At 51.0% G+C, this 60,626-nt stretch overlaps 2 protein-coding genes across 2 annotated transcripts; one reads left to right on the forward strand and one right to left on the reverse strand.

Annotated features, from left to right (window-relative positions):
* Positions 1-14,501: 14,501 nt before the first annotated feature.
* On the reverse strand, positions 14,502-18,011 carry MMGT1 (membrane magnesium transporter 1). The gene is made up of 4 exons (XM_054388408.1): positions 17,930-18,011; positions 17,079-17,131; positions 15,633-15,736; positions 14,502-14,720 (listed from the first exon to the last, which is right to left on the reverse strand). The coding sequence occupies exons 1-4, from the start codon at positions 18,009-18,011 to the stop codon at positions 14,558-14,560; spliced, it is 402 nt and encodes a 133-aa protein (XP_054244383.1). The 3' UTR covers positions 14,502-14,557.
* Positions 18,012-19,979: 1,968 nt separating this feature from the next.
* Positions 19,980-52,813, forward strand: SLC9A6 (solute carrier family 9 member A6). Its single transcript, XM_054388407.1, has 16 exons — positions 19,980-20,253; positions 28,048-28,247; positions 29,439-29,516; positions 30,179-30,255; positions 32,390-32,502; positions 34,961-35,066; positions 39,041-39,182; positions 40,034-40,139; positions 40,369-40,457; positions 40,677-40,790; positions 44,053-44,164; positions 45,362-45,515; positions 46,938-46,968; positions 48,411-48,490; positions 49,513-49,618; positions 52,535-52,813. The coding sequence occupies exons 1-16, from the start codon at positions 19,995-19,997 to the stop codon at positions 52,811-52,813; spliced, it is 2,046 nt and encodes a 681-aa protein (XP_054244382.1). The 5' UTR covers positions 19,980-19,994.
* Positions 52,814-60,626: the final 7,813 nt, after the last annotated feature.

A 60,626-nucleotide genomic window follows, 5' to 3' on the forward strand; every position in this document is an offset into this window, starting at 1 on the left:
CTCTGTGTATCCTGTGCAGGCTGTTTTACTGCCTATGAAAGCTACTAAGTTCCAGCTTACTAGACCTTACCCGAGCCTGGTATCCTGCCCTCTTGTTCCTCTTCCTGTGTTGTCCAAAAGTGATATTCTAGATCACAAAACATACAAAGAAGACTGAAGCACCTGCATGTAATATTTTGTTGGGTTAAAGCAGTACCAATAACGTGCCAGGAGTGAGCAGCTCTTGGGATAATTGTGCATTCTCAGTTGTTCACTCATATCATCCTCTGATCCTTTCACAGCTTGCTTTTAAAGACAGCTTGAAGTTGTGCTCATGGCAACTAGCTCTTCACCCCTGATGTCCTAGGGGTTTTGGTCGACTAGTCAGCACAAGACAGGCAGGGAAACAGAGTTTAGCTGGCAAGCCTGTGCTTCTGGTTTTGCTGGGACTTTTACTAGTAGCCAGCTTATGAGGCTTTTTTCCATCCAGTCTGAAGCAGTGGCCCTGTCTCTGTGGAAAATGTGGTTTGACCACTGGAATTATACCAGTGAAATTCCAGAAGGAAGTGAAATCCATCAACAGCAAACCTCTGTGACAGCATGACATGGGCAAGATGTTACTATAAATGTGTCCCAGTTCTTCCCACAGAGGTAACTTCTTCACACCTCTCTACAGTGGAACATCTTTTAAAAACCCCCAGAAACACTTTGGAATGATACAAAGAGGAGCATCAAATCACTCCTTCCAAATCATCGTATGGAAGCTGTGTCACCACACCAGCCCTGCCATGTTGGACTCCTAAAAGGGAATTTCTTGGCAGGAGGTCAGATCTGCTGTACATAACCTTGATTTTAAAGGGCCTGGTTGCATGCATTGAGTTGCATATAATATATTGTTTCTGAAACAGTAGGTGGTTAAGAGGAGTCAGCTCTTTTCTGTCTAGTTAATGGCGGTTTACTTTTCTTGCTTGGCTCCAGAGACACTGACTTGTGTGTCTTGTGTCTGAGTTCTTAATTAGTGACCTTGTCAGGATGCAAACCTGCTCTTGTGATGTGAAGCAGCTGGCTGCCAAATGAGCTACAGGAAGCTGGTGACTTTCATTCACTTTTTTTGGAATCTTGTCCCTTAGAAATGACAAACTAGTCCATTCAAGTTCAAGCAGTGAGAGTTTTCCCTTACCTCACCATTCTATTATCTGAATAAGTTGAATTTGGATTAGAATATTGGAGGGGAAGAAGCCTTATACTGGACTAGAAAGAAATCTAAGAAGAAATGAAGATGTACCATCCTTCCAGGCTGTGTCAGTGAAGAGATGAAGAAAAGGGAGCAACACTCATCCATCCAAGTGTGTGCACAGTCCCTGTGTTCTAGGTGGAGCACAAAATGGATATTGCTTGCTTTTAGGAAACAGTAGATCACAGAATCAGAGAGTCACTTCAGTTGGAAAAGACCTCCAAGGTCAGCAAGTCCAGCCATCAACATGACGCCACCATGTCCTCATGTTTCATGAATGGCTCCAAGAATGCTCCTTGACTGTGGAGAACCTTAACAGAGATAGCTCATTGCAAGACAAACAGCCATGCAGGGTGTAGGTGGAACATGCATGGAACAAGTCCAGCCACAGGCACTGAATGGCTCAAGTCACTTGGTCTGTAGCTGGGACAGTCAGGAGTGGTTCTGTAGGGTCTTTTCTAGGTAGAGACCACAATCCCAGGAGTAACAGCTGTGTAACTGAGAGCATGTCAGAGTGTGTGTGTGACAGGTGAGCCTCTGGATCCAGTCTTCCTCAGCAAGGGCTCAGGAGACATTGTGGCTCCACGCATACATGTGGCTGTGTAGATGGACTCTGGAAAGCTGTATGTGCTTTGCTCAGACTTTTGAGCCCTTGTTGAAACAGTGCAGCACAGCTCAAGTTGGAATGTTAGAAAGTGGAGAAGAAAGTGCAGCTTGCTGTGTTTCCTGTAGGAACATTGCTTCATCTAAATCTAGAAACAGTGTCTTGAATTGGAAAGGGACCTTAAAGACCATCCACTTCCAACCCCCCTGCCAGGGACAGGGACACCTTCCACTGGAGTAGGTTGCTCATCCATTGAGTGCTGATCTTCTGCCAGGGATATAAGGGTTGGATACCTGTGTGTATTCTGCTTCCATTTCCTGATCTTCTTTTAATTGGCCATCTTTGTTGCTCATTACATTACTTTTATTTTGCCTTGTAAACACCAGGGACCTGTCTTCTGTCCTAAAGTGAGCTCCCAGCCAGGTGGCTGCTGGGTGCTGCTGTTCCCAATCTGCGTGTGCACTGCATTTGTGGGTAGGCCAGTGTATTCTTACTGAGGTGTAGCCAGCATCAGAAAGCAGTGGTCTGGTCATCTTCCAAAGCAAAACCCCCCAGGGGCTGCTGCTGTTAGCACAGTGACTGCTTGACTTTGCAGTGGTCAAGCAATTTTATGTCTCCCTTCACAGGAAAGTTAAAAAAAAAACAAACCAAAACCTCCCAAAATCAACAACCAAACTTTTTCTGCTTTTCTTCTGGTTATTTTATCCAGGTTCTGCCTCTAAACTGCCTAGGGTGTTGAGTTTGTTTCCTTTTGTTCTGTTCTTGAATATCTACTAAGAAACTTCTGATGGAAAAAGAGGAATGGAAACGAGGTGGTTAACAAACAAATTATTAAAAAAAAACCCTGTAACATGGCAACATCACACCTTGAGCAAATGGACTCTAGAGCACTTGTCTTGAGGAGTATGCAACCTAGTTAAGTTGAAAACAAGGCCAAAAACACTTCAAATCTGGCAGAAAGGAGTTTTGGCAGAGACCTGAAGGAAGGATATTAGTCACTGGATTTCAAAGGAGCTGCTGCTTTCAGGTCTGCAAAACCAAGCTGAAATCTGTCTTCAGTGGAAAAGGAAGAAACTGGAGAAGAATAATGCCTTGGAATTTAGCAGAAAGCTTGTGGCCTGCAGGAATAGTTAAGCTGTGCTTCTAAATCTGAGTCTTGTGATTATTTCAGGGAGGGAAGCCTAAACCAAACAGACTGGACTTTGCCTGATGCTCTCCATTCCAGTTCAGCTGCAACCTGGTATCTCGTTTCATCTTTGCAAGTGGACTGTTGGCTTGGCTTTAGCATTGCTTTTTGTTCCCTTGTTCTGCACTGTCAGTGTTTGTGGCTAGAGCAGCCTGGCAGTTCAGTGGGAGCCCTGTTGTCCATGGAGCAGGGAGCATAGCTAGGGGCCCTGGGTAGGAAAAGCAGTCCATGTTTACCTGCTGTGAGAGCTGGTTCAGCTTTGTCTGTTGTGCTGCAGAGCCTTCATTTTGGAAGTCCGTGAGGTGCTTGTCAGGGCTGCTAGTGTCAGTCTGGTAACTTCAGCAGCTGATTACTCAGAGCTGTTCTGAAGAATGTGCCAAGGAAGGAGCTGAGCTACTTGTATAGCCTTGTGCTAAACTCACCAGAAGGTATTTTCACACACAGTGAAAGAACATAGCTGCATCTGCCTTCTCTGAGCTGGCAGCCAGGAGTGATGACTTGGTGGTACCATGTTAAAAAAAATACAAACCAGGATGACCCTTTAACCAAGAGTTGGGAAGCTATCAAAGAACCTGCCTGTCTCTTAAGAATCTGAGCTTGGGCTGAAGCTCTTAAGCAATTTATGGTGAAGTCCAAAAGAATAGTTTGGCCTGTGAAAGGCAGTGGAATGGAAACCCTCCTGTCAGGCTACTTGCTGGAGATTTATTTGGGCCTTTCTTGAGAGCTCGAGAAGTTTCATCTTCACATCTGCAATGGGAATTTCACAGCTATTTTCCAGTCTTGGATCAGGTCCAACAGCAGTGGAAGGAGCCAGATCCTTGGCTTTTCTATATGCTTGCTGTCATCTCAATCACTGTCACTGCTCTAATGCAAGCAGTCTTGCATAATGCCCCTTAAACTATTGGGTACCTCTGGCAGTTTGCTGTGTCCCAGTGTTCCTCTCACTTCTGCTGAACAGCTGGTAAGGACAGAGGGCTGTCTGGGAAGCATCCTCACCTCACAAGGTGGTGAAAAAGGAGGAGAGGTTTATAAAGCACGTTGGTAGTTAGCAGGGTAAAGCTCTGCTTGCATGGTCAGGCTGCTGCTTGTCCTTTTAGAATCACAGAACTGTTTGCATTGGAAAAGACTTCTAAGGTCATTGAGTCCCACCTCCCAAGTAGGAGAATGTTTTAATGGTACCTTTCATTTGTAAATATTTTGTATGTAGAATAGATCAAAGAAGGGTATGGAGCTGAAAGACTTCAGGCTGCCCAGGGAGGTCTCTGTCCCTGGAGGTGTGTGGCCATGGCACTTTGAGACATGGTTTAGTGGCCATGGTGGTGTTGGGCTGACAGTTTGGCCTGATGATCTTAGAGGCCTTTTCCAACCAAAACAATTCCATGATCCTGTGATTTATCTTGCAGCTATGACCCAGCTGCTTGTGCAGAGGTGGCCTTTGCAGAGAAGGATGCTGGGCTGTGCCCAGGTTTTCTGCTCTGGAGCTATCCTAGGTCTTGGTGGTGGGATGATAGGCAGCTGGAGCTGGGTTTTTGCTGGATTTGTGGCTTTATTGTTTCTTATGGTGGTAGTAGTCATAGATTGATAGAATGGTTTGTAAGAGACCTTAAAGATCATTCAGTTCCAACCCTTTTACCATGGGCAGGGACACCTTCCACCAGCCCATGCTGCTCAAGGCCTCATCCAACCTGGCCTGGAACGTCTCCAGGGAGGAGGCATCCACAGCCTTTTCCAGTCTCTTATCCCTCTCACTGTGAAGAATTTCTTCCTCATCTCCAGTCTCAGTCTCACCTCTTCCAGCTCAAAGCCATTGTCCCTCATCCTGTCACTCCCAGGCCCTGTCAAAAGTCCCTCCCTTGCTCTCCTGTAGCCCCCTTCAGGTTCTGGAAGGCTGCTCTAAAGTCTCTCCAGAGCCTCTTCTCCCAGCCCCAATTCCTTCAGCCTGTCCCTATAGGGAAGATACTTCAGCCTTCTGCTCATCTTTGTGGCCTCCTCTGGACCCTCTCTAGCAGTATTATGACCAGTGCCTGCCTGGGCACAACATTTAAAGCCTGAAAAGCTGGCAGTCTGGTTGGCATTTCATCACAGTTAAAGGTGGTTTGATGGTCTCTACTGCTGTAGTAGCTGCCTGCACTCTTGGTAGCAGGTTCCTCAGGCTTCCAGGGTGCTTTCATAAGCAGGACATAAATAAAAATGAGCCCACTCCCCCAAGACTGATCAGTGGTAAAAAAAAAAAAAAAAGGGTGTGTGTGTGTGTGTGTGTGCATTTTGTTGGCTCTTCCAGCCATGGAAAACTACGACTGGCTCTTTGAGCTGTTTTCCAGTCCATGCAGCATATGAAAGCCCTTGATGCACAGCTGACACATGGAATTTTGGTTGTGTGGCTGAAGTGACTGATGGGGGGAGCAGCCTGGATCCCACTGGCTCTCAGACCTCACAAATCAGGTTGTTCCACTTCATCTGCACTTGGTTTGTCTCTCTTCCAAAATAACCATCTCCAGTACTTTCTAGGGATGCTAATTAAAGTCTTGTGGTGCTCCTCGGAGGGAGTCTTTAAAGATGGCTGGAAGGACTTACCCAAGGGGTGGATAGTGTGGCACTAGCGGAGTTGATTATAAAATCCATGCCCTCATTTGGCCTTGTACATGGAATTGTTCTCCTGCTGTTGAAAATCCTACTACACCACAACACACTGGCTGCTGAGCTCTTGTGTCTCTTAGTGTGCTGCTCCCTATGCTCTCCAGCTTGCCTGCCTGGGTCTGGGGTGGGGGGGGACAGAATCACCTAGAGGTGGCTGAAGTGGGGCTCCTTTTCCTGGAATTGTGCTTCTGGGGCTGGGAGAAGGCAGGAGCTTGGAAAGAGGAAGGAGGGAAGGCTCCGGGGAAGTTGCCAAATCCCATGGGTGCTTGTGGTGTGGCTGCCTCTTCTTTCAATTACCGACTCACAGATTGGAAGGGACCCTCAGAGGTCGTCTTGTCCACGCCCCCTGCAGTCAGCAGGGATACCCAAAGCTAAATCAGGTGGCTCAGGGCTCCATCAAGTTTGACCTTGAATGCCTTCAGCGATGGGGCCTCAACCACATCTCTGGGCAGCCTGTAAAAAGCCCAAGTCCTGGCTTCTGAGCCGAGGTGCTCCAGCTTTCTGCCTTTCCCAGCCCCTTGGGGGAGTACTTCAGCTTCCACTGGCACCCCCTGCCTCCAGAGCTCCTCCCTCTGTGCTCCCGAAGCAGGCAGAGGATGGAAGCCGCTCTCCAAACCGCTCCTTGGTGGGAGAGGAGGCGGGGAGGGAGCGATGATCTCTGGAGGGGGCCGGTGTAAGTGCGAGGTGCTCAGCAGATTCCCCCGGCAGGAACGCAGCTGCGTGGCCCCGGCTGGGCTGGCCGGCGGCTGGCTGCGGGCAGGGCAGGCCGGGGCTGGCTGCGCCGCCTGGGAGGTGCCGGTGAGGCTGCTCACAGCTGCCGCTACGGCCAGCCCCGCGGCTTCGGCGGGTGAAACGGGGTGAGATGGGCTCCTGGGAACCGGCAGAGAATTCCCCAAGGAAAGGCAGTGGCTGCTGAGTCACGGCCCAAGCTGCGGTGGGAAACTGGTGCTGGGTCATAGGATGAGCGTTGGCGCTTTCCAGAAGCGCACACGGCAGGGCCCCCAGGAGGCTCTGACCTCCCGGGGCAGCTGAAAGCCCTTTTTTTGTCTGCATTCCAGGTGGCCAACTCCTGCCTTCCTGCGGATGCCAGCAGAGCAGGCTGTAAGGGCAGGGTCTGCCTTGCAGCCTGCGCTCGGTGCTGCTGAGCCAAGGAGGGGCAGTGAGAGCAAGGAAAGGAACGGGACTGCTCTGCTCACAACAGGAAACCAGCAAGAGCTTAAAAATGTCATAGAATCATGAAGTGACCTGAGACGTCATCTAGTTGCAACCCCCCTGCCATGGCAGGGACACCTCCCCCCAGCCCAGGTTGCTCAAGGTCTCACCCACCCTGGCCTTGAACACCTCCAGGGAGGGAACATCACAACATCTCTGGGCAACCTGTTCCAGTGTCTCACCACCCTCACTCTAAAGAATTTCTTCCTAATCTCCAGTCTCAGTCTCCCCTTTCCCAGCTCAAAGCCATTGCCCCTCATCCTGTCACTACAAGCCCTTGTCAAAAGTCTCTCCTGAAAGCATCAATTGAAAGCCTTGCCCTGGTCACCCTCTGGCAGATGTGTAGATAAGGAGCTTCTTGGAAAGGTGGAAACCTGCACCAAGATGGTGTCCTGGGGGCTGCCCTTGGGAGGACCTGTCGAACTGGCTCCTCTGAGACTGTTTTAGATGCCAGTGTCTTGTTTTGTGCACCTATGTGTCTGAGACAAGGAAGGAAATCGTTGCTTCAGCATCTGCTGCAGGCACCAGGAGCTCCTCCTGCCTAGGGTCTGCAGCAGAGACCTCCTGGGGACAGGGGATGGATGCTGGAGCAGCCTGGGCCTTGGAGGACATCAGCACTGGCCCTGCACAGCTGGCCTTGAACTGCTCAAAAATATACCTTGGGGAGGAGGGGGAAGGGTTCTTTTTCCTTTTTTCTCCTTTTCTTTTTTCCTCTTTTCTTTTCTTTGCTTTGCTTTGCTTTTCCCTTCTCCCTCTCTTCCCTTCTCCTTCTCTTCCCTCTTCTTCTCTCTCTTCTTCCCTTCATTTTTTTTTTCATTTTCTTTTTTCCTTTTTCTCTTTTACCTCAACTCCAGAGTGAATTTCTCCTGCAGGACAGCATGCCTCAAGCTGGTTCAGCCAGCACCAGTCTAGGCATGGAGGGCACTGCCAGCCTTGGGTGCTCAGCCTGGCAGCCAGAGATATGAACTGGGAGTAATCAGCTGTGTCTATCTGCATGGGGGTTGGTGGGTTCCCCAGGACCACCAGCAGGGGATGAGCCCAGTGGTTTGAGAATCCAAATGTCACCTTTTCATTGTTTTTTCTTTCTTTTTCTTTTTTTTTTTTTTCTCCTCTTCTTTCCATTTAAAATGTCCTGGTGAGCCCTGACACTGCACAGCCTGGGCCCCTGCCAGAGATCCCTGGGGCTTCTGTTCCTGCTCACACTGCCAGGCTCCTGCCTGCCTCGCTGCTCCATGAACTCCCATTTGCCTTTTTTGGCTGGAAAAAGGATTAAGTTAGCAGGACGGGAAAATTAATTAGCTGCCGTTTTAAGGATGTAGCTTTCGTTGCAGTCCAAAGTGTTTTGAAATGCCATTGGAGCACTGAGACCAACCTGGGGCTGATTAAAAAGCCTTTTACCTGCTGGAATACCAGATTTATTTCCACTCTGCTTCTCCCCCAGGTGATTACTGCTCAAGGTGAACCTCAAGGCCAAATCAGAGGAGTCACTGCTGGTGCTGGCCATGGAGAGCTGGTACCAAAGGTTTGGGTTTTTTCCCTGCTTGCTTAATATTCAAAATAACCTTTCTTTGCCCTTCCCCTCTGCATGGGCAGCCTGCCAGCTCAGCACAAGGCACTGGCTGGGACAGAAGGGAGCTGCAAAGCCAGCTGCAGCTTCCCTGCCCTGCTGAACCTGGGGGCCACAGGACTAGATGGGGGTGTGGGGGCTCCCCATAGGGAGCTCAGCAACAGTGCTGTGGCCCCTGGTGCTGTAGGGTAAGCCTCAGCCTTTCCAAATTGTCTCGTGGAAAATTGCTGCCTTTTGGTGCAGGTGACTCCCAAAAAGGAGCAGAAATGATGCCACTCCCAGGGAACTGCAGGGGCTGTGTCCAGCTGGAGGATGTCCCCGTAGCTAATGAGCTGGCTGAAGGTGTTGGAGACAGAGAAGGGCAGTTCTGGTGCAGCGTGGTGAAGGGCAAGGGAACTCACAGCGTGGGGAGCGACAAGGAAGCCAAAAATAATTTTTGAGTTAGAAGGTAATGGCAATCCTCTCCTTTCTCCAGGCAAGGGGCTGCCTTAGTGCTCCAGAGCACTGGAAAGGGGTCATGAGCCACCAGCTTTCCCAGCAAAGCAATCTGGTTCAGCACTGGGGAGAGGACACAGTGGCCTCACCCTTCACGTTTCTGGGTTTTACAACAGCACTTTGCTGTCCTGCACTGCAGTGATGGCTCCAGCGTGCTCTGTCTGCTGACAGAGGAGAATCTCTGGATTTTGGGATCTCTGGATTCTGGGATCTCTGGAGGGGAAGCACAGAATCATAGAACTGCTGAGGTTGGAAGAGACCTTTGAGGTTGTGAAGTCCAACCACTCACCTAGAGCTCACAATGCCACTACTGCTGCCAAGCCACTGCCACTAACCCACATCCTTCAGCACCACATCCATCAGTCTTTTAAATCCCTCCAGGGATGTTGACTCTACCACCCAAAGACTCAGAGCTCCTCTGCAGCTGTTAGATATGTGTACTCAGAAGTTATTTTCACAAGCAGGGCTATGGTTCAGCCCTCACTGAGCTCTCTAGGAAGGGATTTCTGCCAGCTGCATTTCCACCCCAGCCCCTGGTGCGGAGAGGGCAGCGATGCTGAACCACCTGACCCAACTGTGGTCCTCATCTCCTCAGCAGGTGAGGGTCTAAATGATTCCTGCCCTTCTCAGCTTTAAACAAACAAAAATTCAGTCACAGAATGATGGGGGTTAGAAGGGACCTTTGAAGATTGAGCCCAACCGCACTGCCAGAGCAGGATCACCTAAAGGCTGGAGAGCAGCCAGGCAGAAAGAGCCCTGGGGGTGCTGGTTGATAGTAGGCTGAACATGAGCCAGCAGGGTGGCCAGGAGAGCCAATAGCATCCTGGCCTGGATCAGCAATAGTGTAGCCAGCAGATCAAGGGAGGTTATTCTTCCCCTGTGCTCAGCACTGGTCAGGCCACACCTTGAGTACTGTGTGCAGTTCTGGGCTCCTCAGTTCAAGAGAGATGTTGAGGTACTGGAAGGTGTCCAGAGAAGGGCAACAAAACTGGTGAGCGGTCTGGAACACAGCCCTGTGAGGAGAGGCTGAGGGAGCTGGGGGTGTTTAGCCTGGAGAAGAGGAGGCTCAGGGGTGACCTCATTGCTCTCTACAGCTACCTGAGGGGAGGTTGTAGCCAGGTGGGGGTTGGTCTCTTCTCCCAGGCAACCAGCAGCAGAACAAGAGGACACAGTCTCAAGTTGTGCCGGGGAGGTCTAGGCTGGATGTTAGGAGGAAGTTCTTCACAGAGAGAGAGATTGCCCATTGGGATGTGCTGCCCAGGGAGGTGGTGGAGTCACCATCGCTGGAGACGTTCAAGAGGAGACTGGATGAGGCACTTGGTGCCATGGTCTGGTTGATTGCTTAGGCCTGGGTGCTAGGTTGGACTGGATGATCCTGGAGGTCTCTTCCAACCTGGTTGATTCTATGATTCTATGAAAGTCGGTCACACGGGGACATGGCCAGGCAGGCCATGGAAGTCTCCAGAGATGGAGAGTCCACCACCTCTCTGGGCAGCCTGCTCCTGTGCTATGCCACCCTCAATCTAGAGAAGTTCCTTCTCGTGTTTAGATGGAACTTCCCATGTTCCAGTTTATGCCATTGCCTCTTGTCCTGTCACTGGGAACCACTGAGAAGAGTCTGTCCCCATCCTCCTGACACCCACGTCTTAGATATTTGTAAGCATTGGTCAGATCCCCCTCAGCCTCCTCTTCTCCAGGCTAATGAGCCCCAGCTCTCAGCCCTTTCTTCAGATGAGAGTTGTTCCAGTCTCCTCAGCACCTCAATGGCCATGCAGTGGACTCTCTCCAGTAGTTCTTTGTCCTTCTTGAGCTGGGGTGCCCAGAATTGGACACAGAACTCCAAGTGAGCTCCCCCTGAACAGCTGAGGAAGGAAACCCCACAAAATCACCACAGATGAAACCTGGTACTCCAGCAACAACTGCAAATTGTTTGGGCTTTTATCCCCTGCAGTATTTCATGTAGCAGAAACATCACATCCTGTAGCCAAAGCTATTCAAGGTGTGATGACAACAAACTGGAAACTTCCTCTTTGGTCTAATCCAAGAAGCTCTTGGCACAGCTTTTGTTTTGCTTTTGAAGAAGGGAAGCTCATCTGCACAGCACTGCACCTGGCAAGGTGAGCACCAGGAGCTGGTGAAGGTGCCCTTTCCCTAACACCCTGGTTCCTGGGCTTCCCCATGCTCCTGTTGAGTGCAGACCACAGCAGCAGAGCAGCAAGGAGGCAAAGGGTGAGTCTGCTCTGGTGCAATCATGATGGATGCTGTGGTTAAGCAAACTCCTTTAGTTCTTTGCTAACTCTTCCACCTCCCCCAGTGGAAAAGCAGTGAAAAGTGATCTTGCTGAAGTCCAAGATTTTAACTATTTCCAGCCCCAGCAGAAAGCTGCTTCCCCCAGCAACCACTGCAATACCAGACCTGGCAGGAGCCTGTCCTGTGGGTTGGCAGGGGATCAGCATGTGGTGGAAAAGCCTTTGCCATGGTTAAACAGAGGGCTGAAGATCTGTCAGTTCTGCCAGACACAGCTGGCTCCCAATCTCAAAGGCTCATCCTCAGCCTGGGAAGGTATCCCCCCATAGATGTTTTGTTTATAGTACTCATGATGTGTTATTTTAATTCTGCACAAGCTGCAGAGCTGGGCAGAGGGAACCTCATCAAGTCCAACAAGGGCAAGTGTAGGGTCCTGCACCTAGGGAGGAACACCCTCCTGCAGCAGCACAGGTGAGGGGTGACCTCCTGGGAAGCAGATCCCTGGAGAAGAACCTGGGAGTGCTGGTGAACAGTAATTTATCCATGGGATGGCAAAGTGCCCTTGTGGCCAAGGGTATTCTGTGGTGCATTAAGAAAGGTGTGGCCAGCAGGTCAAGGGAGGTTCTCCTCCCCTCTACTCTGCCCTGCTGAGGTCACACCTTGAGCATTGTGTCCAGTTCTGGGCTCCCCAGTTCAAGAGGGACAGGGATCTACTGGAGAGAGAATAATGAAGGGATTGCAACATTTGCCTTATGAGGAGAGGCTGAGAGACCTGGGGCTCTTTGGCCTGGAGAAGAGCAGCCTGAGAGGGGTGCTGATCAGCGTTTACAAAGATCTGAAGGGTGGGTGTCAAAAAGAAGGGGCCAGGCTCTTTCCAGTGCTGTCCTGTGATAGGACTTGAACACAGAAGATTTCACCTCAACATGAGGAGAAACTTCTTTATAGTGAGGGTGACAGAGCACTGTGACAGGCTGCCCAGAGAGGTTGTGGAGAATCCTTCTCTGAAAAGATTCCAAACCCACCTGGACATTGTGATCCTATGGGTGACCCTGTTCTAGCAGGGGAGGTTGGAGTGGGTGATCTCCAGAGGTCCTTTCCAACCCCCATCAAGCTGGGATTCTGTGATTCTCCTACTGCTCTTACCTCATAGCAATGAGCACCAGGCCCAGGCTTTTACAGAGCTGCTGCAATCAAGGCAGTCACTTTGAAATACTCAGCCATGGGAATTCAGTGCAGCAGGCCCCAGGATGGTCAGAAATAACCAAACCAACTCCCAAACACTTTCAAGGATATCAGGGTTTTTTATTGGACATTGAGAGATCAATAGGAAAAAATAATTTGTACAGCTTTGTGATATAACCATTGATGCTGAAGAGTAAGGCTACTTGTCACCAGAGGACCCCTGATGCAGCCAAGAGGGTGTTCCTAGCAGGACCCATGGGAGAAGCAGAGGATGCTCTCCCCTTGCCCCACAGCAGCACCTTCCACCTCAGGCAGGTCCACGTAGCCTTACAGTAGCACAAATGGGGCTCCTTAGACATGAAGGGTGAGCAGCCCTGCTCTAAGAGATCCTCTGCAAATGGCTTACTGCCAACCACAGCTGCAGTCTCAGTCTGGGGCAGTGCTTCCTGACCTTCTGCCTTGCTTCTGCCTCCCTCCGCAAACTCTTTCCTCTGTGCCTCACAAGGTCACCTGGCCAACGCTCAGCCCTTTCCTCCACGTGCAGCAGCCTTGTTCCCCCAGGAAAAAGCTCTGCTGCAAGAGAGAGCTGACCTGATACTTGCTAGTTTTGAGGCCTTTGGTGACAGCAGCTGGCAGGAGCTGGTTTGTGACACCAGCTAGTGGGGGAAGCAGGCCACTTTAGGAAGCAATCTGGCAGCTCCAACGTTTGCAGCTGGCAGAGCGACCCTTTCGAACCAAACCCAGATGCTTAAGGGTGATTGTAGAGCAGCAGCTACAGATATTGCTCTGGCACTGGGGCACCCACTCCATAGGACGGGCAGAGCTATCAAAAAGAGGCTTCAGTTTACACAGTATTTTGCTAAGCTTTTTGCTTTTGACAGTTTTTTAACAGTTTAAAAAAGAACGGATGCTAGGACAAAAGGCTGAGTTTCCACCACGGCAGTGAGACATCCTCAGGCTAGGCAAATCTCTAGTTGGCCCCTTTGCTGTGTCAGGGAGGTGAAATGCCAGGCCAAGAGAAATTTGAGCATTGATTCAGGCCCTAAAGGGAGATGAGAGTTTAGACATCAGTAAGAGTGAAGGACTGCATCACCTGTCCTAATACAGGAAATCAAGACAGTAATCTTAAATCAACAAAGGGTTCAGCTGAAAAAGAAAGAAACCAAGCTGAAAGGCTCTGTTGGCAGAAAAGGGGGGCACTTGTACCATCACCAGTTGATCACCAGTACTGTACCAGTGCCAGCAAGCAGACCTAGCTGCTGGACCCCTGCCAGAAGAGATATTTCTTATGGATACTTATGCAGGAGATGACTTGGGACCGGGGCTCTGGTGCCAACACAGCATTCCCCTGCGCTCAACCAAAGAGAACATCGATTCAGTGGGCAAACAAGCTGAGCAAGGTGGATGAGCTACATGATCAGAGGTGAGCTGCCTCCCTCACACAGGCACCACATGGACAGCCACATCCCAGGCAACTTGGGGCAACACAGGGCAGCCTACACAGAAATGAAGGAGGGCAACAAGGAAATGATGTGAGAATGAAAGACTAGGGGGAAAAAAAAAAAAAAAATCAACCAAACCCCAAACCTTCACACAACTATTAAAAAAAAGTAGGAAAGAAAGCAACCTTTTGGCCTTGCTGTGCCTACACCCTGCAGGTCTCCTGGGCATTCTAGGAAGAGGAGACACTGCCCCTTCTTGCGCTGTTAAGTGCACACAGTATCTCTGAAGAAGTTCCACGAACTGTAGTGCAAGCAGACTGAGCGAATAAATAGCACTCACAAACATTCCATTTTGTCAAGGAACATTAATTGCAGTTAAAAAATTAGCTTTTTTTGTTTTCTTCTTTTCCCTTTTTCTTTTTTCTTTTTTTTTGGAACTGAAGTTAAGCCAGGTGTTCTAACAAATGAAAACTTTGCCAAGATGTGTTTCACAGCCCTAACTGCAGGATAATTTTACACCGCGTTTGCCAATTCACAACCGGGGCCTTTTTTTTTTTTTTTCCCCATGAGCAGCGTGTTACAAAGAAGGTCCTTCTTAGTTAAGATATATATATATATATATAACTTTATAAAGTCTGGAAGATCAATATAAATACTGCTCCAGAAAATAAAAACCAAAACCAAAGAAACCAAACCAAAGTGTTTACATCCCCGACTTGAATATTACATCTCAGCGTCCTCTGTGGATGATTTCTGCTCAGCTGTAAAAGTCTTAGCGGCGCAGAGGTTCAAGTTTTCGGAATTTCAGTGATGAGCTGGATGACAAAGCATCTTGGCTTGAAGAAGAATTCACTGTGTCTGGGGACTGGAACAATACTCTGCCACGGTGGTTGAATACATAAAAAGATGGATGGTTCCTTAATGTGTCAAACGTCCTTCAAAGGAAAGGTGAAAAAAAAAAAATAAAAAGGGCGACGTTAATACTCTCTGGGGATGAGAAGAGTCAAGGCTAGGGTTTGGACATGGAAATATAAGTTTGGAATCCCAAACTTGCTCACTTAGGAGGTTTCCTAAGCCAAAACCACAGAGTAAATACAAAGCCAAGCGTGGAAAATACCAGCTGCTCAATAAGCAGAGATTGTGCACCCTGCAAACCTTCACCTTCCTTCCCTGAGCTCTGGGGCATGCACAGGTACCAGCCTTACTCCAGCTTTCTCCTGTCTTAACACCTTGACAAGCTCTCCTTCAGCTTTCCATCCCTTTCTGTGTCTGAAGTCAAGGGCTTTAGGTAAATACCATGAAATACAATGATGTCAAGTGTTTCCATATTCCCCTGTGGTTTTGGAAATGGCCAGGGAGGCTGCATCTACCCCTCCAATTTCATATCCTTTTAAGAATCTCAGTTCAGAAGCCCTGATTTTCTTGAAGTCTTTCAGATTTTTCTGCCTTGAATAGGTCAGTGTGAGATTCAAATGTGGTTCAGTGTGAGATTCAAGTAACTCAGACCCTTGTAAAGAAGCAAAGACGAACAGAGGGGGAGCCAAGCCCTCCCCCATAGTCTATAAGACCATCTCATGACAGCAGTTAGTAACTGCTGAACTCTTACTTCCCAGCTAGGTATTTCATTCCTCTACCAACACTGCAGAGCAGGATTTTGCAGGAGGAGAAGCAAGAATTTAATTTAATCTGCTGTCCAGCTCTCTCTGAAATTCAGGACACTGTTGGCTTTCCCAGGTGTGACACTCTCAGGGTCGCTGCCTACAACATGCATTTAAGAGCTGAGCTGAAGAGTGAGCTACAGAGGGGAGCAGCCACAGGTGTTTAGGACAAGAAGATATAAAACGTACTTATTTTTTAGTTCTGAAGTGGCATCCATGTCTTTAAATTCTCCTGCAATATGTACTATCCCATAGCAGGTAGCTGCAAAGGCTAACAGAGTCTGAAGAACTATCTGTAAGAGAGGGAAGCACAACACAACAGACACATTACTACAGAGTTACTACAGGAGCTCATCTTCCAAGCAGTGTCCAGTGTTTACAGAGGGGGGCAGCTCAGCACCAGGGAAACTGAGGCATGAGAAGGTTGGAAGAGACCTCAAAGATCATCTGCTCCAGCCTTTACAGTAGAGGTGAAATGAGCTGGCCCAGCACCCTGCCAAGCTGAGTCTCCAAACTGCCCAGTGCAGGAGACTTCCCTGCTTCCCTTGGGAGATGATTCCAGTGTCTGATTGTGTTCATGGACAACATTTTCTTCTGGAGCCCAATGGGAATCTCGCCAACAGCAACTTGTCCCCACCACCCCTTGTCTGTTCCATGGCACTCCTTGTAGAAAGGGAATCTCCATCCTCCTGGTAGCCATCCTTTATGTCCTGGTCCATGGTAATAAGGTCTCTTCTAGCCTTCTCTTCTCAGGGCTGAACCAACCCAGTGAATCTCAGCCTTTTCCCACATGGCAGGGCTGTCAGCCCTTTGATCACTCTCTGGCTCTTGTCTGGGCCACAAGATTAAACACTCTGCCTATTTAGCATGGCCAAATGATGGCTGAGCTGAGAAGAGCTTCAGCTGCCTGACAACCTGGTCTGTCCTAGATGAATTCAAGTGATTCACACAGCTCCTCAGCAAGATCCTCAGCACAAAACACCCTGTTCTGCTCCTCAGGATCTAATGCTCTCCCCAGAGAATGAGCTGGCTGCCAACACATGCTGTGCAGCAGTGGCCCTGCTTGTTGTGGGTATTTGATCTCCTCACCTTTCTGATTAAGCAAAAAGGAAAAAACCCCAAAGGAACGGAAAATAATTGGAAGTGGAATTTTACCACCCAAAATATAAAGAAATGTCCCAAGTAAATAATGCAAATTGGAAAAAAAACCCCAAACCCTCCACCGACTCCTGAAGCACGTTGTGCTGGCATCAAAGGGGCAAGCAGCTACACTGGATAAACAAATGTCAGCCCACAAAAGCCAGAGGGAGGAGGATGTTTATGCTGCAAAGAAGGAGATGAATGCAAAAATTCTCTGTGCTATGCTCAGGGAATTCCTGGCCAAGATGCTTCAGGGTAGTTCTAAAGAAAGAGAAGGAGGTCTGGAGCTGGGGCTTGTGTTCTCTCTGACAGATCTAACACAGTGCAGGAAGCTGGGAGAGCAAATGAAGTTATTTTTGACAGAGGGAGCTCAAATTAAATTCCAATTAAAAAAACAATTCACCCTTTGTTCTTGCCTATCACATAAAAAATGAGAAAGACCAAACCATGCAGACAGCATTACACCTTTCAAAGGATGTAAAAACTTGAACTTACATCTATGGGCAAGGTTTCATCTTCCTTTTCTGTTAATCTCATGTAAGAACGATCTACAAAACAGAAAGACACACAGGCATCAAACACTGGTACCAGCTAACAAACAGAACAGCAGGACAGAAACCCCACAAGAGCTGCTGTAGGTCTCTGACATGCACCAGTCCCAACCATACCCAGGCAGCTGGTCGTGCTTTGAGACTCTGCTCCCCCTGAGCACGGCTGATCCCAAACCCCAAGCAAGTCCCCAACACCTCACTGAATCGAAATGGGACTTCCCTCTGACACTTCCTTACATTGCAAAACTCTGGCACCACTATTTCTTATAGAATCATAGACTGATTTTGGTTGGGAAAAACCTTTAAGATCCAACCATTCTCTAACTGTGCCAGGTCTGGTGCTAAACCATGTCCCTCAGCACCACATCTCTGCTTCTCTGAAACACTCTCAGGGATGGGATCCAACCATCTCCCCGGGGAGCCTGTTCCAGTGTTCGAGAATCCTTTCAGGAAAGAAGTTTCTTTTCACACCCAACCTAAACCTCCTCTGGTGCAACTCGAGGACATTTCTTCTCGTCCTGTCACTTGTTACTAGGGAGAATCGTCCCTAGCGCCAGGACGATGGTTGCGAGGACGGCAGATGCAAGAAATGAAACCGCGATCCAGCGACGGGCACCCTCCCGCTCTCTCTCCCCTCCCTGATGATGCCGCCGCGGCCCGGTCCGCTCCCCGCCCCGGAGCTCCTCCGGCGGCCGGGCGAGGGTGACGGGGCCCAGCAGACCTCCCCGCGCCGCAGCCCCCCCCCCTCAAACGGTGCCGCCGGTGCAAGCCAGCCCCTGCCGCCCGCTCACTCACGCTGCGCTGCCGAGAAGGCCGCGTGGGCCAGGGCGAAGAGGCCGAGCCCCACCAGCCCCTTCCACACCGAGGCGGCCGCCATCGTCGCCGTCGCCGCCACCGCCACCGCCAGGGGCGCCCGCAGCCCCCGGCGCATGCTGACGGCGTCACACGGGGGCGGAGCTTCCGGGGCGGGGCCGCGCCGCCGCTTTCCCGCGCTGGGCCGGGGCTGTTAAAGGTGTCCGCGGGTAGGAGGGCGACCGGTGGCAGGGATGCGCCCGTGGGGCGGCTGAGAGGCAAGCGAGCCACAGGACCGGGCCCTCATGGGTGAACGCAGAGTGCGGGGCCATGAGGACCCTGGGGCAGTTCCCACTTCCCATGTGGAGAACCTCAAAGCGTAAAGCACCCATGCAAGAAAAGTGGTGTCAAGGCGTGCACGCCCCGACTCCCGACTGGGCAAAGACCTGGGGCAAAGCCAGGAAACCCGACCGTGCTGCAGGGCCAAGCATCCTGGGTCTTCCATGCCACTGAAGGCACAAAGATCAAAAACATCACAGAATCTTCGTGGTTGGGAAAGACCTTTAAGATCATCGAGTCCAACCATTCTCTAACTCTGTCAAGGCTGGTGCTAAACTATGTCCATCAGCACCACAGCTCTGCCTCTGTGAAACACCTCCAGGGATGGGAATCCAACCACCTTTGGGAATATTGTCAAAATGTTTCAGAAACCTTTACAGGGCAGAAGTTTCTTTCAGTACCAAACTGCACAAAAGCAATTCTTTGAGGGTGTTTTCTGCAAATCACCTTTAAGATGATCACTGTGGTATTTACTGCAGTCCTTGCCCCATCACCTGCACAAATGCTCTCTTTATTTCTTGGGAAAGTGCGTGAGAAGTTTAGACTTGATCCCACCTCAGGGCTGACTGCAGTTCCTGGCACTATCCACGCCTTGGCACAGTGTGAATGCACCGTTGTCCTCCAGATTTTCCTCCAGCTCCACCTCTGGGGAGCAGCGTGGGCTGCTGCTGTCCCCCAGGAGCAACACACCCCTCTACAGCTCCCAACCCTCATCAGCACCAACTACTCCTCTGCATGTGGCTGTGCAAAACGTTTTCCTTCCAGTAACTCTGGGGTTTGTTTTTTGTCTTTTTTCCTCTTGACAGCCTCCTTAGACCCATGCCAGCTTCCCTCATTAAGAACCCTTTTTTTGCACCCTTGCAAGCTGCTTTCCACCCTTCAACCCAGGTCTGACCCTGCCCCTGCCATGCAATCCTGCAGCTGTCCTCTTGCAAACCTTCTTTGTGTCCACTTCTGGGCTCCCCAGTTCAAGAGAGAGAGAGAGAGAGAGAACTACTGAAGGGAGTCCAACGGAGGCTACAAAGGTGCTGAGGGGACTGGAGCATCTCCGTGAAGAGGAAAGCCTGAGACGTGGGGCTGTTTAGCCTGGAGCAAAGCAGCCTGAGAGGGGCTCTTCCCAGTGCTGATCGATAGCTGAAGAGCGGCGGGCAAGAGGGTATGGCTGGACTCTTCTCTGGCACCCAGTAATAGAACAAGGGGCAACGGACGCAAACTGGAACTCGGGTTTCACTTAAGGAGAAACTTCTCTGCTCTGAGGGTGCCGGAGCCCTGGAGCAGGTTGCCCAGAGAGGCTCTGGAGTCTCCCTCTCTGGAGACTTTCCAAACCTACCTAGACACGATCCTGTGCAACCTGCTGTGGGTGACCCTGCTCTAGCAGAGGGGCTGGACTAGAGGACCCTTCCAAGCCCAACCATGCTGGGATCCTGTAACCTCTGCTTGAATTCATTTTCCCTTTTCCCAGCTTCCAGACACCGCCTTCGCACCCCGCATCGTCCCCCCTGGCTGAAACCAAACCCCCAGCCCCTCTCCCCGCTGCACTCTCTCCCCCAGACCCTTTTTTTCCTGTCGCACCGTCTCCTTAAGCCCCTGCCCCCGGGCCCGGCGGCTCCCACCCCCGCCCCAGCCCGTTCCTATCCGGGCTCCCGGCAGCTCCTGGCTCCGCCCCGCGGCGCCTGCGCCCAGCGCCGCTTCCTGGTGGTGGCGGCGGGGCCGGGCCGGTGCCGGAGCGATGGCGGGGCCGGTGCTGGCGGTGCTGGCGGGGCTGTGGGCACCGGGGGCGGCGGCGGGCGGGGAGGTGGTGGCGGCGCGTCCCGGGGCGCTGGAGGAGGAGATCGTGTCGGAGAAGGCGGCGGAGGAGAGTCACCGGCAGGACAGCGCCAACCTGCTCGTCTTCATCCTGCTGCTCACCCTCACCATCCTCACCATCTGGCTCTTCAAGCACCGCCGTGCCCGCTTCCTCCATGAGACCGGCCTGGCCATGATCTACGGTGAGGGGCACCCCCACGCACCGCACCTCCCACCCCGGCACCCTCGCCGTGGGTAGTGCCGCCCTTGTCCTGCCCTGGCCGCTGGCACCCCCATCCAAACCCGTCCCGACCCTGCACTGGGCCCACTGGTACGCCCGGGTTGGTGCCTGACCTCCTGCTTTGGTGGCATCACCAGCCAGGACCAGCAGCCCTCCCACTGCCTGGTGACCCCTTGCCCAGGGGCTGTGACAGGGCAGGGTGGGTGTCAGTGTGTGCCAAGGGGTGCCATGGGGACATGCTGCATCCCCTCCCAGTCCCACTGCGCCACCCAGGCTGCGTGCCCCGTACCAGCTCGCCCCATCACCCATGCCTGGGTGTTGCTGGGAGGAGGGTTCGTTGGTTTCCAAACCCAAGATAAGGAGGGCTCTTGAGGGTGGTGTTACTCCCAAATCTCTGGCACTGGGGATCTAGTTGGCTTTTGTCAGGTGGCCTTGTGGGGCAGCTGCAGCACAGGTAAAGCTGGTGGGGTTCGGGGCTACCACATGCCAAGGGGCATTCAAACTGTGTCACCAAGCACCAGCAAGTCCCAGTTCCCTGCTCTGACGCTGAGAGTGGGCACTTGCACTGGTCAGAAGCCTCACATCCTGCAGGCTGGGGTCAGAGGTTGTGTTACCACCCTGTGTTTAGAGCTCCTGAATGTCCAGAAGCTGTCCATGAAGAATGGAGAGGCATCCTAGGGAGATACTTGCACCTTTTGCCATGCTTAGGGACCCACAGGGCCAGCAACCTATGTCCTACTGCTCAGGAACCTGTGCACACAAGCTCCTACTTTTGGGTTTCCTCCTCCCACTGCGACAGGACCTCTTGATGAGATGCCCTACTTGAGTTTGCACAAGAAGTAGGGCAAGGCTATGGATCAAGGGCGTGGGTTTGTAGCTGGTGGCCTGTGATTTCCTGAGGTGATGTGGCCTCTGAAGTGGCCTGAACTGTTGCATGCAGATGCCATGTGTGGCTCTGCCTGGGATGTCTAGTGTGGCTTGGAGTTCAACCGAAGTAGGACTGGGAGTTGTGGTGGGGGGAGTGATTAACACAACCATGGATCCTTATCTAGACAAGATGTGTTGAGTTTAGCTTGGAAAAGGTGTCTTCTGCTGAGTGCTGTGGCCTCCTCCCTGTGATGTCTTTGCCCTTGCTAGTTTTGGGTGATGTGTGACCAAGCTTGGCTGGAGCAGGACCACGGCCGAGTCCTCTGCCCAGCAGAAAGCTTTGCTCTGATGGCTGTGGCTGGACCCATTTGTGCTGTTGACTTTTGAGATCTTAAGATCCTAAGTTTCAGTTCATGGGAGGCATGCTTCAAAAAAAAAAAAAAAAAGAAAGGAGGAGTGGAGAGGTTTGTGTCAGCCTAGAGGCACAAAATACTGGTCTGTCATTTCTGATTCCTGCAAGCCACCACTGAGGCAAGGTGCAGGCACTGCTGGCCTCCTGCCCAGGGCAGGGGTGGTCACCTCCCTGGGATGGGAGCTGTGCTGTGAGGAGCACATACTTCCAGCACAGAAGCTTTTCCTTCTCCTGCTGCCCTGGTGCTCACCGACACGTGGCTTTTCTGTTCCTTTCATGCTTTTCAACTTGCCCATAACCTGTTCTTCTAATCCTGCAGTTTTCTTTCTCTTGGCCCTCTCTTCTCTCTGACCCACCTGAGTGCTCCCCTTGTACTCAGAGGACAACCTCAGGTGATTTCAGTCTCCTGCCCATCTGTAAGAGGCATCTTTTCCGTCTGCTCTTTGGCAGACTCTGCTTAGAGAACTGCTGGCGAAATCGGTCACGTCACCTGCCTGCTCATGCAGAAAATCCCCAGGTTTTCCCAGCTTCTCAGCCTGTGACAGCTGCCACAGGGAAAGGGATGGTTAATTTCCCAAGGAGTGGAGAGATGCTGTTGGTTTAGAGCAGCCACTTCAAAGCTGCAGGGAGCAGAGCAGGTGCCACTTCTGCTTCACTGTCCTTGCCCCGCTGCAATGCTTTGCTTTCAGCCCTGGGGAAAGTCCACTGAAAATGTGGAAGTGCTGCAGTGGGCAGGCTGCCAAACAGACCCTGAAATCTGGGCAAGAAAAGTTATTTTTCTGATTAAAAAAAAACCAAACAAACAAAGTCAAATCAAACTTTTGCCTACATCTTTTCTAGCTGAAATACATCAGAGTTCCTTGGTGTCTATTTTGTTCTTCCTATTCCTCTAAATTTTGTAAGCTCTTGCTCCAGGTGGATTTGTACCTTACAAATCCCCCTGTCAGCTCAGAGCTGATGTTCAAGAGCTGGACATGAGGCTGGAGTCATTTCACAGTGATGAAGAACAGGTGGTTAGTAGCCCTTGAGCTTCATTTCAGTGTTCAGAATGAGGTCCCCACATCTGAGGTACTCAATGTTCAGAATGATTAATTGAACAATTTTGTTTCAGTTCTTCTTGGGTCTGATGGTGCTTGTAACAGGAACTTCTCTAGAAGTTTAGTTTCCTTCTGCATGTTCCCACTTGGCCCCTGGGTTGCCTGTGTCTAAATTGCTTGGGTTTGGGATGTCTTCAGTTGCTGTCTACCTTTTTCTTTCCTTTTGGGGTCCAGATTAATGCTTGCCTGGGGATCCTGTGTGCTTCCACTGTTGCAAAGTGCCTGGCTGGTAACATATTAGTCTGCATTTAAAATCTTAACCTCAGAAATGTTCAACAGCACCTAAAAAAAGAAAAAAAGAAAGGGGAAAAAAAAAAAGCCCACGGGCTTTGGATCTTTTTAATGAAGTTGGGGCAAATGCAATGAAAATACCTCCTGCACTTTGCATAAAAGAACTCAATTAACTTCCCAGCTTTGCCTTTAGCTTCTCCACTCATTGCAGCTTTTGGCTGGCAGCTTCCTCGGTGTCAGGTTCCCTCTGCTCTGCTCCCTCCCAGGGCTCTGTTTTGTCAGACTTCTGGCTGCAAAAGCATGTCAATACTGGCAGAGCAGCTCAAGCTCACCACTTGCAGCTACAACAACCCTTCCAGCAGCAGGAGAGTTTGAACCATGAGAACTCTGGAGTTGGTTAGTCTGGGGAAGAGCAGACTGAAAGGAGATCTTCTTTATAAATACCTGGAGGGTGGGTGTCAAAAAGAAGAGGCCAGGCTCTTCCAGTGCTGTCCTGTGGTAGGATGAAGGGCAATGGATACAAACTTGGAACCCAGGAAGTTCTCCTTCAACATGAGGAAGAACTTTGCTGTGAGGGTGCTGGAGCCCTGGAGCAGGCTGCCCAGGGAACTTGTGGAGTGTCTTTCTCAGGAGGCTTTCATGACCCACCTGGATGTGTTCCTGTGTGACCTGCCCTAGGTGATCCTGCTTTGGGAAGGAGGTTGGACTCAAGGATCTCTGAAGCTCCCTTCCAGCCCCTAACATTCTTTGATTCTATGAGACCATCAGAAACAGAAGGACCTACATGGTCCCTGGGCTTGGTTGAAGTAGCCTGAGCTCAGGGCTGGTTTTGGTGTCTGAAAATCCCTGGCATCTGAGTTGGGTTTGTCCCAAGTGCCTCCAACGAGCATCATTCTCCCTAGTGTCAGGAGAGGAAATGGCCTGAAGCTGTGCTAGGGATGGTTCAGGTTGGAGATTAGGAAAAATGTCTTTGCTGCAAGAGTGGTCAGGAATTGGAAGAGGCTGCCCAGGGAGGTGGTGGAGTCAACATCCCTGGAGGTGTTCAAGACATAGCACTTCAGGATGTGGTTAAATGGTCATGGTGGTGTTGGGTTAAGGGTTTGACTTGATGATCTTAGAGGACTTTTCCAACCTTAATGATTCTCTGATTGGGTGGGAAGGACTGATTAGAGGTCCACTGTTGGGCAGGAGGGGCTGATGGTGGGGGGGGTCATCTTAATGTTGGCAGAGTAATTGGCAGAACAATTGGCTTTAAGCAGAGCAGCACCATGTGTTCCCTGGAGGTAACTCTGATGGGGTCTGTGTGTTGGGAGCCACTGGTGCCATGCTGGCTGCTTCTCATTCACTGCCCAGGAGGGGCATGTGTGGATGTGTAGTTGCATATGGGTGTCTTTTCCTATGTGGATTTGGAGAGTGTGTTACAGGGCAAGATGAAATGCTTGGGTTTTGGATCCACAAGCCAGTGGTCTTGGCAGGTATTGTAGGTTAACCTCCTTTTTCCCTTATCCCATTCCTGACCAGAGTGGGAATTTGGCTGCGTGGGGCTGGGAACAGCTGCCTGGGTAAGTGAGACAGCGAAGACAAGCAGGGCTGCTATCAGCTGTAGTGCTGCTTTGGGACAGGGATTAACAGTGGAGAAGTGAGTCAGGATCCCTTCTGAATTCCGAGCAGCCATGTCCTGCCCTTGGTCTGTCCCTCTCTCCTCCTGCCAGCCTCTCATGTCAGAGGTCACTGGATGGGTTTCCGCCTGAGGGAAGGCAGGCAGCTGCTCCTGGAGGTTTCTGAGTCCTGCATGAAGCTCTAAAATAAACTTTTTTTTTTTTTTTAAAAAGAGAGATTCTGAAAAAGCCACCCCAGGTAGCTCTGGAGGGCTGCAGTGTGGTGTGCCTGGTGCTGCCAGCTCTGTGGGAGTGGAGGAGCAGTTGCAGGGGCAGAGGGTAAATGAGCTCTCCAGTAACCCTCTGGTCAGAAGCAGGTGTGAATAACCCTTGGAAGCTTGCATTATCCCAAGTGAAGTTTTGGCCCTCTCCCATGGTACCTCAAGAGTCATCATAGAATCATAGAGTCACAGAATGCATCAGGTTGGAAGGAGGTCATCTTGTCCAACCCCTCTGCAGTGAGCAGGGACATCTTCAACTAGATCAGGTTGCTGAGAGCCCCATCAAGTTTGACCTTGAATGTCTCCAGGGGTGGGGCCTCCACCACATCATGTTCTGGGCAGGAGGAAAGCTGGATGTTTCGTCCCAGTGGTGCCATGCATCCCCCTGCCATATGCTCATGTAAATACATGCTGTGGCATCTTGGTTTCTTGACATCCTTGCCTTCATTTCCATACTTTTATTTCTGGAGCACTGGAAGGTCACAGGAGCTAAGAAGCTAGCAGGAAAGTAAGGAAAATGATTCCTTTTGGTTTCTCCTGGTAGTGATGCTGGTGTGAGAGCACTCTCAGGTGCTCTGCAGTGTGGTGTTCCCTGAAGCAGTTCTCCGGGCTGGAGTTGACCAGTTGTGCTGAGAGGGACCTTCTCTGATGCTGTCAGGGTGATTCTGTACCAACAGTGCAATGCAGGACAAAGCCCAAAGCATTGGCATTGGAAAGCCAAAGCAAGGCTCTGGAACAGGCTGCCTGGGGAGGTGGTGGAGTCCCCATCCCTGGAGGTGTTCAGAAAATGTGTAGACATGGCCCTTTGAGACATGGTCTAGTGGTCATGGAGGTGCTGGGTAGAAGGTTAGACTTGATTTTAGAGATCTTTTCCAACCTGAATGATTCCATGATTCCATGATTCTCTGTGGTGAGCACATGGTCAGCTGTGTATGTGTGGCTTAAAGGCATTGGTACCTTTGTGAGAGCACCTCAGGTGTGCTGCAGGAGTGCCATGTTAGACCAAGGGCTGGGTTTGGGGTGCAGCTCCTGGGTCTGTTAGCCTGCTCCCTGACATGGGCCATCTTTGGCACTGCTGTGGTGGCTTAGCAGTAGGGAGTCTCCTTGCAGCTAGTTCTGCCTTTGTTCATGGCCCGGATGTGTGCTCAGGTGGCCCTGCTGTGCATGGACATCCCCTGGGATGGGAGATGGGAGCTTTATTGCTGTCAAAATGAGCAAATCTTATCCTGCAAAGGTTCTCAAGGGCAGAGAAGGCAAAAAACAGGCAGTAGATTTGGAACTGGCTGCAGGAGATGCAGAATGCACCAGGACACCAATGGCTGCTGCCCAGCCATGGCAAAGCTCATACCCAGGCTCTGTGCCCATGAGATGGTGATGGAGGAAGTGGTTGTTGTTCCCTTTGGTTGGGTGGTGCCCTGCCTGTAGGAAAGCACAGAGCAAGGCCTTAATTAAGGCAGCAGTAAAGAAACAGGAGTGTCCTGGGAGGCAAATGGAGAAGACTTCCAAGCCTTGCAGTCTCCATTTAGCTCCCACGTGTCGGAAAGCTTTCCATAAACGTGTGGTTCGGAGGTGGGGTTAAGATCCAGGGTTTCTGTGGCCACCCAGATCAAGAAGTTTCCAAACCTTGTTGTGCTGAAGGCTACATGGAAAGATGTCTTGTGGGGCGTCCCTCCTCCCCAGTCTGCAGATGTCAGGAAGCTCTGCCAGGAGGGTGCTCGGCACATGGTGCGGGTCAGGAGGAGCTGAAGGAGCCAGCGCTGTGCCAGTGCTGTTGATCTGGGTGTGAAGCCTCAGAAGGCAGCTCCTCAGCTCTGCTGCCAACCACAAGTGCCATAAAATTGCTGACTTGCAAGTGAAGCTCACAAACTCTTGTGCAGCAGTGGATCTGGCAGCAGCGTTGGCTCCTGGGGCCGTCTCGAGGCTGCTGCTGCTGCTGGTGCAGAGCTGGAGCTTAGCAGAGGGTGAGGAACACATCTGAGGGGCCAGCATGGTTCTCCTCCCCCTCTACTCTGCCCTACTGAGACCACTCCTGGAGAAGAGGAGGCTCAGGGAGACCTTATTGCCATCTACAACTACCTGAAGGGAGGTTGTAGCCAGGTGGGGGTTGGTCTCTTCTCCCAGGCAACCAGCACCAGAACAAGAGGACACAGTCTCAAGCTGTGCAGGGGGAAGTTTAGGCTTGATCTTGGAAAGAAGTTCTTAACAGAAAGAGAGATTGGCCATGGGAATGGGCTGCCCAGGGAGGTGGTGGGGATGACATCCCTGGAGATGTTTAAGCAAAGCCTGGATGAGGCACTCAGTGCCATGCTCTGGTTGATTAGTTAGGGTTGGGTGATCAGTTGGACTTGATGATCTTGGAGGTCTCTTCCAACCTGGTTGATTCTGTCTCCAGTTCTAGGCTGCCCAATTCAAGAGGCACAGGGAACTGGAGAGAGTCCAGCAGAGGGTTATGAGGATGATGAAGTGACTGGAAGGTTCTGCATGAGCATGGAGTGTTTGCACGGCTGATGGGAGGGTGTGGATGGCTTAATATTGTGTGGGAAGTTTTTTGGGTGGAGGTGGGGCTCAGTCAGTGAGCAGAAGGTCAGGATCCTGGCATGCCTAATTCTTCATCCATGCTCATGCACACTGCATCCCTGCTCCATGTCCTGGGCTGACTCAAAGGATATGTGTCCAGCAGGTCAAGGGAGGGGATTCTGCCCCTCTGCTCTGCTTCAGTGAGACCTCATCTGCAGTACTGTGTCCAGCTCTGGAGCCCCTAACACAAGGACATGGAGCTGTTGGACAGGGTTCAGAGGAGGCTACAAAGATGATCAAAGGGATGGAGCACTTCTCCTATGGGGCCAGGCTGAGGGAGTTGTTGCTGTTCATCCTGGAGAAGAGAAGGCTCTAGGGAGGCCCTAGAGCAGCCTTGCAGTACCTGAAGGGAGCTACAGGAGAGCTCTTCAAAAGGGCCTGTGGTGATGGAACAAGGAGCAATGAGTTGAAACTAAGCAGGGCAAATTTAGGTTGGACATTAGGAAGAAGTTCTTTACTGTGAAGGTGGTGAGACACTGGGATAGGTTGCCCAGAGAATCTGTGGATGCCTCATTCCTGAAGGTGTTCAAGGCCAGGTTGGATGAGGCCTTGAGCAACCTGGTCCAGTGGGAGTTGGAACTGGGTGATCTTGAAGGTCCCTTCCAACTCAAGCCATTCTGTGGTTGTGTGAGTCAAAGAGATTGTGCTGGGTGTTTGCCCAGGCTCCCCTCACCAGCACATGTCGCTGTGCAGGAGTCCTGGTCGGCGTGGTCCTGCGCTACGGCATCCACGTCCCCAGTGACGTCAACAACGTGACGCTGAGCTGCCAGGTGCAGACCAGTCCTGCCACGCTGCTGGTCAACGTCAGTGGCAAGTACTATGAGTACACCCTCAAGGGGGAGATCAGTGCCCACGAGCTCAACAATGTCCAGGACAACGAGATGCTGAGAAAGGTGAGGCTGCTGGGCAGGGCAGCAGTGCTCCACACTGCCTCTCCCCTCCCCTCCCCTCCCCTCCCCTCCCCTCCCCTCCCCTCCCCTCCCCTCCCCTCCCCTCCCCTCCCCCTCCCCTCCCCTCCCCTCCCTCTCCTCCCTTCCTTCGTCCTCTCTTTCTCCTCTTCTCTCCTCTCTCCTTTCTTCTTCTTTTCTCTTCTCTTTTTCTTCTTTTCTTCTTTTCTTCTTTTCTTCTCTTTTCTTTTCTTTTCTTTTCTTTTCTTTTCTTTTCTTTTCTTTTCTTTTCTTTTCTTTTCTTTTCTTTTCTTTTCTTTTCTTTTCTTTTCTTTTCTTTTCTTTTCTTTTCTTTTCTTTTCTTTTCTTTTCTTTTCTTTTCTTTTCTTTTCTTTTCTTTTCTTTTCTTTTCTTTTCTTTTCTTTTCTTTTCTTTTCTTTTCTTTTCTCTTTTCCCCTTCCTTTTCCCCTTCCTTTTCCCCTTCCTTTTCCCCTTCCTTTTCCCCATCCGGTTCCCCCTTCCGGTTCCCCCTTCCGGTTCCCCTTCCGGTTCCCCCTTCCCTTCCCCCTTCCCTTCCCCCTTCCCTTCCCCCTTCCCTTCCCCGTTCCCTTCCCTTCCCCTCCCCCCTCCTCTCCATTTCTCTTCTCTGCATTTCTCTCCCCTCCCTCTCCCCTCCCTCTCCCCTCCCTCTCCCCTCCCTCTCCCCTCCCTCTCCCCTCCCTCTCCCCTCCCTCTCCCCTCCCTCTCCCCTCCCTCTCCCTCTCCCCTCCCAGTGTCATCAACTATAAATTACTGGAACAGGTTGCCCAGGGAGGCTGTAAATCCTGCCTCCCTGGAGGTGTTCAAGGCCAGCTTGAATGAGGCCTTGAGCTATCTGGGCTAGTGGGAGATGTCCCTGCCCATGGCAGGGGGATTGGAACTGAATGATCTCTAAGGTGCCTTCCAACCCAAACCATTCTGTGAATAGATTCTATGAATCTCTGAATGTAATGAAACTCTGGTTTCAACTCTTTAAACTCTGCCCTGTGTCTCCAAAAGATCCCAGACTGATCCTCAGTGTTGTCCCAAGAGCATTTCATCTGCTGGTGGTTTGGGGTGCCCCCCAGGTATTTTATATGACTCTTTTATTTGTGTTTTGTCTGGCAGAGTCTTAAGAAGCCCTATTACTGATTTCTTTCTTTTTTTTTTTCTTAACAGGTGACTTTTGATCCTGAAGTATTTTTCAACATTTTGCTTCCTCCAATTATCTTTTATGCAGGCTACAGCTTGAAAAGGGTACGTGCAGTGCCTACCTTTGGAGTTCCTCTGCCTCCAGAGCATTTTTCATACTTGAGGGTGCTTTAGTGCTTGCTCAGCAGGCCAGGGCTGCAGAGCTGCAGAGCTGGGTATGGTTTTCCTCAGCACATTTGAGACTGTCGGAAGCAGGGCTGAGTGTGCCCCTCTGTCAGTCTCATCCATCCCTCTGCCCTGAGAAGGGTCAGCAGCTTCAGCTATTTCCAGCATGGGTTTGTGCAGGGGTTGTTGAGGTCAGCTGGGCCATTTCAACCATCCTTGCTTTGGAAGCACATAGGAGGGTGGGAAGGTTTTAGAAAGCAGCAGCTCTCTGTCGTGGTGATGGGGAAGGAGAGGAAAATGATCCTGTTTAGCTTGTGGGAGAAGGAAGGAGGAATGCTGCTGAGTTAGGAAATCAGTTCCCAGGGCTTGGAACAGCACAGGTACAAGAAAATGATCTGTTCATGTTTATTTATGCTGCATGCACTTGTGCTGGGCACTGTTCAGCCATGCTTGTCCAGTCTTGGTGTCTGAGCTGGCTCCAAATACCTACAGACACTGGGTGGGTGCCTGTGCAGGCTTGAAAGAAATTGTTAGCAAATTATAATTCAGGGTTTGGTTTTGGTTGGTTTTATTGTTTTCTTTTTTTCTCCTCCTCTTTCTAGAGGCACTTCTTCAGAAACCTGGGATCCATCCTAGCATATGCCTTTCTTGGCACTGCAATTTCCTGCCTGGTCATTGGGTGAGTAGCTGGAGCTGGTCTGCTTCTTCCGTGGGGATCTAAGCTATGCTCAGAGGCAGTGTTCTGAGCCTGGAGCTGTGGCTGCTAGTCCCAGCCCTGAAAGATCTCACAGGTTTTTTGCTACAGCTGCTTGGCAGCAGCAAATAATACTGTTTACTGTCCAAGCTTCTGCTGTGTGGACAGGGTGAGGGCTAACTGCATAGTGCTCCCTCAGCCTTCCAGACAGAATAGTTCTGTACATAGCAGGGAAAGTTTCACTCTTGTCTGAAAGCTGTCTTGATGAAATAAGCTGGAAGAGAGGAGATTTAGATTGGAAATTTGGAAGAGTTTCTTTAGGGTGAGGGTGGGGAGATACTGGAATAGGTTGTCCAGGGAGATTGTGGATGCTCTCACCCTGGAGATGTTAAAGGCCAGGTTGGATGAGGACTTGAGCAACCTGAGTTAGGGGGGAGATGTCCCAGCCTATGGCAAGGGGCTTGCAACTGGATGATCTTTAAGGTCCCTTCCAATCCAAACTATTCTATGACTCTATGAAAATAGTCAGTAGCTTCAAGTGATGGAAAGAACAGCCCTGACAAGTGTGACATGCAGGAGAAGAGGGCAGGATCCTGTGCTTACAGCTTGTTTCCACATGTGCAGAGGGAGCTGGATGGTTCTCACTCTGAACTGCAGCACACAGGCTGGTGTAGAGTGTTTTCCACTGGAGAGTCCAAGTGGATTCAGACGAACTCAGCATCCCCATTATCTGTACCTCAATGAAACTTTGATCCATTTCAAAGTCAGGCCAAGGTCATCCCACTGAAAGGTGTAATGGAAAATGTGAACGCTGCAGAGTTGTCAGGAGACCCCTGGAGCCTGGCTGCTGCTTTCCTTTAGCCATGTTGTGCTTGTGGAGCACTTTTGGTCGTGGTTCCTCACTGGCACTGCATTTGTGGTTGGGTGCAGTGGGTGCTTTGGTGTGCCTGATTTGTCATTTGCCTCCCAGGCTGTGACCCCAGGGTTTCACCAGGCTCAGCTCACACAGCACAGCTCTTTGGTGTTCTGGTGTCTGGAGCAGGCTGCAGAGCTGGGCAAAGGGAACCTCATGGAGTTCAGTAAGGGCAAGTGTAGAGTCCTGCACCTGGGGAGGAACAACCTCCTGCACCAGTACAGGGGAGGGGGGACCTGCTGGGAAGCAGCTCCATGGAGAAGGATCTGGAAGTGGTGGTGGACAACAGGTTCCCCATGAGCCAGCAATGTGCCCTCATGGCCAGTGGTCTCCTGGGGTGCAGTAAGAAGAGCGTGGCCAGCAGGTTGAAGGAGGTTCTCCTGCTCCTATACTCTGCCCTGGTGAGGTCACATCTGGAGTATTGTGTCCAGTTCTGGGCTCCCCCAGTTCAAGAGGGACAGGGATCTGCTGGAGAGTGTCCAATGGGGGCTGCAGGGATGATTAAGGAACTGGAACATCTGTCTGATGAGGAAAGGATGAGATACCTGAGACTGTTTAGCCTGGAGAAAAGCAGATTGAGAGGGGATCTTCTCAGTGCTGATCAACAGCTAAAGGGTGGAGTCAAGAGGATGGGGCTGGGCTCTTTACAGTGGTGCCCAGTGACAGGAGAAGGGCTAACAGGCACAAACTACAACACAGGAAGCTTCACCTGACCTTAAGGAAAAACTTCTTTTCTGTGAGGGTGCTGGAGCCCTGGAGCAGGTTGCCCAGAGGGGTTGTGGAGTCTCTTTCTCTGGAGAGTTTCCAAAGCCAGCTGGACACATTCCTGTGCAACCTGCTGTGGGTGACCCTGCTCTAGCAGGGGGGCTGGACCCTTCCAACCCCAACCATGCTCGGATCCTGTAACCTCTGCTTGCTTTCAACTCACTTTCCCTCTTCCCAGCTTCCAGGGTGTCGGACTCGGTGGTCTCCTTCGGTCCCTTCCAACCCTAACATCCTGTGATCCTGTGACACCTTCCTGTGCAACCTACTGTGGGTGACCCTGCTCTAGCAGGGGGGGTTGGACTCGATGATCTCCTTGGGTCCCTTCCAACCCTCACCATGCTGTGACTGATAGCTTTAGGGGTTACTGCAGGAGCCTGGAGCCCATCTGAATGTCATTTTGATGCACTGCAGAGATGAGTAACTGCCAGTTCTGCTCCCCAGCTCCGTGGTCTATGGCTGTGTGGCACTGATGAAAGTCACTGGGCAGCTCGGGGGAGACTTCTACTTCACTGACTGCCTCCTGTTTGGTGCCATTGTGTCAGCTACTGACCCAGGTATGCTAAATGGTTTGGTTTAGGTTTTTTTTGCCTTTCCCCTCATTTTACAAACATTTTGATCTGTTCTGGGTGGTGGTGAAGAGGGCAAGAAAGTCCTCTTGCAGGTTCCCTCCTTCTGAATTCTGGAGTTCAGTTTGTCTGTAAGATTCTCAGAGGTCCAATCTGTCTCCATGCCTTTTGATTTCCCTCCAGTTACATGTAAGAGCCCTTCCAAACCTTTGCTTACCCTGAATCATTGTTTGCAGTGAAGCCCCAGCAACCTCTGGGGGATGGGGCAGGTCCCCACTGTGTCTCTGCCATCCTGTGTCAACAGGACAAGGTGTGTAATGTGGTGAAGGCTTCAGCTGATGGCTTCAGTTCATCTGTTTTCTCCTGCTTCCATTTGGAAGGTGCTAATCTAATTTAAAATGGATCTTAATGAGCAGTCCTGAGGACAGGAGGTCTGCTTATGCACTTTATGGATCAAAACTATGAAAGACATGCTTTGCCCAACTGGATTTGACCTATTTCATGGCTGCTTTTCCACAGTAGCTGTTTATTTGTGTGTTCCAGCTTCAGCTGAAAACACAGCACCACAAAAAGCCTTCTCTTTCCTCCTGCCCTTTGCTTGAATGTCTTCCTTTGCAGCCTGGGCTGCACCAGTGTGGTGGGGCTGGGGGGTGACAGCATCAACCCCTACCTCTCAAGGTTACAGTGGCTTTGAGGGATTCTTTTTAAATGCAGATGTTGGTTAGTTTTGCTTGGAAGGGAGAGGTTGCATGCCTGGCTAAGCCAAGGCTTCTGTCCTTTGGAAACAGGTGCCAGTGGCTGTTGTTCCCAGATGAATTGGGACTTTGGACTTTTCCCTGCTCATCCTAACAATGAGTTATGTCTAATTTCAAAGGCAGAAGCAGGAGCATTGTATAGATAGATATGGGCAAGAATAATGCTGCAGAACATGACCTGCAGCAGCCACATCTGTCTGCCAGGTGGGGATGCCAGATGTGTGTTCCCCAGGAGTTACTAATCATCTGTTTTTTTTTTTTTTTTTTTTTTTTTTTTTTTTTTTTTTTTGGCGGGGGAGTTATATTTCTCTAAGATTTGTCAGCTGCTGGTGTGGCTGTTACTACTGATACTTCTATGAAAAAAAATACATTAAAAATATAAAGTAAAATGATTTGTGTCCCTGCCCATGGCAGGGGGTTGGAACTAGATGGTCTTCAAGGTCCCTTCCAACCCAAACCACTCTATGAATCTGTGATGTCCGAAGCTGTCTGGATGTACCTTGGGTGGTTTTGTGGTCTCAGGCCACCCTTAGTAGGGGGCTGTTCCCACATGGATGGAAGGTTGAGCATCCTCCTTGTAACTTTGCAAGGGGCTAACATGCCAGGGGGGCACGTTTGCAAAGCAGGGAGCACCTCACAGACCTACTGGTGGTGTGGTTTGGATTTGATGGCAGAGGGGCAGAGGGCAGGCAGGGAGCATAGGGAGAAGTGATGCTTAGAAGTGCTGCAGATGAGCTGTTGCCATTGTGTCCCTTCTTCAGGCTTCCAATTAGGAACCAGAATCATAGAATCATAGAATTGTTAGGGTTGGAAGGGAACTCCAGGATCAGAAGATTTTGCAGGTAAAGAAACCAGAGCCTTTCTCTCTGCAGAAGTTTGTTAACCCCCATCCAGTGTGCACGGATGAGTCCCTGAATGCTGGTTTAAAGGACTTCCAGAGAGGCTGGTTGGAATTAGCTGAGCTCTCTGGAGCAGCCTGGGCTGTGCATGCTGCACCACATGCCACATCTCACTTGCTTTATAGCTGTTGTGGGTTGTGGTTTCGTTTTGCAAGGCTGATAGGCAGAACCTGCTGTGTTTTCATTGTCTTCTTGGAGCTGCTTGAGTTGGGGAAGAGCTTGAGGGTTCCTCTGATCTCTGCCATCTGACTGTAAATCACAAGAAACTCCTGCTCAGGATTTGAGCTGATGCCTGGCTTTTTCCCTTGAATCCAAAGATTTCTCTTGGAGTATCAGAGATGGAAGGAAAGGACAACAGCCATAATCCAGGAAAAGCCTCACACCCCCTGGCCTTCAGCAGGTGGAGCAAAGCTCTGCCTGATGCTCTGAGCTAGTGGCAACCCAAAAGCTGAGTGGCTTGTGTCAGCATGGTACCACAGCCCAGCCCATGAGCTCACACCCTCAGGAAACACAGAGCAGACTTTGCTCATGTCTGCCCTCCAAAAACTCAACAGGCATGAGGCCCAGGAGGTGTTTCAGTAAAAGGAGGGGGAGGGAAGTGATAAAGCAAACCCAAACCTGAAAAGGGCAGAAGGAAGACTCTCAAAGGGAGCATGGACGGGTGGCTGGCACCATGGCAGCAGGGTGGCACCGACGTGGCAAGAGGGCAGATTTCTAGCCAGGGGCATTTTGTCTTTGCTTGCATCAGAATAACAGCACCTTTTTGAATGTCTCTCTTTTTCTGTTTGTCAGTGACTGTTCTTGCCATATTCCATGAACTCCAGGTCGATGTTGAGCTCTATGCCCTTCTCTTTGGCGAAAGCGTCCTCAACGATGCCGTTGCCATAGTGCTGTCTTCGTAAGTGTCTCCTGGTTTTATTTTTAACTGTGATGTATGTGCCATGTCAGGTGTGGAGGGGAGCCACTGGCCTTGCTCCTGCAGCGTTTGCAAGGGCAGGTTTCCATATGAAATGTCCCCAAAGCCTTGTAGTCACCCTCTGATACATCTCGCTGCGGACCACACCTTGGGACTGCAGGTTGTCCTTACAGCTTCTCCCTGCCTGATGGTTTTGGTTTGGTTTTATGGCCAGCTGGCCCAGCCAGAAGGAAGCTTTTATGTTCCTCTGAAATGGGAAAAGCACCATGCCTGCTTTTCAGCCACAGGATCCCACTGAAACCCTTTGCTGATGGCTTTGCTCCTACTCTTCTTCCTTCCCACCCACGAAGACCTCCTTTTGTTTAGGTGGAAATAGTTGGTGCAGCAGCTGTTTCCTTTTCCTCCTCACTTTCTGTGCCTCAAGAAGATGGTTATTTTTTTACTGAATGCATGGGAAACTTGCTGGCTTTCCAAAGAATGCTTCATATTCTTTAATGCTTTGTGTCCTCTGCACGTAGGATGTTATTTTATCTGCGTTCCCACTGTGTAGTCCTCCTGGGGGTTGGTTTGGAAGTGTGTGATACCTGCCAGTAGTGACAGGTTAACACAGAGCTGAGACTAAAGCAGAAAAGGTTTCTGGAATGTTTATCACACTGGCTGTGTGGGTTGGAGTGAGGTGGAGGCAGCAAGTTGTGTTTACTGGGCTGAATGTTTCTGTCGAGGTTTGTGCTGCTCGCTGGCTTTTAGGATGGATAGGAGGAAGTGCTGCACAGCCAGGTCGTGTTGAAGAAGTGATCCTGAGTGGGGAGAACATGGGGGCTTCCAGACAGGAGGTTCTGAGTGGGAATAGGTGGGTTCAGCATCATCAGTGACCTTGGTGGTGACTCTCTGCACACATAGGTGACCACACCATGTGTGGCCACTTGCTTCTTGCACTGTTTCAGTGGCAGCCTGGTAGCTGGTGCCCAGATTTCCTGCTTTCTTCTTTCCACAAGCTGACTACAATCCACCCCGCTCCCTGAAATAAGATAATTTGCACCAGAACAGCAGCTCCAAGGTGCAGTGGAAAGTTATTTTGCTGAAAGGCTTTTGTGCAGGCTGGCCCAGCAGCACGCTGACTTCTCAGCAGCTAATCTGTACCTGCTGTCAAGCTTATAGAGTCAGAATTGGTTTGGTTGGAAAAGACCTTTAAGATCATCAAGTCCAACCATTAGCTAACTCTGCCAAGTTTGGAGTTAAACCAGGTCCCTCAGCACCACATCTCTGCCTCTTTGAAGTACCTCCAGGGATGGGGATTCTGCCACCTCCCTGGACAGCCTGTGCCTGTCTTTAAGAACTAATTCAGTGAAGAATTTTCCAACCTAAATCTTCCCAGATACAACTTGGGGGCATTGCCATGGGTTCTGTGGTCACCATAAGCAGCATAATGCAGCCCTGGTCAGCATGGCAGGTGTCAGATCAGTGCAGGTGCTTCAGGGACAGCCTCAAGTCACCTGGATGCAAACACATCTTGGGTGCAAGGAGGAGGTGAGGGCCTCTTGCACTGGGAGGGAGTGTTCCTCCTATTTATGGTTCCCCTTTTTGAAACTGAGGTTGGCATTTGCCTGTTTCACAGCAGAGGCATAAGTGAGGGAACCACATGGGGATGACTCAACTCCCACAAGCAGGAGATCTGCTCCCCAGGTTGGAAAATGCAGGGGTGAGTTGGGAATTTGAAGAATCAAGGAGACCTTCTTGTGGCCTTCCAGTATCTCAAGGGGGCTACAAGAAAGCTGGGGAGGGACTTTTTAGGGTGTCAAGTAATGACAGGACTGGGGGTGTGGAGCAAAACTAGAAGTGGAGAGATTCAGATTGGATGTTAGGAAGAAGTTCTTCCCCATGAGGGTGGTGAGACACTGGAACAGGTTGCCCAGGGAGCTGGTGGAAGCCTCATCCCTGGAGGTTTTTGCAGCCAGGCTGGATGTGGCTGTGAGCAACCTGCTGTGGTGTGAGGTGTCCCTGTCCATGGCAGGGGGTTGGAACTGGCTGAGCCTTGAGGTCCCTTCCAACCCTGACAATTCTATGGTTCTATAATTATATAACTGGGTGATTTCTGGGCAGGTAGGTAGGCTGGGTTGCTATAGGAGCTGCTGCCTGGGTCACAGTTGGTGGTGAGTCCCACCTTGTCCCAGGGATGAAGAAGGGCTCCAGCCACAGCTGGCTGGGTGCATGGGTTCAGTGATTGCCCCAGGAGGCACCACCAGTTGCTTGTGCCTAGTGAAAGCTGGCACTGAGGGCACCGTTCCCACACTGGGGCAGGACAAAAAGCTGGGACTCCAGTTTGTGGGAGCTGGGTGCCTTTGAGGCTCCTCTCCTCCTTGCTTTCAGTCCTGGACAAATGTCCATTCCCATGCTTGAGGAGCAGGATCTATGTCTTCCTGTGCCTGCCTCTTGCTCTCCTGGCCTGGCTTGGCTTGGTTGCAGGATGAAGAGGAATTGAACCCAGAACTGAAAACTTGTGGGCAGTGAGGTGCTGAGGCTGTGGTTCAGGAGCAGGATGGGGGGAATGGAGCTGCAGGGTCTCTACCTGCTTCTTCTGAGGGAATGGTTTCACAGGGGCTAAATGCCATGGGGAGCCCTGTGGGCAGGGGAAATAAAGCACACCAAGAGCAGCTGGCAGCAATGCCAGGAGAGATGCAAAAGCAGAAGGAAAACTGTAAGGTTAAATCACAAACCCAACATCCAAACAATCAGTTCTGGAGGGGGAAACAAAACTAGCCTGGGCAAACCCCCAGAATAAGCACATTGGTGAATGGGAAGTAGAGGATGGGCCTGGCAAAAGAAACCAAACCACAGGGGTTAAAATTGTGGCTTGCAGTGTAAAATACAATGCAGGAAAGTGAAATACATTGAAAGCAGGAAAGTTTATCAGGGGAAGTGACCTCTTGGATCACTTGGGGAGGGTTTGTCACTCATGCTGCAGAAAAACGTTGGTGTGTGGTTTGGGGAGAGAGCTGCAGGGTGTGTGCATGAGGCAGTAACTTTCCATTCCAGCATAGCTGGGGAGGTTAAAGAGCAAGTGTTGAAAGTTCACATCCAAGAGTTTTAAGGGAGACAGCCAAGGGATTGCTAACCAGGAAGTTAATGGTTTGGGGAAGTTTCTGTTGATGAAAGCAACCTCAGGAGTTGCTGTTAGGAGGTAGGAGAGGGACAGGGGAGACCCCTTGTATCTCAGCCTTTCCAAGTGCAATGGCTGATGGAAGGCTCAGCTCCTCAGGAGCTAGGAGGGAGCAGGTTCAGTGCTGCAGACCCCTTTGCCATCTGATCACAAAGATCTGTTGGGGTTTGGTGGGTGAAGACTGAAGAGCTGCTGTGGTGAGCGGGCACGGTGCCGTTTGCCGCCCCGCGATATTCCCCTCCAGAACTTGGAGCAGCGCTCAGTAAATGTGGTGTACATTAAATGTGGTAAACCAGCAGAACTCAGAGCTCCCAAGGGGCTGTTCAGCTCAGCCAGCTCTGTGGAGTTGACAGAGAAGTGTGGGCTTCTCACCTGAATGCTCTGTGGTCCCAGAGTGCCTGGCTTTGTAGAGAGCTGATGCCAAACCTCCTAGATACCACCGTGAATGATGGACTGTCACCTAACAGATGGATTTGCAAGGAGATCATGCAAGGCAGGGGCTATGGTCTGCTGCTTTCTAACATCTAGAAGGAGCAAATGGAAAGCCCTACCTCTAGAAAGCTGACTGGCAGTGAAGGAGATCCCAAACTCCTTGGGGCAGGGTGGGTTTGCATGCTGGTGCATGGCACGATCCCGGGGTGGGGGGATTGCAGCGTGGGACTCAAGTTTTGTCTCCCTGATTTTTCAGGCTTGGTGTTTGCAGCAGCTGTGCAAAGCTAATGTAGCACCAGAGAGGTGTCTCTCCCTCCAGACTAAGGAGTGTTGTGCTCTTGTGTGTGCTTTTTCTCCCCTCTTTCAGTTCCATTGTTGCATACCAGCCGGCGGGAGACAACAGCCACACGTTTGATGTCACAGCCATGTTCAAGTCCATTGGGATATTCCTGGGGATATTCAGTGGATCTTTTGCAATGGGAGCAGCTACTGGAGTTGTGACAGCTTTAATATCCTTTTTGTGGTGTGGGGGTTTGTTTGTTTGTTTGTTTTCTGTGCTGCATACACTCAGATGCAGTGTTTCACGGTTTTGTGTCTAAATTAATGCAAGGCAGAGTCTTAGCCTGTTTAGGGGCAGGCTGTGTAGTGTTGCTGTGGTACCCAACTGCATTTGGTATCATAGAATCACAGAATGGTTTGGATTGGAAGGGACCTCAAAAGATCATCCAGTTCCAACCCCCCTGCCATGGGCAGGGACACCTCCCACTAGCCCAGGTTGCTGAAAGCCTCATCCAGCCTGGCCTGGAACACCTCCAGGGAGGGGGCAGCCACAGCCTCACTGGGCAACCTGTTCCAGTGTGTCTCCACCCTCACTGCCAAGAATTTCTTCCTAATCTCCAGTCTCGATCTCCCCTCTTGCATCTTAAGGCCATTGCCCCTTGTCCTGTCACTCCCAGCCCTTGTCAGAAGTCCCTCCCCAGCTTTCCTGCAGCTCCCTCCAGGTACTGGAAGGCTGCTCTAGGGCCCCCCCAGAGCCTTCTCTTCTCCAGGCTGAGCAGCCCCAACTCTCCCAGCCTGTCCCCAGAGGGGAGGATCTCCATCCCTCTGATCACCTTTGTGGCCTCCTCTGGACCCTCTCCAGCAGTTCCATCTCCTTCTTGTGTTGGTGGCACCAGAGCTGGATGCAGGGCTCCAGGTGGGGTCTCCCAGAGCAGAGCAGAGGGGCAGAACCCCCTTCCTGTCCTGCTGCTCACTCTGCTTTTGCTGCAGCCCAGCTCTCAGCTGGGTGCTGGGCCTCAGGCACCCATGATATGCTTTTAGCCTACAGCTGCTCTCCAGATTGTCCTTAACCATCTGCAACGTCACCAAGTTCACCAAGCTTCGGGAGTTCCCACTGCTGGAGACTGGTTTGTTCTTCTTGATGTCCTGGAGCACCTTCCTGCTGGCTGAAGCATGTGGCTTTACAGGCAAGCTGCAGCTCAGCTCTGCATCTGGCATGGGGCTCTGCAGGGCTGATGGGTTGGGGAGTTTTGTTTCTCCCAGTATCGACTGCGGCTGGAGCTCTACCTTTGCTTCTGCTTTCAGAGGGTTAAGTACTCTGGGGTCTGGGGTTGTTGCATTCTCCTCTGCAGTACTGAGGTGCAGCTCAGCTCCCTTTTCCTGCCTAGGGGCCTAACATCATGCTCTGCTCCCCAGGTGTGGTGGCTGTACTTTTCTGTGGGATCACACAGGCCCATTACACCTATAACAACTTATCTACAGAGTCCCAACACAGAACTAAACAGGTGAGAGCTCCTCAGCCCTCTTCAGCCTCTCTGAATTTCCAGTTCAGTATTTTTGTCTTCCCTCTAGCCAGAATTAAGTACATCTGTCTGTTTCCAGATGGATTGTACTGGGGCTGCTCCTGCAGAAGCATTTATTGCAGGGGTGATGGATGGGCTACCATGTTTTTCTTGTTAAATCTCTTATGTCTAACTTGCTTTTCATTTGTTTTTCTCTTTCAGTTGTTTGAGCTTCTGAATTTCTTGGCAGAAAACTTCATCTTCTCCTACATGGGACTTGCACTGTTCACCTTCCAGAACCATGTCTTTAACCCTACCTTTGTGGTGGGGGCTTTTGTATCCTTTGGAGCCCATTTTAGAAAAGAACAACCCACCCATTTGTGGTTTACACTCCAGTGTGTGGTTTTGTTTTGTTTTGTTTTGTTTTTTTTTTTCAGTCAGCCTAGCTTTATTTTGCAGAGGGGATGTCTGCAGTGTAGTTGTGCCTTTGCTGGTTATTTTAAGAATCATAGAATTGTCAGGGTTGGAAGAGACCTCAAGGATCAGCCAGTTCCAACCCCCCCTGCCATGGGCAGGGACACCTCACACTACAGCAGGTTGCTCACAGCCACATCCAGTCTGGCCTTAAAAACCTCCAGGGATGAGGCTTCCACCACCTCCCTGGGCAACCTGTTCCAGTGTCTCACCACCCTCATGGGGAAGAACTTCTTCCTAACATCCAATCTGAATCTACCCATTTCTATTTTTGCTCCATTCCCCCCACTCCCATCTCTCCCTGACATCCTAAAAAGTCCCTCCCCAGCTTTCTTGTAGCCCCCTTCAGATACTGAAAGGCCACAAGAAGATCTCCCTGGAGCCTTCTCTTCTCAACCCCAACTCTCTCAGCCTGTCCTCATAGCAGAGGAGTTCCAGCCCTCTGCTGATCCTCGTGGCCTTCCTCTGGACATGTTCCAGCAAGTCCATATCCTTCTGTAAGAAGACAGAGAAGATTCTTTTCCCAGCTTTTCTGTTCTTTTTGCTTCCCCCTCTCTCATCTCCTTTCATGGATATCCCAATCAGCTGCTGCAGAGGCTGGGTGTTTGATGTGAAGGTGGTGCTGAAGCCCCAGGCCTTGTTCATCATGTGGCAGTGTGGCACCAGGAGTGGCTTTGCAAGCAAATGGGGACTGCTTGGTGTAGCTATTTGTTTGTTCTTTTCTCTGCTGTTCCCTTTGTTAGACCCTGAGAAAAGCTGGTTTGGAGGTATTTTTTTTGTCAAGTAGCCCAACTAAAGCTACAGTAGGTGCCTCTGAATGATGTCATGAGAAAGGATTTCCCCTTCTGCATGCTGATGCTAATGGACACAGGCTATGTCCCAGAAAGACAAGGATTTGGGAGGAATTTTCTTCCTATGACACAGGAGCCAGTTCAGATGTGCAGAATCATTTTCACCCTTTGCTCTGAAGCAGGTTTCTGCTGATGAAGCTGGGGAGGGACTCTTTAGGGTGTCAGGGAGTGATAGGACTGGGGGGGATGAATCCAAGCTAGAGGAGGGGAGATGTAGATTAGATGTTAGGAAGAAGTTCTCAACCATGAGGGTGGTGAGACACTGGCAGAGGTTGCCCAGGGAGGTGGTGAAAGCCTCATCCCTGGAGGTTTTTGCAGCCAGGCTGGATGTGGCTGTGAGCAACCTGCTGTAGTGTGAGGTGTCCCTGCCCATGGCAGGGGGGTTGGAACTGGCTGATCCTTGAGGTCCCTTCCAACCCTGCCAATTCTGTCATAAATAAAACATTGTTGTCTTTGCCATGCTGGGCCATGGGTTTGCAGCAGGAGCTACTGAGTCTCCCTGCTGAGATCTGCAGGGCTGCAGTGGGGTGTAGGGAAGGAAGTGCAGGGAAATGCCAACTGGGTGGTTAGATGGCAGTTTTGTGCTGTGCCTCTCGAGTAGGAAGGGGCTAAACTGACTGATGAAATAGATCATTCAGGAGAGAGAGAGAGAGATCATGAAACCCATCTCTTATGCAAATTCAGGGTGTTCAGGAATGAACATAAAAGCTGGAAGCCTTTCCCATATCATTCAGGGCTGCACTGAATACTGTCTCCAAGATAATTTTTCCCATCTGGGTGCTGGTATTAAAAAGCCACAGCTTCCAAGATAAAAGCACTCTGAAGGGGCTGGTGATTCTTGTATCTTGCAGGCTATGAAAACAGGGAAAGTATTTGGTTTATTTTTACTTCTTTTTTTTTTTTTGTCCCCCTCTCAACTGCTGCTGCTTTCATTTTGCTGAATAATCTTTGGGAATGGGACTTGGCTTAAAGCTTCCAGCCCAGCTGTGAAGTGTGGTGTGCTGGGGAGTTGTCAGAAGGGTTGTGATAAACTTGAGCTTCACAGAGGGTATTTCTTGGGGTGGAAAATGGACCCAGTAGGGGAGAAGACAGAGTGGGAAGTGGTGGTTCTCTCTTCTCCTTCATCTAACATGCCCTCTTACCATCTCCCTTGTTTATTTGTGCTTGGCTCTCTGTGCTGCTCCTGAATTGCACTGTGCTCTGCTTCAGTGGGGCGGCAGCAGGTTCTTTCCTCCCTGCTGTAGCATTCAGAGCTGGGTTACTGCCTTTGCATCCAGAGGAGCAGAGTTCCTGAGGCTCCTCAGCCTTTCCATCAGGCAGCAGAAGCTGGCTCTGTGCAGAGGCGGGATGCAATGGGAGGAACAAAGCTGGTGAAGGGTCTAGAGGATAAGTCTTACGAAGAGTGGCCTTGGGCCCTCAAATGCAAACTCTAAAAGAGGCTTTTTATCAAAAATGACTTTATGAAATCCATTTTAGTCTGCAGAGGAGAAGACTGAGAGGGGATCTGGTCAATGTCTATCAATATCTGAGGCTGGGTGTCAGGAAGGAAGGGACTGGGACAGTCTCCGCTCAGTTGCACCCTGTGATAGGACAAGGGGCAATGGATGGAAACTCCAGCACAGGAGGTTCCACCTCAACATGAGGAAGAACTTCTTCACTATAAGGGTCACAGAGCACTGGAACAAGCTGCCCAGAGAGGTTGTGGAGTCTCCTTCTCTGGAGACTTTCCAGCCCCATCTGGATGCATTCCTGTGGGACCTGTGCTGGATTCTCTGGTCCTGCTCTGGCAGCGGGGCTGGACTGGAAGATCTCCAGAGGTCCCTTCCAGCCCCTAACATCCTCTGATCCTGTGAACTGGGGTTGTTCACTGTGGAGAAGAGGAGGCTGAGGGGAGGCCTCATTTCTCTCTACAACTCCCTGAAAGGAGGTTGGAGTGAAGTGGGGGTTGGTCTCTTATCCTGAGTATCAGGTGATAAAACAAGAGAAAATGGCCTGAAATTGTGCCAGGGGAGGGTTGGGTTGGATAGTAGGAAAAATGTCTTTAGGGAAAGAGTGGTCAGGGATTGGAAGAGGCTGCCCAGGGAGGTGGTGGAGTCCCCATCCCTGGAGGTGTTAAAGAAATGTGTGGCCATGGCACTTGGGGCCATGGTTTAGTGGCCATGGTGGTGTTGGGTTGAGGGTTGGACTGGATGATCTCAGAGGCCTTTCCATCCTTACTGATTGTATGGTTCTACAAAGAGGAAGAGCAATTTCCTTAATGAGTGCAAATACAGCTTGCTATCTTCCTAGGAAGAGCTGCCAATATTTACCCACTCTCATTTTTACTAAATTTGGGGAGAAGAAATAAGATTGGAACAAATTTGCAGCACATGATGATGTTTGCTGGTATGTTACTGCAACCTACCCTCCAGCCACCTGGCCCCAGCTGCACTTCCTGCCCCCTGGGCACCTGGAAGTGTTCAACTCTAAACCTCTTCCTGGCAGTGTCTGGAGAAGAGGCTGGGCAGGAAAGAGCTGCCTTAGGCTTACTGGTGTGGATGCCTTGGCTTTGAGGTGTAGGAGTGAGCTCCTCCTGCCTGAGTGCATGGAGTGGGGCAGGAGGAGCGTTTGCCTTTCTAGGCTGGGAAGGAGCAGTGATAGCCCCAACTTGGACAGCATTGACTGATGAATCATTTCTGTTAAAGCACTGTGGTCTCCTCCAGTGGTGGGTCTCTTGTCAGAGAAACAGGACCACATGTAGGGGAGTGTGAGGTAAACCCAGGGGAAGCCTGCAGTGGGGATGGCTGCTTGTGCCATGGGCTGACACAGCTGCTCAGCTGTATGAGATACAAGGCCAAGTGTGGAGCCTTGCATTTAGGTCACAACAACGCCATGAATGCTTCAGGCTTGGGGCAGTGGCTGGAAACTGCCTAGCAGAGAAAGCCCTGGGGGTGCTGGATGACAGCTGGGTGTTGACGGCAGGGTGAACATGAGCCACTGTGTGCCTAGGTGGCCGAGAGGCCAACAGCATCCCGGCCTGGATCAGCAATGGTATGGCCAGCAGGAGCAGGGCAGTGATTGTCCCCCTGGACTCAGCCCTGGGGAGGCCACACCTTCAGTCCTGGGTTCCATGTGGGGACCTCACTACAAGGACATTGAGGAGCTGGAGCAGGTCCAGAGAAGGGCAGTGAAGCTGGGGAAGAGTCTGGAGAGCAAGGCTGGGTGGGAGCAGCTGAGGGAACTGGGGAAGAGGAGGCTTGAGGGGAGACCTCATTGCTCTCTAGAACTCCTTGAAAGGAAGCTGGAGTGAAGTAGGAGTTGGTCTCTTCTCCCTAGAAACAAATGATAGGATGAGAGGAAATGTCCTCAACGTGCACCAGGAGAGGTTTAGGTTGGACACTGGAAGAATGTCTTTGCTGCAAGAGTGGTCAGGCATTGGCACAGGCTGCCCAGGGAGGAGGTGGAGGTGTTCAAGAAACCTGTCCATGGCACTTGGGACCATGGTTTAGTGGCCATGGTGGTGTTGGGTTGATGGTTGGCCTGGATACCCTGAGAGGTCTTTCCCAACTGGAATGATTCTCCCATCCCTTGGTTCCCCGGCAGGGCTGCGAGGAGCCATGGCCTTCGCCTTGGCCATCCGTGACACGGCCACCTACGCCAGGCAGATGATGTTCAGCACCACCCTGCTCATCGTCTTCTTCACGGTGTGGGTGTTTGGTGGGGGCACCACCGCCATGCTGTCCTGCCTGAACGTCCGGTGAGCGCGGCCCCCCATTCCCCCCGCCTTCCCATCCCCCCCGCCTCCCCATCCCCCCTTCCTCCCCATCCCCCCTTCCTCCCCATCCCCCCTTCCTCCCCATTCCCCCTTCCTCCCCATCCCCCCCGCCTCCCCATCCCCCCCGCCTCCCCATCCCCCCTGCCTTCCCATCCCGCCCAACCCCTCCTGCTCCTGTCTGGAGGTGCCCGGCGAGGTGGTGGAGTCACCATCCCTGGAGGAAGTGTGGGATAGAGAACAGAAAGTGAGATGGGTTAGGAACTGGTGACCAAATAGAGTCAAAGGGTGGTGGCCAATGGTGCCAGGTCCAGCTGGAGAGCTGTGACCTGTGGAGTCCCCCAGGGATCAGTGCTGGGTCTGGTCCTCTTCAGCGTCTTTATCAATGACATTGATGAGGGGACAGACAGACAGACAGAGTCTGCTCAGCAAGTGTGCTGAGGATACCAAACTTGGAGGCTTGGCTGAGACGCCTGAAGGCTGTGCAGCCATTCAGTGAGACCTGGACAGAGTGAGAGCTGGGCACAGAGGAACCAAATTAGGGTCAACAAGGACAAGTGCAGAGTCCTGCACCTGGGGAGGAAGAATAAACTGCAGCAGGACAGGTTGGGAGGGGATCTGCTGGAGAGCAGCCCCAAGGAGAAGGACCTGGGAGTGCTGGTGGATAACAAGTTCTGCATGGGACAGCAATGTGCCCTGGTGGGAGCCTGGGGTGCATTCAGAGGAGTGTGTCCAGCAGATCCAGGAAGGTTCTCCTACCCTCTGCTCTGCCCTGGTGAGACCTCACCTGGAATATTGCATCCAGTTCTGGGCTACCCAGTTTAAGAGGAACAGGGATCTGCTGGAGAGAGTCCAATGGAGAGCTACAGGATGATGAGGGGGCTGGAGCATTCTCTGGTGAGGAGAGGCTGAGAGCCCTGGGGCTGTTTAGTCTGGAGAAGAGAAGACTGAGAGGGGATCTAATAAATGTATATAAATATGAGGGGCTGGGTGTCAAGGGGCAGGGGACAAAGGCTCTGCTCACTTGCACCTTGTGATAGGGCAAGGGGCAATGGATATAAACTACAGCACAGGAGGTTCAACCTCAACATGAGGAGGAACTTCTTCACTGGGAGGGTCACAGAGCACTGGAACAGGCTGCCCAGAAAGGTGGTGGAGTCTCCTTGTCTGGAGACTTTCCAGACCCATCTGGATGTGTTCCTGTGTGACCTGTGCTGGATTCTATGGTCCTGCTCTGGCAGGGAAGTTGGACTCGATCTCCTGAAGTCCCTTCCAACCCCTAACATCCTGTGGTCCTATGATAATTTTAAGAAGCAAGAGGAGGATCAGGTTCTCCCCACCTGGCCCGTGGGGTGTACCTGCCTGGCACTGCCTGTGCTAACCCTGTGCTCGTTTTCCCCTCTGCAGGGTCGGTGTGGATGCAGATCAGGAGAACGTGGTGAGTGCTGTGCTTGCTGGCAGGGTGACCCTGTGAATGCCTCTCTGTGCTCTGCTCCCTTCCAGCTGGGGGAGGGTTTTCATCTCCTCTGGTGAAAGCTTTGGCAGTCAGTGGGAGTCGTGGCTTCTCTGTGCCCTCTGTGGTCACAATGAGGCTTGCTTTTGTTCCCTGGGGAAGATGCAGCTCTGGGCTGTTGAGTCAGCTGCAGCAGCTTCAGCCTGTCCCTTGCTGAGTCTGACATAAATACCAAAATGGGCATGACCTAGAGGCTTTCTGCCCCATCCCAGTGCCCAGGGCAGCACAGATGTGCCATTTACTGCCCCATTTCAGGTACCATCTTCCATCCTGTTTTAACCCACAGATGCCTTCAACTTCTCCATTGCCCCCTTGTTTCCTGGGGGTAGTTATTTAGCAGCCCATGCACCATTGCCCATGCTGAGATAAATGCTGGAGCTCTGCTGCATCAGGAGTTTCCCTGTCCAATAGCCCCAGGCTGCCTCACTCATGCCTCTGCAGCCCAGTCATGCTGTGGCTCCACTTGATTTCAGTGTGGGTTCTGCACTTTGGAGCTTCATTTCATTCAGAGCCCTTTATTGAGCTGCTCACCTCCTGGAGAGAAAGCCTCACATGCTCAATGCAACCCAGAGCCATAAATCTGAAAACCAAATGCATAACTGTGTTCACAGTCACCTCCAAACAGTCCTATTTCCCTCTCCCAATTTTAAAGAAGACAGGAGTCCCCATAACAGCTGATTAGTGGCAAACAAAAAGCTCAGGTGAGATCTGATGGAGGGTCAGATGTCCGTCACTGTTAAATGTGATGTCTGGATGCAGCAGCAGGCTCTGAGGCACTTTAAACCTGGAAGCTTCTAGCAGAGAAGTGATTATGCTGTGCTTTGGTACCACCTCCATAAGGCTGTTGTATGCTGCTGGAGGCAGAGTGTGGTGCTGGAAGGACCTTCAGCTTCTCATGGTGTGAGTGTCCTTGTGCTTGCTGCAATCCAGAAAATTGTGGAGGAGCAGAGGGAAGGTGTGTGTCCTCTTAAGGTCCCGTGGGGATAACCTGGTGCCCCATGGGGGCTCTTGGCCCTAATCCAGGTTGTGGCAGGTTGCTCTGATACCCAATGCAGGTTGTGGCAGGTTACTCTGCAGCCCCAATCCAGGTTGGGGCAGGTTGCCCTGCTGCCCTAATCCAGCTTGGGGCAGGTTGCTCTGCAGCCCCACTGCAGGTTGGGGCAGATTGCTCTGCAGCCCCACTGCAGGTTGGGGCAGGTTGCTCTGCAGCCCCACTGCAGGTTGGGGCAGGTTGCTCTGCAGCCCCACTGCAGGTTGGGGCAGGTCGCTCTGCAGCCCCACTGCAGGTTGGGGCAGGTCGCTCTGCAGCCCCACTGCAGGTTGGGGCAGGTTGCTCTGCTGCTGTTTAATGTTTTTCTCTCCCCCAGGGCGTCCCTGAGAGCGAGAGGAGGAGCACGAAGGCAGAGAGCGCCTGGCTCTTCCGCATGTGGTACAACTTTGATCACAAGTATCTTTGAGTGGCAGCTGGTGCCACAGCCTGTCTGCAGCTCCACCCACCCAGGGTGGCTCCTCATGTGGCAGAGGAGCCAGTTTGCTTTCCAGTCACACTGCTGAGTTTGGGTTTGCACATCTTCATGTCTGTGGCTATAGGAAATTGCCATTTTCACTTGCCGTGAACTGGGAATGCAGCAGTAGCTCAGCTCAAAGCTGGGCTCTCCAAGGCTGGTAGCCAAGGGGTTCCTTGCTTCTGGTGGTGGGAAGCCCAGGGGTTCCTTGATTCTGGTGGTGGGAAGCCCAGGGGTTCCTTGATTCTGGTGGTAGGAAGCCCAAGGGTTCCTTGATTTTGGTGGTGGGAAGCCCAGGGATTCCTTGATTCTGGTGATAGGAAGCCCAGGGATTCCTTGATTCTGGTGGTAGGAAGCCCAAGGGTTCCTTGATTCTGGTGGTAGGAAGCCCCAGGGGTTCCTTGATTCTGGTGGTGGGAAGCCCAGGGATTCCTTGATTCTGGTGATAGGAAGCCCAGGGGTTCCTTATTTCTGGTGGTGGGAAGCCCAAGGGTTCCTTGATTTTGGTGGTGGGAAGCCCAGGGATTCCTTGATTCTGGTGGTAGGAAGCCCAAGGGTTCCTTGATTTTGGTGGTGGGAAGCCCAGGGGTTCCTCGATTCTGATGGGAGGTCAGGGGATCATCTAATTTGAAGCCCTCTTACTAGATGTGTGCCTCTCCTCCCATGCAAGTGCTTTGCCATGAATTAGTGGAAGAGCACTTGCCAGCATGGGAGGCACAGGATGATGGGCCAAGTGATATTACTAGGCCTTTGCTTACTGGGACTGTGTCCTGGTTCACTCATCTCCCACTCTTTGGTTCCATTGCTCATCCCTATGATTTTCGTGCTTCCAGGGATTTGTGTTTCTTTCCTTTCTGTGTTTTCCTCAAGACACTGAGTCCCTCACTGCTGCCTCTGCATCCCACCCCTTCCTTGTCTGACCAGCATCACCCTGTTCCCCTTTCTTCCTTAACCCTCTCTGCAGCTATCTAAAGCCCCTGTTGACACACAGTGGCCCTCCTCTGACGACCACCCTCCCAGGGTGCTGTGGACCTATTGCCCGGTGCCTGACAAGTCCACAGGCATATGAAGTGAGTCCATCAGTGACCTTTCTGTCATGGTATTGGAGGAGTTTGAAATGTTTACAGAATCACAGTGTAGCAGGGGTTGGAAGGGACCTCTGGAGATCATGAAGGCCCAACCCCACTTCTAAGGCAGGGCTACCCAGTGCAGGTTGCACAGGAACATGTCCAGGTGGGGTTGGAATCTCTCCAGAGAAGGAGACTCCACAACTTTCCTGGGCAGCCTGGCCAGGGCTCTGGTACTCTTGTAGGAAAAAGGTTCTCTTAAGTTCCAGCAAAACCTCCTGGGTTCTAGATTGTGCTTCTAGATGGAGCTATCTCTCCATAGCTTTTGGATGCTGCTGTGTGACATCCAGCTGGGAGCCTGGGGGGAGATCAGATACTGGGGCTGAGGGATGAGCTAACTCCTATGAGCTTTTCCAGCTGAATGTTTGGTCATGAAGAGATTCGTGGTAGTTCCTCAGAGACTGCCTCAATGAAGCTGTGCTGCCAAGCTGGGCACACAATTTCCCCATCACCTGCTTTCCTCCAGCCTTGCAGCTGAGCCAGTCCTGCACCCCCTTCAGCTGCATCACTGAGCCAAAAACACTGCAGCATCTAAACTGAGGCTGATTTTGTCCTGAAATGGTAAAGAGCCCTTGATAGAGCAGCTCAGATGGACAAGGAAATGATGAGTAGCTTTGGAGAGCCCATATGTAGCAACCTCTTCCAGTGGCTTCAGAGCCTGTGTGCAGATGTGCTCTTCAAGGAGCTGGGTTTGCTGGTCAGGTATGGCCTGCCATAGCTCTGCAGGTGGCTGATGCCAGCACAGCTCTGCAGCAGGAGCCTGTGCTGTGGTAGCTCTCCATGGCAGGGGTTTTTTGCCCTGTCTGCAAGGTATCACCATCAGTTCCATGCACAAACCAGAGATGGCTTTGACCAGCAGGATGAGTGTCCTCCTCTGCTCTGATCTTGTGAGACCTCATCTGGAGTACTGCATCCAATTTTGGTGCCCCCAACACAAGAAGGATGTGGAACCATTGGACTGGGCCCAGAGGAGGCCATGAAGATGATAGAGGGCTGGAGAACCTCCCCTGTGGGGACAGGCTGAGAGAGTTGGGGCTGTTCAGCCTGGAGAAGAGAAGGCTCTGAGGAGACCTTAGAGCAGCCTTCCAGTAGCTGAAGGAGGCTGCAGGGGAGCTGGGGAGGCACTGCAAGGACTTGTAGTGACAGGGCAAGGGACAATGGTTTTGAGCTGGAAGAGAGGAGATTGAGACTGGAGATTAGGAAGAAATTCTTCGTAGTGAGGGTGGGGAGACACTGGACCAGGTTGCCCAGGGAGGCTGTGGATGCCTCCTCCCTGGAGGTGTTCCAGGCCAGGTTGGATGAGGCCTTGAGCAACCTGGGCTGGTGGGAGGTGTCCCTGCCCATGACAAGGGGTTGGAATTAGATGATCTTTTGAGGTCCCTTCCAACCCAACCCATTCTCTGATGGGTCAGTGATGTGATTCCTCTGGTCCATGGGTATGTCAGGCCAGTTAGAGCCACTCAAAATTGCATTCCCCATGTAGCAGAAGAAAGAAGAGCCAAGAGAGACCCTTTAGGCAGCCTGCAAAGAAGTTAGAGTGTTAGGTGAGTGTCGTGAGCTCAGAGATGTGTGTGTGGCACATCAGGTTACAGCTGTGGTGCAGGAGAGTGTGAGCTGGTGCCTCTGCTCCTCAGGAGCTCCTCAGGAAGTGTCCAATGGGGTGTTGTGGTTTAAGTTTTCCCAGAGCCCAGAATGGAACAGATTTAGGTTGCCTCCCCTCTCCCCTTTTCCCAGTAGGGAAAGTAAAATTAGGCAGGAGGAGGAGAGAGAGGTAAATCTACAAAAGAACAGCCTTGAATCGATTTGGAAGTAAAAAGGTAAGTTTAACAAAATATAAAAGGCATTTGAGGAGAAGGAAGGTTGCAAAGGTGTAAGGAAAAAAGGTAAATAAAAATATGTACTGTGCTGGTTTGAGGCCAGCCAGGACATCTCTTGCCCTGAAAGGGACAAAAGAATGACACACGCAAATGGATTGGAGAGTGATGGAAAAGTTTAAATGGAAAAGCGAATTGGTGAAGCTACAGAAAACTACAAACTACAAAGCATAGTGGAAAAGAACATCCTAAAGCATACAGAACCCCCTCACAGAAATCCCAAAACTTTCCCAGTCCTCCCTTCCTCCCACCTGAGGGTCTACCCAATCCCTCAGGGCTCTTCCTTCCCCCCCTCCCACTGCTAGGCAAGTCTCAGGCTGGCCAGGTCTGAGACTGCCCACCCCCCCTCCATTCTCCTCCTGGCATTAGGCCTAGACAGGCCTAAGAGGCCTTGAGGATACTCCCCCGGCATTACCCGATAAGAGAGGACATCTCCCATGGGAGCAGAGAGGGAAGAAAGAGAAAGAGAATGACTCTGCAGATGGCCTTATAGGGTGCAGGATTTATGGGTAGAAATACGCCATTTCCTGTATCCACCCCTGTGGGTGGGCACCCAGGACACCAGAGGTGTGTCTCATGTAGCAGTGGCAGGGGGCACCCAGCCTAAACTGCCACATGTACAAAGCCAGACACAGCTGGGAAAGGATTCTCTGGTTGTAGGATGGATTCTCTGTAGATGCAAGGTGGATTCTCTTTAGATGCAGTTCCCTTAGAGTCTGGAACAGAGTGGAACAGGCTTCGCTACGTGGTTAACAGCTAACAGCAGGAGGATGTCAGCAAGCTGAGGGGCAGGAGGAAAGAGGGAGGCAGAGTAGTGTCATGGACAGGACGTGGGAATGGAACAGACTTTGACCCTGGGAGGGGGCCAGGTCTCTCTGCCCACCTGGGTCAGGTTTCTTTGCCCACCCCAGGCTAGGTTCTTTCCACCCCCTGCTGGGCTGGGCTTAACCTTGCGCCTGACGCTTTCCTCCCGCCCATTGCCTAGAATCAGGAGCAGCTGAAGGACGATGACTCCGACCTGATCCTGAACGACGGCGACATCAGCCTGACCTACGGGGATTCCACCGGCGGCACCGACTCGGCCGCGCCGGGCGGCACGTCGCGGCGCCTGGCGGGGAACAGCTCCTCCGAGGATGCCCTGGACCGGGAGCTGGCGTTTGGGGACCATGAACTCGTAATCCGGGGGACGCGCCTGGTCCTGCCCATGGACGATTCGGAGCCGCCCTCCAGCATCCTGGACAACGCCAGGCACGGTCCAGCCTAAAGGCCTTGCCTCGCCGCTCAGTGTTTGCATCTATGATCCAGAAGTATGTGCTACCTAAAGTCTAATGCATGTCTCCCCAAAATGTCTAAAAGCTGTATCAATTATTATTTATATGGTGTCAGAAGAATCTCAATATTCTCTGCCCAGGCACTTGTAAAAGAACAAGCTGCGAAGTTTTTCAGTTACCAGACCGTTGTCGACTGCAGTGTGTGGGGTGGAATCGTTTTTAGCTTAAAGAGTCTTTTTGGACACAGTGAGCTGCTTTTTAAATGTGTGATTTGCTGAAGGCTTGAGTTACCAGCAGGCTTAAGTAAAGGAGATGATTCCCCTGGTCGTCCTTGCAGCCTGGGAGAGGAGGGTAGGAGCGGTAGAAATGGCTTCCTGTTCGGATGAGGATTGTATTCCTTGCTTTGGGTTTGTTTACTTTTGATTTTTTTTGGATAGCCACGTTTGAATTAGCAGCAAAAGATCTGCCTGCCAGGCCCTCTCACCAGGCAGTGGCCAGTGATAAACTCCTTCACTCTGTGGGAAGCTGAGCCAGGAGCTGGAGACTTTCTGCTTTTCAGTGACCCTCTTGCCCCAAGCCTGGCTGACGGCAGGCACTGGCCAAAGCTGAGGGCCAGCACTGCGCCTGTCTGGCTGCTGGGATGGGAGCAGGAGGAAGGGATGGTTTCTATCTGGAGCCATGTTCAGGAGAAGGAGGTGATCCCACAGTAGCTACACCAGGTATGCAGAGGTTTTAGGGCCGAGTCCATCTCTTCCCAGCTTCTCTAGAAGCAGCCCTCAAACCCTCAATTTGGCAACCGAAATCCTGGCTTCGGGAAGTGCCTGCGTCCCTCTGTGAGCCAGTCTCAGCTGCTGCGCTCACAGGCGCTGCTGTGGAGCCCAGCCAACCTCCAACACAAAGCTTTAGAGCCTCAGCTTGACACGGTACCTCCAGCCCTCTCCAGAGAGAGGGATTGAGCATCTGGGTGGGGGGAGACTTGAGGAGGAGTTGTCTGTCCGTCCGTCCCTCCTCCTGTACGGTCAAAAGGTCATTGCACTTTGATTAATAACTCCTTAGCATGCTGTGTGTCTGCAAACCCCCTCCCACCCCTCTCTCATCCCTCTTACCATTTAAGGAGAAACGTTTGCAAGGTGATGATTTTGGTTTATGTTATTTTTGTTTTCTGTAATTTTATTTTTGATTTTCCTTTTAATTTTTTTTTCTTCTTCTTTTCCAAGGAAGAGCACAGAACAATTAGCAATTTTTTCCCCCCCTGCTAGTCTGAAAGGATTTACTCTGTAGTTACAGGAATGGTTAAAGGTGCAGTGAAATTGTTAACCTTGACATCCTTCTGGGGTTTGTTTGTTTGTTTGTTTTTCTTCTTTTTTGGCCTGAAAAAGGGGAGAATGAGGGGAGGGAATCACAGGATTTTACTGTTTGTAGTTCTGATGTCTGTTTTAGCTGCAGTTTTGCTATCCAAACCTTTCAGGGTTCCCTGTGGGCTACAGTCCTGTCCTGGGGGGGTTAACCCTCTCCTAGAGGGCTGACGCAGAGGTGTTGGAAAAGAAAATGGATGGGGAAAAAAAAAGAACCCAACAAAAGAGATGGGTGAGCCCAGGCACTCACAGCTGCTGTTAACTTCCCTTGCAACAAACTCTCAGCATCCAACCCTGTGACCTCAGAGCAGCATCCCCGTGGCTGTTCTCCTCAGCACCACTGGAGAGCTGGAAAGAGCCAGGAAAAACAGGGAGATTTCAAGGATGTGTGTACAGTTGAGAAAAGAAATTTACACTTCTTTGTTGTTGTTTCATTTTCTCAGGTCTCAAGTAACGTTGCCTTAAATTTAACAGTCGTGGAACTTAATGATTTGGGCAGTTTATCCCCAAGGAAACGTTTGGGTCGTTGGTTTTTTGGGGGTTTGTTTTGTTTTGTTTTCTTTCTGAACAAAATGTCTAAGTGTTGCCATAGGACTCCTCTGGAAGTGGAGGGGGGGTCATGCTCTGTTGTAATTCAGGCAGGGCATCTTCCTTGCACCAGTAAGTGGCAGTCTTGCTGTTAATGTAGCTGTCGGATTAGCATTAGCTTCTTTGTTTCCTGCTATGCAGGAATTCCATAAAGTGTGCATTTTATATGATGTCTGTAACTTAACTTCATGTGTTTAAAAAAAAAAAAAAAGCAACCAAAAAACCCAAAAACAAGTGGGGGAAAAAAAAAAGTAGGTACCTGTTGACTTTAGGTTTATTGCATCACTTCAACATCCTGGGGTTTGTTTTGCCTTCTGGAAGAGGTATGGTAACTGCCTACCTCTTATGTTCTTTTTTCTGTATGTATGATCTATACATTCAACGTACAAAGCTGGCATTGGTGTAGCTGGAGTTGGCTCTGCTCCCCCTGCCAGCCCCAAGGTCCCAACAGCAGGCACTAGGCACAGGGTTTCCTCCCAATTGTGGTGCAGATCAGCAGTCAAGTGCTGTGAGGTGCCCACAGCATGAGGTTTTACCCTAGCCCTGGTGGCAGTTCCTCTCTTTCTCTGACTCTTTGGCCTAGGATAATTTCTCCACTCTCTTTAAGCTTGCCAGCACATTACCATAAGCCTCAGCTTTTGAGGCCAGTGACAGCTCAGTTAGTATATTAAAGAAATAAAAGCCAAGTTAACAAATGTTGATTTTTATGGGTTACCTGTCAACTTTGATGATCTATCCAAAACATAACCAGGACTGTTTGGAATAATATTGGGGGATGAATGAATGAATCCAAGCTGAAGTTCAGGAGTGATTTAACAAATGGCTCAGATTCCTTCTCAGCTGATTATTTCCTTCATCCTGCTGTAGCAGAAGAGCACAGGGGTGCCTGGGTTTCAGATGCAGAGCCCTGATGGCTTGCACGCTGCAGGTGGAGGGAACCCTGAGACCTTCTGCCAAATAGGTAAGAGAGCCCCGAGGAGGCAGTTCACAGCTCCCACCAAGATGTAGAGAAGGTGCCCTTCTCTTGTAAATTGAAATTCCCTGGGTTTTGCACATGAAAAAGCCTCGTTAGGTCAAAGTTCTGATTTGTCCTGATACTGTCAATTTGTGTGGTAATGGCATTAACTCTGTAGTTGTGGTGTTTGTGCAGCTGATCTGTGATAGCTGATGATCACTGTTGGACCTTCTGTTTACACTGACTAAATCCTTTACTGTTGCATTGTACTGTGAAAGAAGGATTCTGGGCCTATCAAAAGATTTCTTCTTCTCCTCCTGTTTCCCTCTGGAATTCCTGTGTGCACCGGTTTTGTTCACTCACACAGAAATAAATCTGTAGCAAAGTGACACCCTGCTGCTTGACCTTCTCACACCAGTTTGTTCCTGTGGGTAAAGGCAACAGATGTTCAGCCTGCTGGGCTGGAGGGCAGCCAGGCTGGGGGGCACACTCCTGCCTTCACTCCAGCTCCTGAGACACAGCCCAGCCCTTGGAGGAGCTGGCACTGCAGATGCTGATGTCAACTGAAGGCTGCTGCACCTCCTGGGCTCCTCCACAACCAGCAAAACCCAGCTGGGGCAGCAGTGCTGACTGGCACATATCGTTCAAGAGAGACAGGGATCTGCTGGAGAGAGTCCAGCAAAGAGCTGCAAGGATGACTGGGGGACCTGAACTTCATCTCTCCTGTGTAGAACAACTGAGAGCCCTGGGGCTGTTTCATCCAGAGAGGAGAAGGCTGAGAGGGGATCTAATAAATGTCTATAAATATCTGAGGGGTGGGTGTCAGGATGAAGGGGCCAGGCTCTTTTGGGTGGTGCCCAGTGACAGGACAAGGAACAATGGGTACAAGCTGGAACACAGGAGGTTCCACCTCAATATGAGGAGAAACTTCTTTATGGGGAGGGGGATGGAGCCCTGGAGCAAACTGTCCAGAGAGGTGGTGGAGTCTCCTTCTCTGGAGACTTTCAATACCCACCTGGATGTGTTCCTGTGTGACCTAGGTGATCCTGCTCTGGCAGGGGGGTTGGACTGGATGATCTCTAGAGGACCCTTCCAACCCCTAACTTTCTGATTCTGTGGGGTGGACCTGCATGAGTGGCATCACTAGTGGGTGTTCAAAGTCAAGGCTGCTGAGCTTTCAGGGGCCTTTATGTCCTGTGTTCTTGTGGCATTTGCAGTTGGGCTGGTGGCAGCTGCCATCCTCTGGAGTTGATCCTGCCCTCCATCTCTGCTGGCTGGACCTCGAGTTTTGGTGCTGTGTGCTGTTGGAGCAGCTGAAGAGGTTTGTTGTTCACATTCTCTACGATCCTCCAATGCAGAGGGCATTTCAGAAACTTCAGGAATCTGCTTCTGGAGAGCTTCGATCCACAGAGGACAACCCTCACCTTGTCCATGGTATAGTTCTGTATGGCTGCAGGAGGTCAGCCTCTGAAAGCTTGTTGAACACACTTGTCTCTCACTCAGGAGTGGGGGACATCTGTTTTCTGAAAGGAGTGTGGACTTGGAGTAGGGTGGTGAGACCTGAGCTCTTACCTTGGCCTTCATCAAAGCGTTGCCTGCAACCCATCGAAGTGCTGTGAGGCTGCAAGCAAGAAGGGCTTGTCCAGTGGGATGCTAGTGGTGGCTGGCCTGTGCTACTGGAACTCACAGGAGCAGGACAAGAGAGAGTGGTGTTTGAACTGTGAAATGATGCTCATTCCATAGTGCTCTCTCTCACACCTCGGTGTCACAGGATCATCATCATTCAGGTTGGAAAAGACTCTAAGATCATCAAGTCCATCCTTCTACCCAACACCTCCATGACCATGTCTCAAAGTGCCACTTGTTTTTTGAACACCTCCAGGGATGGTGACTCTACCACCTCCCTGTCAGCCTCTTCCAGTGCCTGAGCACTCTGTCAGCAAAGAAGTTCTTCCTGGTATCCAACCTAAACCTCCCCTGATGCAGCTTGAGGCCATTACTATCCTGTCATTAGTTCCCTGGGAGAAGAGGCCAGTACCAGCCTCACTCCAACCTTCCTTCAGGGAGTTGTAGAGAGCAAGGAGGTCTCCTCTCAGCCTCCTCAGTCTCCTGACAGTTGGAATAAACACCTCTGATCCTGCTGTTTGCACACCCTCCAGCCCAGCCTTGGGTCATGCTCATGTAAGTGACTGAACAACTGCATTTGGCAGCTCCTTACCCTCACAAAGTGCATCACAGCCCTCACAAATGAATTGTTTTGTTGTAATAAGCTTTGATTCAGGCCCTTGGGCTCACCACTGGTGAGTGCTATCTCCAGTGCCAGGACCATCCCAGGGTGCAACCACCCTCTCCAGTGCAGGTGGCTGCAGGTAGGCATCCCCTGGGGTGGGCTCACTGCTGTGCAGACAGAGTTTGGATAGGTGCTGTTCAGAGGCACTGCAAGAAGTGGAGTCACCACCATCCCTGGAGGTGGTAAAAGATGTGTAAATGTGGCACTTTGGGACATGGTTCAGTGGGCATGGTGTACTCAGCACTGGTCCTGTACTCAGCACTGGTCAGGCCACACCTTGAGGACTGTGTCCAGTTCTGGGCCCCTCAGTTCAAGAGAGATGTTGAGGTACTGGAAGGTGTCCAGAGAAGGGCAATGAAGCTGGGGAGGGGCCTGGAGCACAAATCCTGTGAGGAGAGGCTGAGGGAGCTGGGGGTGTTTAGCCTGGAGAAGAGGAGGCTCAGGACAGACCTCATTGCTCTCTACAACTACCTGAAGGGAGGTTGCTGCCAGGTGGGGGTTGGTCTCCCAGGCAATCAGCAGCAGAACAAGAGGACACAGTCTCAAGTTGTGCCAGGGGAGGTCTAGGCTGTATGTTAGGAGGAAGTTCTTCACAGAGAGAGAGAGATTGCCCTTGGAATGTGCTGCCCAGGGAGGTGGTGGAGTCACTGTCCCTGGGAGATGTTCAATAGAAGCCTGGATGAGGCACTTGGTGCCATGGTCTGGTTGATTGGATAGGGCTGGGTGCTAGGTTGGACTGGATGATCCTGGAGGTCTCTTCCAACCTGGGCTGATTCTATGATTCTATGGTGTTGGGTTGATTTGTGGACTTGATCTTAGAGGTCTTTTCAAACCTATAAGCAGGGAGAAGGCAGGTCCCTGAAGAGTCTGAGGAGAGGGACTTGCACCACAGGTAAGTGCCTAGAGCCATGACTGACTGAGTAGTTCCCCTCTGCTTATTTTGGTTCATTTGGAGCTGGTGAAGGACAGATTTCAGTCAAGCTGTCATACCACCATGTGTCGGTGTGAGCTAAAATTCCCTCCCCACCAACAATAACCAGGCTAGCTCAGTCTGGAAGCAAATGAAAAGCTGTATTTACAAGCAGATGAAATGCAATGAATATGTACAAATATACAAAATTCACAACATTTACAAATATATACAATCAACAGAAAAGCACAACCGATCTCCCTTTGCTTCCCCCCAAGGGGACCCTCCCAAAGGGGCCTCCCTCTCCCAGGAGCTTCCCCCCCGGACCCCTCTGGACAGAGAAGCAGAGTTTAGTTAGAGCAGAAAGTTGTTAACTTAGCTGCCAAGGTCAGTACGTGTTATCTTCAGCCAGAAGAGAAGAAGAAGAAACAGCAACCAGACAGCCCAGCAACTGCCCCCACTGCTGAACGCAGAATGTGCAGAGTGCCCACTTTGTTTTGGGTAATAGTTCTTAAACATTTCTATCTATCCAATGGAAGTGTTTAGAACAATCGTTATTTTGCTTTCTTACACCCAGTAGTGACTTATTTACATTCTTTCACTTTCTCTGTTCTGAACTTTGCAAGGAAAAATTATAAAGACAGTTTCAAACCATCACAGTCCACCCCTTCTAAACAATTCCATTGGCTGCTACTACCATTTATCTAATTTAAAATAATATGTACAACAATAGGTGAATAAAGACCATAGTACATTCCAGCTATCTCAGATGTAGATGATTCAAAAGAGTCAAATCACAGGAAAAACAGCAAACAGCTTGTTTCCTCGCAGATGGAGTGAAGAACAGAACAGGGACTCTCAGGTGACTCAGGGCTCTCAGGGTTCGTGCACCGTAGATCTCATGGACTTTCCTCTTAGGCGCGATGCTGTGTCTGCGCAACACTCTGAATCTAACCTCTCTCAGCCAAAGTTAGATTTCTTTGTGGAATACACTGAATTTCACCATTTTCTTGCATCACCCAATAGGTGTGACCAGGACCTTCAGCAGAAACCACCCCTCGGACAGGTTTGGCCTCTCCTGAAGGAGAAAATACCCAAACAGTTTTGCCTAACAGATTCTTTTCTCTGATAACAGGAACTCTGTCACCTTCCTCCTTTCGCAAGAAATCTGATTGGGCAGGTCCAGCTCGATTCACTGAACCTCTACTATTCACCAACCAGGTTGCTTGTGCTAAATGTTTCCCCCAGTTTTTCAAAGATCCACCCCCCATGGCTTTGAGAGTGGTTTTCAGCAAACCGTTGTAGCGTTCGATCTTCCCTGCAGCTGGTGCATAGTAGGGAATGTGGAATATCCACTCGATGCCGTGCTCTTTGGCCCAGTTTTTTACAAGATTGTTCTTGAAGTGAGTTCCGTTGTCTGACTCAATCCTCTCTGGAGTTCCATGTCTCCACAGGATTTGTCTTTCCAGACCAAGAATGGTGTTACATGCAGTTGCATGAGGAACTGGGTAAGTTTCCAGCCATCCAGTGCTTGCCTCTCCCATAGTCAGCACATACTGCTTACCAGATCGAGAACGAGGTAGAGTGATGTAGTCAATCTGCCAGGCTTCACCATACTTGTACTTGGACCATCGGTCACCGTACCACAAGGGCTTGATCCGCTTTGCCTGCTTAATAGCAGCACAAATGTCGCAGTCATGGATGACTT

This window comes from Indicator indicator, chromosome 17 (assembly GCF_027791375.1).
Source record: "Indicator indicator isolate 239-I01 chromosome 17, UM_Iind_1.1, whole genome shotgun sequence".
Taxonomy (NCBI): Eukaryota; Metazoa; Chordata; class Aves; order Piciformes; family Indicatoridae; genus Indicator; species Indicator indicator.

Excerpts from the sequence above, each read along its gene's own strand:
- MMGT1 (XM_054388408.1), bottom strand. The coding sequence starts at position 18,011 with ATGGCGGCCGCCTCGGTGTGGAAGGGGCTGGTGGGGCTCGGCCTCTTC. Across the intron at positions 17,132-17,929 it reads GGCCTTCTCGGCAGCGCAGC|ATCGTTCTTACATGAGATTA; the intron begins GTGAGTGAGCGG and ends TCTGTTTTGTAG. Across the intron at positions 15,737-17,078 it reads ATGAAACCTTGCCCATAGAT|ATAGTTCTTCAGACTCTGTT; the intron begins GTAAGTTCAAGT and ends CCTCTCTTACAG.
- SLC9A6 (XM_054388407.1), top strand. The coding sequence starts at position 19,995 with ATGGCGGGGCCGGTGCTGGCGGTGCTGGCGGGGCTGTGGGCACCGGGG. Across the intron at positions 20,254-28,047 it reads CGGCCTGGCCATGATCTACG|GAGTCCTGGTCGGCGTGGTC; the intron begins GTGAGGGGCACC and ends GTCGCTGTGCAG. Across the intron at positions 48,491-49,512 it reads TGGTACAACTTTGATCACAA|CTATCTAAAGCCCCTGTTGA; the intron begins GTATCTTTGAGT and ends CCCTCTCTGCAG.